The sequence below is a fragment of the Acartia tonsa genome, chromosome 4 (assembly GCF_053477335.1).
Source record: "Acartia tonsa isolate MP-2025a chromosome 4, ASM5347733v1, whole genome shotgun sequence".
Taxonomy (NCBI): Eukaryota; Metazoa; Arthropoda; class Copepoda; order Calanoida; family Acartiidae; genus Acartia; species Acartia tonsa.
The window spans coordinates 44,049,322-44,105,503 of record NC_137263.1 but is presented as its reverse complement, the minus strand read 5'-3'; the positions used below and the strand labels follow the sequence as shown (position 1 = coordinate 44,105,503).

Genomic DNA, 56,182 nt, shown 5'->3' with positions numbered 1-56,182 from the left:
TTTGGCGAGATCCATTGCCACATACAGGCACATACACCGATGGACCTTTTGGTACATTATATAAGGATGTGAAGAAATCATTAATGTCAAGTCTTTAAACTCATCCCCATATTCCTGAAAATCATGCCTTATAAGAATGCTAAACAGGCTTACTTCAAATGATACCACATGCTTTAAGTAATGTAGGTCTAGGTTTTGTATTTCATATAGCTCTTTAATAAATTGTTATTCTCTCTTGGCAATAATCTCAGCAAAGTTTGTACTTTGTACATATAAAATCATATTTGGTTTCAATCTGGACATTTATTAATCTAGGTGCTTTAATAAAATCCTATGGTTTGAAATGCAATCTTTTCTTTGATAGAAATGTCAAATATTTAAATACTAGATTGCAAATAACCAACATTTTATTGTAAAAGATGCTGAGTGTTTGCAAAAATATGGCTAATAATGTTTTTTTTAAACTTACACCCAAAAAAATAATTTGCATTGGTAACCTTTTGAGTACCTTGAAGAAAAATATAAATATAAGCCTGGCTAATAAAATTCTTTTGTACCTATTTGTTATTAGATTTGTTTACTGCTGAATTTTTGCAATTTTCCTTCTGCAATAAAAGTTATCCAATTGAAGGAATTATAAAAAGAAATTATGGCAAAATTTATCATTTTCCATGTGGAATGCTTTAAAACCCCTTTTTTTCAAACATATTTTTTAATTTAATCTTTTTGGTGCCTATTTTTAGTTAGGTTTGGTTGAAGAAGAGCCCCGGTGGGTTAGTTTATAGTTGCCTTAGTAATAGGATAGACAGAAATTTGGATTAGAAATTGGATAAGACAATGGCTGGTAAATTAATTTGTCCCTAATTCTTAACTTCGTTGTTGTTCTAAGAATTTTTTTTAGCTTTTTATACTTTTAAGCATATAAGAGATTAAAGAAAAAGGGCTATTCACATACAAATCCACTACTTAACTAATTCTTTATCTGTCCTGTTCAATTTCTTTTTTTTTAATTCTTTAGTGCAGCACCGTTGGCTGTCGTACTTTTGGATGTCAAAGTCTATAGGTATTAATATAACAGTCTTCCTTTTTCTATCAGTTAGTAACAAACCATAGTAGAAATTCGGGTAAGAAATTCAAAAAAACATACCATAGTAGTAAATTAGCCAAGAAATTAAAATTAAAAATTTTGCTTAACTTAATAAAACAAGGAGAAATATTTTTTTATATAAGTTCCGTACCACAATAAACAAGCATCAACATTTTCCATTATATTATAGTTATAGTTTAGTCAGTTAAATGCTTATGTGATATTTTTTTGCCAAACAGCTTTATTACAATGTTCAATGTCAAATATCAAAATGAAGTCACAGTTATTTTATCTGCGCTTCTTTGTTTGGACTGACAGGCAAACGTGAATTAACGAGGTAGCTTTTCTACTATAAAATTGTTGGAGTTATTTTTACTATAAGTTAACTTTATTTGTGGGCGAATTTTAAATACTTTTGTAAGTTTACTTGTTTTTTTTCTACTTAGTTTTTTTTTCGCGAAAAAAATAATCTCATTCTTCTGCAGTTTTATTATTAGTAGAGCAATTTTTTTTCTTTGATTGTTAAAAACCCGTTGCACGTTGAAAAGTGAAGGAGAAAATTCACGTGTTTGTGTCTAAAAAGTAAAAAGCCCTCTACTACCGCGGACACGTGTCTGTGTGTATGTACTTTCCTTCCGTCTAGACTTTTTATGGGGAGGGGGGGGAGTATGCTTGACTCTTGAGTCATTTCTTTGGTTCACTCTTATTTATCATACTTTACTATTAATTTTGAGTCCTAATTGCATGATTTTCTGACTGTCAATACAAACTGTATATATACTTCATTGATAATGTATATTGAAATGTACACTCCTCCCCCCCCCCTCTCCCATGGCAAAGGGTTAAATGCATCCAGGAAAAGTATGATCAAGAGTAGATGGTTGAAGTTAGTAACACTGAAATATCACGCAGGCATAACATGATAGTTTCATATACCCCCATATAAATATATATATTTTTTACCCCACCTTCCCCTTGTAGAATTAAATCTGCCTAACCCCCCCCCCCCCTCCCCTCTGTCAAACTTAAAGCGGAGGCTTCACTGTTCACTGTGTTTCTAAAAAGCAACTAATTTTCACATGAAAAAAAAACAACTAAATTTATTTCTTTGGTAAAATCTATGATTCCAAATATTTAATAGCCGGTGATTAATATTTTAAAAATAAGTAATAAACTAGCTAGATGCTAGTTTGCATCTAGGGAATTTGTATTTAAAGGGGGAAGAAAAATATCCCAAAACCATCCTGGGACCTATGTTAAGTTCTTTTCATTAACAGAGAAATCGATTGGTTCAGTGGTTGGCGAGATCTAATAGGACAGACATAAACCTTACTACTATATATAACAGGATTAATGTAAACATAATCATGTACATTACTTAATTTTGGTCAAATGGAAGGGGCTTGTTTCCTCCCCAAAATCGTTTATCAATCAATCTTTCAAAATTGGACTAAAACCTTTTATTTAGTGTAAAGTAAAATATTTTAACGTAAAAACTGAGTTTTGTTGCCAAGACTTGCTATTTCAAAGAGTTAACTGTTTTGTAGTCTATCCATATTCTAAACAAATCCCGTACCCCGTGTGTCTGTCTGACTGTTGTAAAGTGAATACATATATCGTTCGTCAGAAAGAAAGAAAGATAGGAGGAGAGGAGACTATTAGTCAAACTCTCAGCGCCGCATGCATGAAATGATATAACTTTTTAGCCTTACAGTGAGTAGTATCGGAGTGAAATAAAGAAGAAAAGTCAGCTTTAGTTCAGTTATGACTAGTTACCTATATTATTAACAAAGAATTCATTACATGGTTTAGTTATATTTAAGTTCTTGTGCTAAATACAACAAAATTAAACTTGAATACCGGCATTTGAAAATAAAATAAAGATTGATTAAAAATTAAAATAAAATTACAATTGAAGACCTAGGTATAGGACATAGGTACTCAAGAATGCAATTAAGTTTTTGTTTGCATTAATGAAACAGCTGTTTTAGAGTGAATTTGGTATAATCCCTCAAAACCGACGCGTCAGTCATCATATATAAACAACCCTTTCTATTATTTTCATCTTTTAAAAAATCCCTATTTTGGGCCCCTGTGGATAGTTCGAAGGGGTTCCCAAAAGTTTATCAACTTTACCCTAAGTACTTACTTTTCTACCATTTTTCTGAACAAAATCTTAGATTTGACAAAATATAATTTATCGAACTTTAGAGAAATTAGAATTTTCAAATATATTCATATTTTTCTTTTATTTCAGATAATAGAATATGGCACATAAAGAAAATATTTTTGAAACAAATTCAGATTTTATCTAAGCAGAGTGCCTTATTTTTATACAACGAAAAAATTATAAAATTCATTCAGAAGTAGAACTGTGATATTAAACAAGAAAAACATAAAATTGGTCTTATTTAATTTTCTTCCTGGTGATAGTTTTGAAATATCCAAAGATGCATCTGACAGCTGTAACTCGGAACTTGAACAAGCTGCTGGACATGAAGTCCATGAAGCTGCTGGACCATTATGCTCAGTTCAACCCCTCTCCTCTTTCACTCAAACAGGTTGGGTACTTTTTGTTTTTGTTGGTGGAAAACTAATTTTAAAACTCCGCAAATAATCAGGTATAAATCCGTCAAAAAAAATTTCTAACATTTGTGCCAGTATTATTTCCTTGCAAATTAAATTTATTTTTGTTGATAACAATTACAGCACCCAAATATTTTTAACAGAAGGAAAAGTTGGAGACTAAACATGTTTTCTTAAGATGAAATATTCTTTCAACTGTTGAGTAGATTGCCTAAGAAAACATTTTGTTTGAACTTTGTCATTAATTTGGTTTGCGTTCTTATATTAGTCATTTACTTTCCCTCGAGTCATTTAAAAATCATCCATAGAAAATGCAAGGAAAGGTCATTTGGAGATAAAAATAATCTTCATATTATTGCTTAACAAATGAAGACTTTTTGACTTTGTGAAAAGAAAAAGAAAATCTTATATATAAAGAAACCTAACAAAAGATGTAAATTATGAAATAGTTTTAATTGTAAAACATGTTTAAATCTTTATAATGGAGGATTTTATGCAAAAAGAAATATTATTGAAAGCTCTGCAGCCGCTAACAATCAGCATTAAAATGTATTTTTATATTTAAAAAATAAGCTGACTCATTGCCTGGCCCTAACTTTGAGTATGAATAAAAATAAACTACTTTGTCTTTGAGTTATTGCAAATGCCGATAAGTAACTTTTCTAATTTGCAGAACTATTTAGGTAGTTATAGAAGGTACTAATTTTTTTCATCATTTCAGTTTATTGAATTCGGCAAGACTGCAACCGAAGCCGAATCCTTCTCATTTTTATCAAAAGAAATTCCAGTCCGGTTGTCGAACATAATGAAAGAGATCAACCTGCTCCCAGGAAACCTCCTCCACATGCCATCTTTACTCATCCTCCAGGTATGCATGCAGAACATTTAGAGTAGCTCAGCTAGTCGAGCATAGAACCCCCCCCTTTATAATTCACACAAAGTACCTTATTAAGCACTACCTTATGTTTTAATTAAATTTGAAATAAGTGGGGATGGGGTAGTTTTTTCTTTGTTTATTCTACTTTAAGTTAGGTTATAGGCTACCTCGCAGGGTTAGGTCACCGCAAATATTGACAATAACTATTAGGTACCTAACAATACAGATAGAGTGCCATAACCACTACCACACGAGATTTTAAAGTTTATATTAAAATATGTTTTATACCAATATGATAGATTTCCTTTGGATTTAAACCGGTTCTCATTAGCGTTTAATGATTCTATGATTTTTCCTGTCTAAACCCTAGGCACTAGAAACATATTATCCTATTATATAAAGTAGTAATCGTTTTTTGTCTGTCCCGAATGATCTCTCTAACCGCTGAACCGATATTGTTCTTCTTTACAGTGAAGCTTCTTATAGGTCCTGGGAAGGTTTTAAACTTTTTTTGGGGAGGGTGTCTTTACCCCCCTCCCTCCCAAAACTATTTTTTTTACTCTTTTGAAACTCAAATTTGAATAGGGAGGAGGTCAATTTTCCCCATTCTACCTTAAGTGCCCCTAGAGGCTTCTAGGGGCGTAGCCGCTAGTATATTAAAATTTACTTAAACATCTAAGATATTTTAAATTTTAGGACTGGTACGCCAAAAGTTTCCGGGACCTGAGCATATTTGAATCCCAGAAGCCGACCCCCGACACCCTGGAGGAGTTCTGCAGCATCCTGAAGACCGTACAGACCAGACACACCAACGTGGTGCAGACCATGGCCCAGGGGGTTCTAGAGCTTAAAGAATCACACATTGTGGATAATCAAACAGATATGGCTATCCAGGTAAATATAGTAAATGTAGCGAGAGGGGGGAGTTATTGGACTGTAAATTACACTTGAACCCAAAGTTTTATAACCAAGTTATCTAATTCATTGGCCCCAAAACATTAGGTACCTTTAAAAAATTGGAATGGTCCTTATATTAATTCTGTTTCCCTTTAAAGTCCCTTTTCCCTTTTAAGTTATTTCGTTTTAAAGAACTTAATTTTAGAGGAGATGGAAATTTTTGTTTTAAAATACTTATTTTCTGAAACTTCTATTGCGTACCTTAAAACCCCCGACGTCTTAAAGTCTTGCATTTAAAGCATACATTTAGGATTTGTAATTGCACAGTTACATAATAAGTCTAAAATCTACGTATTTTAAAATACATACATAGGTATCATAAATAATGTTACATTTTTTAAGTAAACAAAAATATTTTGCTCAGTAAACAAATTTTAACTTAAAAACAGGAAAATCAAAATATATGTTGTTCAACAAGTTTTCATCTTGAAAACTAGAAGCTAGTAGTCCCAAGACTTTAATTTATAAACAATTTAGCCTAAAACCATCCTTGGAGTTTCGCTAAAATATGGAACTCTTTTGGTTGATTGGTTAGCAAGATCTTAAGAAACAAACAAATCGACACTTATTTATGTATTACTTAGGAATTAAATAATGGAAGTTTTTTATTAGGTAGGTATTTCTTTTTTGTTTGTTATATTCGTGATTATTGTGGCATTTCCAAATCATTGATTTAAAGTTTTCGTACTTTTAATTGTTGTTTGAAATATACCTTGGGAAAGTCCAACTTAGTTGTTATTTAACAGGGAAAGGATAAGACTCGACCTTTTCTTTACGTTTTCTCATATTGTTTTGTGAGGACACGGACAAACCTTTATCATAAAATAGCTGCGCTATTGGAAAGAGTTATTTTTTTTATCACCAATTTGTTTTTACTGCATTAAAAGTTTTATAATTTACTTACGTAAAAACTATGAATCATTATTGATATTAAAGGTATAATAATTACGTTATTAGCCTACCTAATCATTTATTCTTTGGTGTATTTAAGTAGTTTTAAATTATATTAATTTTAATTATATTAATTTTGTAATTTTCCTACTGACCAATAAACTGATAAAAATCTCCATTTTAGGGAAGCTTTACATATCTCTTGGGATGGTTTAGGCTTTTTTATCTCTTAATTTAAGACATTGACACTTCTATAATTAATTGTTCTTTTTTTAGTATTTCTTGGATCGCTTCTACATGTCCCGTATCTCCATCCGTATGTTGATGAACCAGCACGTCCTGTTGTTCGAGCAGGACGCGGACAAAACCTCCAGAAGGATCGGCATCATCGATCCAAATTGCAAGGTAATTACATAATCATGAGAAGGATATTGAGACATATTTTATCATGGCACTAATATCAACATGAATGCAAAGTCTCAATAAATCATTAACCTGCGCAGTTAGAACTTACAGACAATGGCAATTCATCAAACGGAATGTACATGTACCATAAAAAGTATTGTATCTTTTGTGCCAAAAGTTAATTTTCAAACATATATTCATTTACCTTTATGCATAAAGGATATCATAAATAGTAAAATAAAATCAAGTCTAGTCTCTCAAAAAAGCATACTCTTTATCAAGCCAACTTCGAGAAAATTTATATAAAAAAATTAAGTACCTACCTACCATTGTTTTAGTTTTTTAGTAATAACTATTACTTTCTGTTACAGGTCAGGTCGGTTATCGTGGAGGCCTTCACCAACGCAGCTTTTCTATGTGAAGAGTACTACAGCCGGGCACCTGATATTGAAATCAAAGGTAGGTACCTAGCAAAAGGTTATGCACCAAAATATGATAAGTTCACAGCCAAACAATACCTACCCAGTCTTTTCTTAATGAAATATTTAGAACTATATTTCGGTGAACATGGCACCCTCTTCAATCTAATGAAGTTAAGCTAGATGTTGACTGTAATATGATCCTAACATCTATATTATAAAGCACTTCAAAATTTTTGTTGTGCTAGCCCAATGGAAATTTTATTTAATCTAGCCGACAAATAAGGCGATAAAAAAGTATAAGACCGAAGAAGTTACCTACCATTAAGTTCTACTTATTTTTTTTTAAAACGTTTATTTTTAATTTAAGGAAATGATAAATATATGTAAATTTAACTAATTTTTTTCTAAAACCATTAAAATATGACATACCTAGAGGAAATACAATATTTTTAGGGTCTTAAAATGTTGAAACAGTTATTTTTTTTCTTGTGGGGCATTTTTCCCATGTGAAATATTGCATCATTTGAAAATCAGACATCATCCCATACTTGCTTAAAAGTGGCCTCAATTCTTTTTTAAAAATCAGGGACAAATATTTCAATAAGTTTTTGAAACGCCTAAAATAGATAAATAAATTTTTATTCTGTTATAGTAAAAAAGAATTTAAAAATTTATTATGGAGATAATTTGAATAACCTTAAAATATATAGACAGACAAATTATAGAGTAGTCGCGCTATTAAAAACGTGCAATAGCCTCTAGAAATATTTAAATCTGATGAAAAGTATTTTTTGTAAACGTCAGATGTGATTGCATCAATTGAATTCAGGAATGCTTTCTTACTTTGTCTTGCGTCCTAATCAATTGGAAAATTTTCTAGAGTCGTTTCTTTAGGTAACTCTTCAACTTTTTATAATAATGTTGTTACACAATATTATTAGTTAGCTACTGGAAAATAGCTTAAAACCTTCACAGGAAAACTATTTAAGTTTCCTTGAGAGCACATACACATATCCAAAATCTAGCTAGTTGAAAAGTGTTAAGTATCAGATTATAGATACAAACATCAATAGGTTAATACTTGGACTAAAGAACTTGATTGTTAACTAAAAGATGTAATTTATTGGGTTTTTTTTCAGGTCAACTAAAAGTAACAAACGACAAGGGTAAGAAGATTCCTCTGTCCCTAGTGTACCCTCCCCCCCACCTCTACCACATCATGTTCGAGTTGTTCAAGAACTCTATGCGCGCCACAGTGGAGAACCACGACATATCTGAGCTTCCTCCCATTGAGGTTCTGGTGGCCAAGGGTGAACATGATGTCAGCATTAGAATTAGTGATCAGGTTTGCTTATTCTTTCTTCTTAAAGTAGCAGTATGTCTGTCTGTCTGTCGCGGGTAAGGATATTATCGTGGAGGTAAAGTACATAGAACTGTAAATAATACCTAATTTTTATAAACGCGTTCTCATTTCGCCTGCTTTATACTTTGGGTGCTATTTATTAGATCTTGGTTGATTTATTCTAACTTTTACAGAAGGAGTAATATATTTTATCATCATTGAGGATGTAGATCAATTTGCCATATATTCTTATTCATTATACATTTAAAATTAATACATAAAAAAAAATATTGCAATGCTTGATTTTTAAAGATTTAAGATAAAAAATATTTGCTGAAAAAATGATTCTTTTCTTTTTGTTACAATTCTTGCTTTCTTCTACAATTTTCAGCGTAGCTTTTTTACAAAATATTTTGTTCATTTGATCTTCTATAAGAGATTGTTTAGGAGTCTTTTTAAGCCTGTGCAAGAGTGGATTGTAGTCCAATAGAGATATCTTTAGGGATAAGACAAGAAATTTATATTCATCCCCAATGATGATAACCAAAATTAAATACTACTTTTGTGGATTAAAATTATTGGTTGAAAAGTTTGTACACTGTGACTTCTGTTGGAACCAACCAAGGAAAATTCAACAAAAATACCCCAAAATTTTACAATGAATAAGTTAATGTGCCTATAAAACTTTGGGTACCAGTATAATTTACAGGCTGATGTCCCTTTTCCTTAGTTTATAAAGAAATGTAGCTGTAATGCACAAAAACTCTTGTCCTTGTTATTTTTTCTTTAGTATGGCACCATATTGAAGCACATGTTTATAACTGCTTTCTATCTGTTGCTATACAAAATCAAGTGCATCTTTTAATTCTTTTTAGTGGCTTCGCCCTTAGCTTTATGAGACTTTGCCACAGGAGGGGTATTTACCTACGTTTTTTTTTAATATTGGAATGGGCTTTTTTTGGGGGGCCAAGATATCACTTCCCGAAAAATAGCATAAAACCTGCCTTGAACCTTTACAACATTTCCTCGAAAATTGTGCAATGCAGTAATGTAAAGATAGGACAATGAAATATAAAAAAAATCCTATACCCAATTATTTTTTTATTACTGAATATTATTTTAGGGAGGTGGAATTCCCCGTCACATTACCGACCATTTGTTCCACTACCTGTTCTCCACGGCTCCCCGACCCAGCATGACCCCAAACAAAGCTCCGCTGGCCGGCTATGGTTATGGTCTTCCTCTTTCCAGGCTGTACGCAAGGTAGGTTTTTCTTGGTTAAATATTTTTTTATTAATAACAAAAGAGGACTTTTATTAAAGATGACTGAAACATTCTCAACAGTGATCTTTTTGACATCAATTAAAGTGTTTTTGGTATAAAAGTCATATATATACGATTCACAAGTGTTTGATAGTATTTTATTCAAGCTAAATCAATCTTTGATACTTCCTTCCTTACTCTATTAAAAGAATATCTACAGTATTTAAAGACATTTCCATTGAGAATCTGTCAAGGTAAATACCTACAGTAATCACCTTTTAAATAAATGTTTTTCTGTTAGTATGAAAAGCTATCGCTAATATATATAGATTATATGTATGATGAAATTATCCTATTTAATTCATTACAGATATTTCCACGGAGACCTGATCCTGAACTCTTACGACGGGTACGGAACAGACGCTGTTGTCTACCTGAAGACCCAGACACACGAGGCCAACGAGCTGCTGCCCATCTTCAACAAGACAAGCACTAGACAGTACAAGAGCGCGGTGCCGATCGCCGACTGGACCGACCCCTCATTCTGCGTTAACAGAGGTATTTATGGTCGCAGCACTGCCGGTGGCGGCGGCGGGAGTGGCTCTGGGGGGAGTAGTGGGGGCGCACAACCTGGAACTAACTCTGAAAATAATTCTAGTGCCAGCAAGGGTCCAAATAATGGAGGTTAAATTAATCCTACCACAAAAAAAAGTTGGCTTCATTTAGAATTAAATTTTGCTCAATTTTTCAATTAAAATCAAACTGCGATTGCTCACTATATTTTAAAAGAAGAAAGAATTAATAAAAAAGGCGGAGAAGATGGAAAGATTTGTTGAACTGACAACTTCTAATTGTAGGTCCCAACCCACGCGGCAACGGCAAGAACCGGAACAGTGTAAACACAACTGCGGAGGACCAACAAAACACAGCCGCAACCGCGTAAAACAAGCGGCTGAATATTCTACCTGCTCTAATTTAATGTTATCTGTCTAATGTTTAGACTAGAAGAAAAATTATTAAAGAGAAACCCTTAAAGCAGCTACATAGAGAAATAAACTAATAGTTGTCAGATTTCTTGGCAAGTGAAATTTAAAAAATCCGCCAGAATAAAAAAAAACCAAAGATGAAAAATAAAACAAAAGTGAGCCACGAGTGAATACATACAGAACATAATCATTTAAACATTTTTTTTGTAATAATTTATGATGTATTACAATAACATGTATTATATCTAACTTTGTTAAATTATTTAGAGGCAAGTATATTATAATACTTTATATTTAGTACCTAGTGCAAAATATTTTTTAAGCTAACATCAAAAATGATATTTATTTAATCTTAATAGATGAAAATTTAACGTATATTCCTAGTCTGTTCTTTTGCCATTGTTTTTAATTAGTTCTATAGTTAAGAGCTTGGTAAATATTTTTTTCATATATGGAATAACCTTTATCCTCCAGATTTTCAGTAGATCAAAATCAACAATTGAAATATCCTATTTCCTTGGTTGAAGACAATCAAAGCATGGTTTTAAATACTTGTTCATTAAACATGGATTAATTTAAATTGAAAATGGGTAAAACACTTTTATTCTTTAAATCTTGCAATGAAAACTTAAGGGGTAATTTATCCTGTACCATAGACAGTTATCCTCGGAAAAGTAAAAATTGTAGGATTATTTGTCTTTAATTCGATATGGTACATATATTTCTAGTGAGATTTGGAACCGATTTTGATCCAGGCGGAAATAAATCGGATTCGTTCTAGGGTAAAGTTAGGATTAATGCATTTTGAGATTTTAACGGTTAGATATATACTCAATTATTAAAAGATAGTGTAAATGAGCAACTACTATTTTTTTAGGAAGATATAAAACAAAGTGATTTGTAGTTAAAAAAAAATTTGCTAAAATATCATCATTACCATACCTACTATTTTTTGTTCATTTGATATATTAGTTATTTTTCAAAAATTTATTTTGTAATAAAATAATTTTGTAATATTATTGTTTGTTTATGTAACCATGCATACGATGTCATTCTCAATAAACGTTAAAATACCGTTAAAAAATTCCTTTTTGTTTTATAGAAGGGCTACTCTATAACTCTTTTGCGTTTGTGTGAGTCTGACGAAGAGACATTCATAGTATAACTAGATGGTCAAATTGGCTTTAAAATATGTCAAAACTAAAAAAATATATTCTAGCTAACAAATGCATTAGTTTTTATGGTTATACACTATCCATCAAGTAATACGAGCGACGAAATTTTTCGACTGGGTATATAATTTCTAGATCCTAGAAAATTAGACTTTTCATAGCTAACTTATATGATCAGTCATATTTTTCACATAAACGAGGGAAGACATTTTACACGATATGTTTCTCTCAATAATAGCTTAATGTTGGACTCATTATGCGAACGAAATGAAAAAATGTATATCCTTCCGTACCAAAATCTGTACATTTCAACCAATAACATGACCGAATTGTTCTTCCGATGTTATCCTATTGTCTGACGATAATATTCTCTTAAAAATGATTGCTTAATGTCAGCGGCCTTAAGGGAGGCTTTATATTTTACTTAAGGACTTCTATATGTTGTGTTAAGAAAGGTTTTATATTTGAGCACGATAACTACATAATACATATTGTTGAATATTAATTGTTAGGCTTAACTTTCTTTGTCTTTACAACCTATAATCTATCAAATGTACATACGGATTTTCTTACAATGATTAAAGAGTTGCTACTCTTTCTAAATTGTACCCGACTGTTGCAGGAATTATCCTGACAAGTTTAAAATCTATAGGACAATTCTAACATGCATATATTCACGATATGAGCTGCACGTTAAGGACGAACCAATCCTAGATGTAGAAAGACTTCGATTTTAAAAAAGAATAGCATGATTAAAACTGTGTCATGTATTTCAAATAACAAAACATACAAAAATGAATCATATAGAAACATTTTCTTTGGTGATATTACACTAAGTAAAAAGGTTTTTAAATAAAAAATATTATTACTGTAAAAACAAGTTAATAAATAAATACTGAAATTACAAAAATAAGAAAGATCACAGTAACGAGCGGATAATATGATCAATAAAAAAGATAACTGATTTTTAAATATTATTTTTTAGTATGATAAAGTTAAAGTAGGTGCTGCGAAATTAAATGAAAAAGGCCGTTAAGAAATGCTAAAACTCTTATCTATAACACACAAAAAAACATAGTTTTAAAAATTGAAATTGAAGGGAAAGGTTGCAGGGAGTAAGGGAGGGGACAATGGATCGAATATTCAATTTTTAAGGAGTCTCAGACTTTGGGGACTGGCTTAAAGGGAATGTGCACGAATACAGCAGATTCTTACTGATTTTGGGGTCTTGCGCATCAATGCCCGCTAACTAGCTGAGCTAGTTTTGAATATGCAGACAGAAAAGTTTGTTATTTATCGCTGGTTTTAACAAATATTTTTTCCCAAGAAAATGTCTTTTCATGTATAGAAACTCTACTGTGATATTTATGTATTAAATAATATAAGAACCGCTTGAATTTAGGGGTAAGTTATAAATATATCAGAAGGGTTAAGGTAGTTCTAAACAAGATTTCTCTAGTGATTAATTACAGAATGATTACTACATTGTGATGTGTTGATAATTTAATTTTCAAGTAAATGATTTTTTTCTTAGAACTAATTTTGTTCTAAATTAGGTTACCATGATCCCTTTACAATTTTGGTAAAATTTTCTTGATAAATCTGGTTTTCATTGCTTTTCACCGAACCCTCTTAAATTGAATTAATTGCCCATTGTCCCTTCTCTTACTCCCTGGAAAGGACTCTACAAAAATGATAAAAATTACATACAATTAGAAATATTTACATTTTTTGTAACAATCACAAAAATTATAAAATCAAAAAAATAAATATTAGTATCAAACAAAAATATATGTATACCTACAGGCATATCAACATACATTTTAATTCTATCATTTGTTTTCAATATGAAATACAAATAATTTATCATAGCTTGATATGTTTCTCATAAATAAATTAATGTAAAATGCATAATTTTTTGTTGCAAATTTTGGAAATGCTTCATTTTGTGTTTTATACAAAAAATTGAAAATTTGATTTTTCAAATGAGATACCTATTTACCTAGGTAGGCAATGTAATTTTATGCATATTTAATATTCTAAAAGTTGAGAAGCTCCTTAACTTGCTTTCTCGTATCCTCGGGACTTACAACCGTATGCCCAATTGTTCTTGAATCCAGAAATATTTCATAATCATTACCACCCTCGCTTGTCTTATCCCCAAAGAAGTGTATCTCGTCAAAGCCGGCGTTCTCGACAAACCGCAGGCAATACGTCTTGTCCCATCCTTCGGGGAAGGCGTCCAGGGAGATCTGGCCGCCGATGACAAACCTCAGACCCAGGTGGCCAAAGTTTTCTATCAAGGCGGCGCGGAATTTGGACCTTAATTGGTGCTCTTTGTCGTATTCGGCGAATTGGTCTCTCTCAGCCTGAATTAAAAATTTGTTTAATAAAGTTTCATGTGAAAACGTTGAATTAGACATCTACTCAATATGGAAATCTTGAGTTTTCTTAGTATTTATGACATAATATTATTACATTTTCGTTTACATTTTCATTTAGAATCAAACATTATCAACTAAACAATATGATCCTTCCCTAAAAAGGAATTTACCGGGTAGTATTGGTAAGAAGTGTTATCAATTTACTCCACTTAAATCGAATAAAATGTCAATTTTTCTACATCCAAATAATTGGAAACCAGTTGCAGGATACTACCTGGGAACAGCTACGCCCAACAGGACACAGGTTGATGAGTCCAGATCTAAATTCTACAAAGGTTCCTCGCTTTACTGGAAGCTCCAGCTCAGACATATACCTGAAAAAAGATACTTTCATGAATAAATGTTTTTAAAAAAAATCATGTGAATATGATTATCATTTACATTGTACATCCCCGATTATGATAAGTTTTCTTTGCCAACGCATAAGAAAACGTGTTTATAAAACTTTGGTAACAGTATGATTAACAGTCCAATTTCCTCTCCCTACTTAACTAGTTTGCCATTAGAAAGGGATTGATTAAAGATCAAATGTAGTAATGAAAATATTATTAGCGTTTCTTTCATGATTTTGGAAGAAAGTTTAACAAAGTCCAGTATATTGAATGGAATTTTTTAAATTTTTAATTTGTTAACATTATTATAAAACCTTTTAATATCTAATATTTGTTAGTTAAATACTTACCTAAGTGAAAAGTTGATAAGTTTCTGAAGATTAGCCTCGCCAATATGATTTGCTATACTCTGTCTAGATTTTTTCAAGATTTATTTAATACCTTCCTCAGCCACTGTGGATTTTCAGGGAAGGGAGTACATAAAATAATATTTAGGGCAAAAGGAGGAATACTTAGAATTAATATGATCTAAAATTTTAATTTTGATGGGAAAGTGGTCATACCTTGATTGATTTTATAACGTCAAATTATGTTATGAACTTTGTAATTAAAGTATCAATTACTATACCCCAATTGTGCTGCCTGTCCATATGGGCTTCCAAGAATCAGGTATTAGTACAACCAACTATAATACAGATCTTTTTCTCATTCTTGCTTAAGAAAATGTTAATTGCTATAAGTAGTTGATCCATTCATTACCATCTTTTTTTTTTATACCTTTTTGTGTGTTTCTTACTGTCTTCGATAAATACCTAGATACCAATTCAAACCTTTTTATTGTCGTGTGATATTTGCATCATAAATCTAGATGAAATGGGTACAGGTGAGTTAAACCACAAATACTATTTTCATAGGTAGGTATTAAATAAATTTTCCTGTGCACTTCTTCTCCATACTTGTGGGCTACCAGACCATTCTCAGAAAACACATTCTCATACTTGTCTAATACTGACATGCCTATGCAATAGTTTAGGAATAAGATTTGTATTTCAAATAATGGTGATTAAGCTTTTTATATGAAAGGGATTGTTCGATGAAGTGCATTAATCGAGGTAAGTTACTTATAGTAGAGACTACAACTCTTAACTTTTGTTAATTGGCGTCACGTGCCTGACTTAGCAGCAGTAGTTAACATAGTTAATGTTTGTACCATAGCACAGCGTCTGTTTGTTTGTTTGTGTGTACCGAAAGATCTCGCTCACCGCTTCTTATAGGTCCCGGGAAGGTTTATAACTATTTTGGGGGAGGGTACCACCACCCTCCCAAGAGAAATCGCCCCTAGAAAAAATTCCCCCCCCCCAAAAAATAAAAGAAATTGGGTTATTAAATTCGACTCTCCCCTCCTCAAGTGCCCCTAGAGGCCTCTAGGGGGCGTATCCGCTAGAAAAAGAATATTTTCTTAATAGTCATTACTTCCTAGGCACAAGAAATACCTAACTTACACATTTAACCTAAATAATCATAATTATTTAAACAGGAGTGTTTGGCAACTAAATTTTGCTTTTCATCATAAATATATATTAGTTTCGTGAAATAACCATCTTCAGTACCTATACTTTTGAAGAAGTAAATCAAACAATATCAGCTTGGTCGTTTCCCAAATACAATTCTTTTATATCAACATTTGTAGCACGTCACTTAAAATTAATAAAAATTCTTATTCTTTCCTTTCATTTGTTCAGCAATTTTGACAAGATCCGAGCCTCCAACTAATCCTACGCTGGCGTGGGTCTTCAATGTCTCCAGAAACTGTTCCATGTCTGCTTCTATCACTTGTCTGACATTTCAGCTTATTTGTTCTCTAATATTTATTGGTTTAATTTTTTATATTGTATTATCCAATAATGTTGACGATCCAGCAGTCAGCGAGACTTTTCGATACAGACAGATATCCTAAACAGACAGACAAAGGAAGTTAAAAAAGTAAATATCCATTGCTTAAGATGATTTACCAAATAAATTTCAGATCTCATACTCTTGCAGCACTCAAGAAATTCCATGTTTACCCTAGCATTACAGAAAACCCAACGAGATTACAAAGTAAGTTTTGTAGTAGATGCATATTTGTCTTTAGCTTATATGAACAGCAATGTGATTGTGAATCACATTTCCTCTGAACAGAATAAACTACGGACTGAAAGACCAAGTAAGATATACAGATAATTAATGCCATGGTAAAAAGAAAATTCATTTTTTTTTATTTTTCCCTTGAAGCTTAACATATTAAGAGGTCTGACGAACAATAACATAGTATCAAAGCATTTAATATTTAACTTATTTTAAAAAAATCCGTATTATTCTGATTATTTACAATACAGCATTCTTAATATGGACATACTTGCATTCTAAGACTCGACTATAGAGAGTCACCGCTTGTAACATTATGCCTAATAATCTTAGAAATCATGTTAATGCAAGGATTTTAAAATATTGCTTTCAAATGTTTAAATCGACATAAGAACTTTCTTAGAGTTGATTCTCTTTCTAAACCGTACCTGTCACAGGAATCATCATATAAAGTTTGGATTCGATAGGGAAATTTTAACATGACCAAAATAACGAGAGAAGCTAACGTTACGGACGGAGGAGCCGACCCTAATTATAGGAAAGCTTCGCTTGAACAAAAATGTAGCTAGGTATACACTACATAGCGACTTCAGAAAAACTGCTAGGCATCTTATAGATCCAGGGAAGGTTTATATCTATTTTGGGGGAAGTAAACCCACTCTACCTAGAGAAATCGCCCATAAGAAAAATTCCCTTTCACTCTCTTTCATCAAGTTTCCCTAGAGGCATGTCAATAAAAAAATCTTGCAAAATTCTTAAGAAACTATTTGAACCAGGGATATTACAACGGACGATAAATTGATAATACACTCACAATGATAATAACCAAAGTTACCCCTTTAAGATTTTGAATTCATTGGTTGAAAGTTTAAACAATACCGATCAAAATTATTACCCAAAGTTGTTAAGCTAATAAAGAAGCAGGGGTGTACTGTTATATTCTGCAAAATTGACCCTGCTAAAGGGGGGAAGGGGAGTTAAACAATAAGTGGTTGGGGGAAAAAAAATGTAAAAATTAAGAGAACTGAAAGGAATTTTTTATCCATTTTTTCCCCTCCTTGGTTTAAAGAACTAAAAGAATGTGCAAGCGATAATACGAACAAAATTAAGAGGTCTGTAAATATTTTTCAATTTTTTTCCTTCCTTGCTGGAAAAAAAACAGGAGGGAAAAACAATTTTAAAAATTTGCAGCAGAGGAAAAAAATGAATCTTGTGCAGACTATACACCCTGTGAAGATAAACGCGAGTTTTAAACTTTCAAGTAAAGGTTTATTTTACAGTTCATTGTTCTTCCCTTCCAGATTTAAACCTAGTAATTTATATTTTCAGGTGCTTGATCCCTGTTAAAACAGTTTTTATCACAATTTGATAATACTAAACAAATAATCCGCCTGCCTGGGTTTAGTCAATGTACCGTCCACATCAAACAAACACAAAATCTTCTTTGAGCTCATTTTTGATTTGATTAATCTGAAACTATTCATCTGAAATCAACTTAAAATATAACGCCAACGAGGTGAATTTCTTTTGCAACGTGTAACTAATAAAACACTACTGAAACATGTTAACATAAAAATTTCTCACACACAGGTGAATTTATTAATTAACAATATACATATATTTGTTTTTATTGGCTATGACTCAGCAATTTTAATTAATGAAAGTACAAATATTATGTAAAATATCGAAACTGACCTATCAAAGGAAAGGGTGGTTATTGTAGAGGTCCCGTAATCTTGATATAAAGGAGGCGTCCTAGCAAGCTCAAATAAATATAGTAACTTCCTGGATGTAGACATTAAAAAGTATTATTTGAAAATGAATATCTGTAGGTATTAATTTTTTGACCGTAAGGGTGTACATATTAGACAATATCCCCTTCTGGAGAAAGAGTCATGAAAAAAAATACAAAAAAATTACTATCGTACCTAAATTACGGGATTTCTACAATGATCGCCGCTCCCTTTGTTTTAACGTTTAAATGGATTAGGAACAAGGGTTGGTTGATTTAAAAAGGTTAAAAGTACGGAACAAAGTTCATGAAGCAATTTGACAAAGAACGTTCTAAAATTAATATATAAGTAATCTTATACTTTGTTATTGAAGCCTAAAAGTTTAAGAGACCTCTTTTCTCATTATTCTTAAATGCTGTATACTTTTTTATACACATTCCTAGCTTTTAAATTAATTTTTCCATCTTCTTAAACCTAATTTTAAATATAATAAATGAATTACTATTCTAACTAAAAATATCATTCAAGAAAGAAATATTTTAATTATTTATTTTATTAAAATGCTCTAAGAACAATTATGACAACAATCATTTTTAAACCGGAAGAACATAATAGTTTTTGGATTTTAAATACCTATGAATAAACTCAGAAAATACTATCACAGAAATCATAAAATAATGCGAGATCTTTAAAATCAATTTGCCAAGAAAAAGTATCTACAATCAAAGATAAAATTAAAATTTAATTGCTGCAATTAATAAATGATAATACATAGTAAAAATCAAATAAACATGCTTAAAAGTATTTTATCACGGAACACTGGGAGTAGAGATTACGCAAACATGACATTCTAAAATGCGGGTCTAAGATCTTAACAAGTATAAAATTGCTTTAAAATTTGAGTAGCAGCAAAAACAATCTTACCCCCAATTTAGAAAATAATTAAGTTTTTTATTCTAAAGAATTATACATAGTCAGCTGTTTTAAAACTTTGGTTTGGCTCGTCTCTCTGATCTCCCCGGCAAGAAACATCTCGTCCACAACAGTGTATACTTTATAGAAGTTGAACACAAGATCAAGCTCGCACACGTTGTGGAAGTACTCGTTCAGCACCTCGACAAAGTTGTGTATGGCCTCGAGGTAGTACAGGTTGTTGTCGCTCACGTCGACACAGATGCAGAAGTAGAGGCCGGCGTAGCGGCGGTAGATGATCTTGAAGTTGCGGAACTCGACAAAGTTGGTGTGCTTCTGGTCACGTACGGTCACAACTGAAAAGGGAAGAAAAGACTGAATTAAATTTTTTAATAAGATAAAAAATAAACTTGTTTGTCTGTCTAGTAACTAATATAGAAAAGCAACGAAATTGAAAGTTGATTTTCAATTGATTTTATCTCATTCCTTTACATCAAACAGCTACCTATAACAAGGATGACAACCTCCATAAAAGTGAAACTCTGTAACGGTAGGACATACGAACATTATCACTCGTAAAGTGTCAGAACTGAATAAGCAGAAAATAAATCAATGAATGAAAAATTTTAGGTAAATTTGTTACAAACTGCTTAAATACTGGATACTTTTAAAGGATATACTTACATTTTTAGGACTTGTTGGTGACAAAACTGTAAAAAATTAGCGTGCTATAAATTGACTGCGGACTTTCTGGTAACGATTATTGAGTTGCTACGCTTTCTAAATTGTACCTATTTGTTATAAGAATCAGCATGCAAAGTTTGAAATCGATAGGACAATTCTAACACTTCTAAATTAAAGAAATGATCTAACTATTACGGACAGACGGGTCGACCTTAATTATAGAAAATCTTTGCGGTTTAAAATGTTATAATTTCTATTTCACGAAGAAATCAAGCGTTCATATCTAAATTGCATGGGGAAAAAGTTCATTTTATAATACCATGAATTGTTTTTAACCTAATCCTTTTCAAATAGTATCTAGCCATCCTTAATTCTCAGTTGAGTACCCATAGTTTTCAATTTATTCAAACCCTTTTCCTTCTAATTTTATTATATTTCTTAAAGTTGCATTAAAGTTTTCTTTTGTAAGCAGAGTGTATTTTTAAACTATATTATCATCATTTTATATTTTAATTTAATTTTGTTATTTCCTTTGAATAAGAAAGTTCATGAATTGTGTTGTGATATGCTTGTCTGTGCTGCCCTTCAATGGATACTGTCATTTCTGCCCTGCCTATTATTTATGTATTTATTGTAAAAATAAAAAATCGGCCAAAAATTTATTTTACTGTCGTTAGAGTGAAAGGTGTTCTTAAAGATCTCTTGTAAGGTAAGTACATGTTAGAATTTTCTAGAAAACTAAACTTTAAAAGATTTTATTCATTTCATGCAGAAATTTAAGAGGTGTAAGCTTTAGATTATGTTAACCTTGATCTCGATTTATTTTTTATAGTCCTACTTTTGATGATCTACAACAAAAAAAAAGAAATGATCTTTGAGTAATATTTTAATTAAAAAGTTTTTTTTAATATTTGACTTAATCTAATATTAAACTTTATTAGGTAATTTCAAGAAAGGTGTTGCCATTATTTTCCTTATAGGTAAATCAGTCTAAGCTCTATGAAACAAAAAATACCTAATGAATTTACTTTGGCCTTTTTTTTTTATTGTGTGTGCTTATTAAACGACAAGTGAAATAAGAACTTATTTCTAAAAGTATTTAGTAAAGCATTGATATGTGTCAAACATTTTCATCCGATCAAAACATCGTTTTATAAATTTTTCTTTAAAAACTGCCCCATTCCATCACTGTCTTGCTTGACATCTATTTGACTGACCAACAAGTAGAAGGACCAGAACAATGTACCTGCATGAACCTCCTCGATAAGCTTCTGTTTCTCCTCGTCGTCAAAGTTCATGTACCACTTGGCCAGTCTGGTCTTCCCAGCACGGTTCTGAATCATCACAAACCGGATCATCTCGTCAACTATAAAAACAAACTCAAGTCAAATTTGGAAGGTTTTTATTTCAATAATTGCAGGGAAGGAAAAGTCAATGGAATAAAAATAATAGGTTAAAAGACATTTTGTTAAGGCAAATAATTACTATATTTTTTCTTTTCAGGAAAGTTTTCAATTCCTATCAGAGGAGAATTAAGGTAAATTTCTTTATCTCAAAAGGGCTGAACTATTCATTGTTATTATTAATAGACATATTGAACTTTAAAAAAGAAGTAATATACTTAATATAAATTTCTCGTCAACTTCTTAAACCGTTTTATATTTAAAAATAGGAAAACATTTTTTTATTACGCTACTTAAATATTATTTCTTTATGTACTGTAAGGATGAATTGAGCAAGGGGGTCTATTAAGCTTAATCGGTCAAACTGGAAAGCTATGCATAAAAGTCTATCAAATCTCATACAATAAGTAATGATTTCCTTCATAAGTACTAGCGAGGACAGAACCCCCTCCCCAATTTCATATTTTTAAATGATTTTAAAGTAAGTGTGAGGACTTGATTCCTAAAAATGCGGGGGCTAACCTGTACCCTATATAAACTAACCTGGCCTAAGGTAAAAATGAAAAAATATTTCCCGACGTGTGGTTAAAGGTTCTGTGCTCGTCTGGTTACTTTGAGGGAACCGGTAATAATCTAAATCTACACTTATATCTTTGTTTTTCCAGTTTTAACTATTATATTCCAAGTCTCAAAATATGAACGATATTTCTGTAAAATAATTCTAAATATAAAATTATGAGGTTTGTTAATCTATATTGCGTGATGTTCGTATAATATTGACTTTTTATATATACAAAAAACTAAACCTTTAAATTTTCCGTTTTATCCTGAATATATTAATTATGAATATTGACACACACACCACTGAGTAGATCAGATATTCTTATTTCTCTTTTTTCTTACTATCTCCTTTCAGGTTTTCCATGCTTAAAATTTTTACAACTTTTTAAATATTTTGCCAGTAACCCACGAGAAATATATGAAACAAATATAAAAATGTTTAAGCAATGGATACCCTGCCTCCAGGAGATCAATGTGTTTTTTCTCTTAAATCAATCGCGCCAGACAGATCATTATAAAAACATCTATGTATCTGCAGATAAATATCATTAGAAGAAAAAAGCGTATTTCTTCGGGGGTATTATGATTTCATTCAAAAGTTTTTTTTATATAAATGGGAACATCAAATTTTAATAAGAGGTAAATATTAAAACTAGGATAATACTATTACATTTGAGCAAAAATACAAAAAAATAAAATATAATATAAAATAATGCAATATTTTTTGTCGTACATTACAAAATGCGCTAGAACACGCAATAGTAATATAACATGCCTAAATTTTATTCATTTTTCAAGAAAGAGTTCATATCTTACAGATAAATCTTTTTTTAAAGAGAAACAAGAAGGAGAGAGGGGACGGTGGCAGAAAATTTATTTTATCGTCCACTATCCTATCCCTCAAATTAGAATAAAACTTTAACTTCGATGGAGATTTTTTTCTGGGAATAAAATCAAGACACCAATCCTATTGTGAGTAGAGTATTAAAAGTTCTAATACATTAACTGGAAAAAAGTTACATATCATTTTTTCAAGTGATAAAAAGAATAAGAGTTTTAGTTAAAAAAAATTCTTTGGCATATAATATTTTCGAAACCTAACAGTTTAATTATGATTTATATCTTAAAATGTCAATTGTGATACAAGAATTTTTGGGCAAGTTAAACACTTTACAATTAGAATTGAATTTAGATTCTTCATTATTTAATTATAGAAATAGGTAACTAATTTCTGAATGAATATTAATGTTATCACCTTTTTTATTCTAAAATCTAAAAATTTTTCACTGTGTTGAAAAATCTGTGTCTCAATGCTTCAGTCAAAGTCAATCGCTTATTGGGTTCGAATATCAGCATTTTTCTGATGAGATCAAAAAGATTTTCCCAATCCGGGTTACCCCTCTCCTCCCGTGGGATGTATTTGTACAGGGCTTTGCAATTTTTCCTAACATACCTCCCCTCACTGGTGTTGTCGTTCCACACCAGCCTGTCGCCAGTGTCAAAGAATTTAGTTCTGGACCTGGAAGTCATTCTAGATGGAAGTGGTCCCAGGACTCGCTCCATCATGGCAAGATGTTCGCGATCCTCGTGGGTTTGGAACAAGGTAACACCCATGATCAGCTCAAATAGGATGCATCCGACGGACCAGACATCGCAAGGTTGAGCCCAACCTAGCTCCATGATGACCTCGGGGGCACGGTAGTGCCTGGTAGACACTGTTGTAGAGTGATGCTCATGGTCCAATGTTGTGCTGCCAAAGTCAATCAGCCTGATCTCAGGGTTCCGTACATGCTTCAAGGCGATGCCTTTGGCAAAGTTGAATATCACATCGTTGGCAGAGTTGTAGAAGAGTATGTTTTCAGGCTTCAGGTCGGTGTGTGTCATCCGGTTGCGGTGCAGGAAGTTGACAGAGTAGCAAAGATCATAGGCCATGGCTTTGACCTGACTAATAGGGAAGGGGTGAAACTGATTGTCCTTCAAAAACTCGTAAACACTTTGGCCAAACATTTCAAATGAAATGCACATATGACCGTGATAATCGAACCAATCAAGCATTGAGACACAGAGATGTTTGCCCGAGGGATCGTATTTCTTAATCTTATTGAGAACATTAATTTCTAGCTTGGCTGCGTCTTTGTACTTGCGGACATTTTTGATCATTTTCAGGGCGACAACCTTTTTACGATAGGTGTCAAAGCATTTGACAACCTTACCAAATGTACCCTCGCCCAACACTTCAGTGAGGCGATATCTGTTTTGGATAAAATCTCCATATTGGAAAATCAAATGGTCATTTTCATCGTCCTCAAGGGGAGCCGGCCGATTGGGTAGATTAATTACATTATTATTTAGCAATCGGCTGTCATTAAGTGGTAAGTTAGCAAGTGGGTTGGGTGGAAGAAATGTATTTTGTATATTTACACAGTTATCGCCGCCAATGAATCCTGGGGCGGCGTCAACACGCCTTCGTTTTAAGAAATTTTGAGGGTTAAGAGGTGAGCGAGCACGTCTCTTGCGAGGCATCTACAATAGAACAAATATAAGAAAATGTTTACAGCAACCTCGTCTTACCTTGGCCGAGATTCTGTTTTTAAAGATTGATTCAAAAGTAGAAGAAAAGAGAAAAATAGCGGAATATTGTGGAAATTTGAATACTTTGAAGCATTAACAAAGGGAAGAATAGGTTGCGCTAAAAATACTATTTTAAGCCTTAAAACTCACAACTTTATGGATTTTTTAGCTCAACCTATTTCTCCCTTTGTTTAAACTACTGTATTGTATAGAAAATATTGAATAATGTGCATTTTAGAAAGATTCTAGCACACTTAAATGTATCCGTTTCCAGATATAATTTGAATCATAAAGTGCAAAAAAATATGCTAACATTGCCAACATCTACAAATCATAAATGCATAAAATTTCTTTCAGAATCGCCTTTGAATATGAATAATCCAATCTTAAATTTGAAACAAAAAATACCTTTAAAAGCAAAGTTTAATGGATAGACAAAAACGTTTTTTAAGACGCAATAGTAATAACATAACGATCAAAATGCTTGAGGGCAAACAAAATACTGCTTTTCAAGTAATTATAGAACTATAAAGGATATTAAGCTATTCTACTTAATTATTAATATCAATTTTCGGCTCCTATAAGTAATGATACCGTCAAAATCGCTATATTTTAAGAAAATGTAATTTTAACGGCTAAACTGAAGTCTTCTAAGAAATAGGGTTGAAAACATACCTTAAATTTCTTCTGTGATGACTAAAAAACTTGTAAAATTGTGTAGAATCTTCTTTAGAAATTTCTCATTGTATTTTTTCTCGGCTTGGAGTTGTAGATTATGCTGTAATTGTTGTAATATTATTTTGGTGTGGTGTTGTGTTCATATTAAACAACAAACATGGCGGCCTCTGGTCATCCCCCTTCATCTTGGGGTTGCCAAATTTAATCATTCCTTTAGAAATAAAAAACTTATTTATTTTTTTCTTGTTTTAACTTTACAAATTTGATCTAAAAAGGAATTTATGAAATTATTTTTGGGTTAATATAATCTTATTTTTAAATTTGGCAACTTTGTTTATCGAACTACCTTTCACTTTCCTTCAGCAAAGCCAGGTTCATTTTTTAAAAAGATACAAAATATTTTATATTTTCTATAAACATATTTTAAGCATATTTGGTTATTCTGAAATTTCAAAATAAAAATAATAGATTTTGGTATTCAGAATATTTTCGAATCATTATTATAATTTTCAAAACGAACTTGTCTCCTTATTGATGAAAAGAAGCTTGAAAAAAAAATTTAAAATAAAAATAGTAAATATGTACTAAAGCGCGCTATTCGTTATATAAAACTCGACATTATTCGCTTTTGCTTACGTATTTTGATTTTTTGTATTGCTAAAATATTTTTATTTTACGATTCAAGCAATAAATTATTTTTTCTTTAAAAACTGTTTTAAATCTTGTTTATTTCTATTCTTCTTTCGTACATTGGTTTCTAATATCAGTTTATGCTAGTACTTACAATGTACTTTTTCAACTACAATCTAAATTCATTGTACCCTTTACCCCAATTTATGTAAGAATGGGTTTATAACTAAAATTACGGCCATATACCTTTCCGAAATATATAAACCACTGTATAAAAACTGTATAATTTTTTGTTTTTTTATTATTATTCTACGTTGGTTTCCAATACTAGTTTGTAATAGTATGTACATAGACTGTACATTTTCAACAAAAGTTAGATAGAAATTTCATGTACCTTTAATTTTTTACCCCAATTTATGAAGAATGGGAATTTCAACTAGAATTAGCTGTTTTAGAATTTGCCATATACCTTTCTGATATATAAGTAGTAAGTATTTGTTTTAGGCTAAGTTCGCGCAAACCACTAAACCGATTAGTAGGTTTTCTATTTTAGGTAAGCTTTTTGAAAATTATTACATGCAGACCCTGCTATGGTTTTAGGCTATTTTTGTTTAAATTTAAGTCTTTGGATGTTGGTTTAATCTCACTCTTTCTTCTATTGAATATATAGCTTTTTTTATAAATGGGAAGCAGTAGTAAGTTTAAATAAAAATTAGTACTTTTTTACTTATCCCGCAAGTACTTGAAGCAAAGGTTAAAAAATGCGCATAATGCCGCGACAAAAGTTTCTACGTAAGTAAACTCAGTCAGTCTGTCTGTGGGAAGAGAGGTAAATGATTGGACCAAAACCTCGCTAGCGACACCATACACTTTTAAGTGTTTTAAACATGGAATTATGTAATATACACATACTTTTAACTTAAATTTTTAACAATCTATGAATAAATATCTGTTTTTGCTGTATTAATATTCGAAATAAGTGTTTATTTTCTATTCTGAATGTGAATTTTGTTGTATATGTACGTACTCTCTGTCTGTAAAGAATATTAGTTATAAGAATATATCTGTGTGTACTCTAGGCTATATTATATTGTTGAGTCACATGTTAAAAATTCATACTTATCTTATCTTTTTTTATATAGTTTTTATTAGCTTTGCTAAAGATAATATTTTTAGGAACTAAAGTGATAACTTTTTTCGTGATTTAAAATATTTTTTTTTACATTTTTCTTTTTAAGTTTGTTATTTTATTACATATGTCAGAAATTTTTATGTAAATATCCATTTATTTGTAAATATATATATATGTATAATCTATATTTTGAATTTATTTTTTTAATAATTTTTTCAATAATATTATTGAGGTTTTATATTTTCATACTTGAGCTCTTATATATTATTAATGTTATTGTCTTTGTTTTTTTTTTATGGAAAATTCCTATAAATACTTGTTTAAGTAATATCAAGGATATTTGTATCCCAATAAGGTTTGCCAAATAAAACAATTTATTCTGTAATATTAATAGAATAAAATAGGTAGGTACAAGTTGGGACTTCTAATATATAGAAAATTCATAGGATACCAAAATATTTGTAGACATGTGTGGTATAAACTTAGGGCTTCAAACGTGATTAATTAAATCTGTATGACTGATAGACGGACGTTCAGACCCTAATTATGATGAAGTTGTGGTACTGAAAAATCTTAGATTCATACTTACTCCTACGTTATAAGGAGATGTCTCATTTTCTTAGGGGCTTAATCAGACATATGTAAATGGTTGACTCATTTGCATGGGCTTCTCTGTTTTGAAGGGGTAACATTGTAAAGTTTGCGTCAGACGCGCTTTTAGCTTTGTCTCTTCTTTGGTTGGATGTTTGCTTTCTTTATTCAGCAGTTATCTAAAAAGTAGGTAATGTGTCTAAACTTTGTTCAATTTCCTTGCTTTCCCATAACGTCCCTGTCGAGCAGTGACCCCCCCCCCCCTTATTTTTAAAAATAAATTGAAATGATGGAGGGGGTTTCAATGCGGAGCTTATACCTGCGGGGCAACCCAGTACTCTATATATATTATATAACCCAACCTGACCAAAAAGAATAAATAAATAAATGAAAATCTCTTCCTATTTTCAATTGTGATTCTAAATAGGTCAGAGTCTGTCTCAACAAGACACTTTTGAGGGGAAGTGTCTTATTTTTTTATTTTAGTAGAATATCATTTCAAAAACTTCCTCTCTTTTACCCGCAAATATTCTTGTTTTCAGACAAAATGCTTATAAAAGAATATCGAGTGACTATGAACATGACGGTGGACGAGTACCAGGTGGCGCAGTTGTACTCCGTCGCGGAGGCCAGCAAAAACGAGACTGGTGGCGGTGAGGGTGTTGAGGTGAGCTTCATACCATATATTTCCTATTTTGCCGCCCAGCATAAGTTAGGGAGGGAGAGGACATTGGACTGTAAGTTTTACTATCCCTCTTTTTCTTTTAAAATTTGTTCTCCCATTGGCTTAAAACTTATGTTGTTTAGGTTGATTTATGATATGTCTATTAGTATTGCCTAATACCTAAAGAAAATAACAGTCCAAACTTTTTACCACTATTTTAGCGTAATTATATAGGAGATAATATAAGGGTTTACCTATACAAGAAGGATTTCGGGCCCATATTTGTCTAATCCAGTAGCCTGTTACATATGTTTTATCGGTTTCGAAGATTTTAATCCATTTTTATTTATAAAATAAGAATAAATTCTTTCATAAAGGAGTTTTAAATTATTTGTGATTATTCAGGTTTTGAAGAACGAGCCGTATGAGAATATACCTTTATTGAACGGGAAATTCACAAAGGGCCAATACACACACAAGATTTACCACTTAGCAAGCAAGGTATGATTAAATGATTTAAAATAAAAAAATTAAAAAAACAACTTCGGATTTAAAAAAATCATTTTTATCAATATTTCTATGAAGATAGCAAAGAAATAATAACAATGTTGTTAGGGAGTGGAAAATAAAGAATTTGGTTTCTATAACTGTGAATACTCATACAAACAATACAAGATGAAAATTATGCTGATTCTTTTTATTTTTTGTGTAGGTACCAGGTTGGATCAAAATGATTGCTCCCAAAGGTTCTTTAGAAGTCCACGAAGAAGCTTGGAATGCTTATCCTTATTGTAAAACCGTTCTTTCTAATCCGGGTTATATGAAGGTAAACATTTTTCTATGTAATAGGATATCTACTTGTTTTAATATATTTTGCTTAGAGTAAAATTGTTATATTTCCAATCCCTTATGTAAGAAATTTACTGGTTTAATGCCTGAAAACCTGGGGAGGGGGGGGGGGTGGGGTGTGAGAGGGCGTAATGATATAAACCGTAAACTATGAAAAATGGCTTAAATTTCATGTGTTGTCTTTTTGTTCACTGGTCATTCTTTATGGCCTTAAAATCCCATTTCCGCAGGGTTTTAGTTACCTAACCTTTGGTAAATTTATCTATATTTCATTTTATGTAGGTGTATTACCAATGGAAGGGGGAATGCAAATTAAAGTTGTATCTTATTGTCTATACTTATTGTCATGGTTTACGGATATATGTTATTACCTCCCCAGAACCCGACCCCCCCCCCCCACTCACCCCCGCATCTTATTTTTCATTGTATTTCTGATAGTGGAAGATGGCGATCATAACTATTCTCAGATATCTTCAAACTAGTTTACCCCCTCTCTTCCCCCTCTCTTTTTTTCCTTCCCCTTTCAAACCTATAATTCTGGTGTTCATACAAATGCGCCAATTTTTGTTTTATAAAATTTTTTTGAAAATAACATCTGTTTGGTTTTCCTTTGCAATTAAGCTTTTTTTTAGGTACAGGGAAGGTTTTTAACTATTTTGGGAGAGCGTATCTCCACCCTCCCAATTTAAAATCCCCCACAAAATTTTTTTTCTGAATATTTCTTATTAAAACTCAAATTAAAAAGTAGAAGGGCGGTTGACTTATCCCCCTCCCACCTTAAGAACACTTAGAGGCTTCTTGGGGGCGTTCGTTGCCCCTAGTCTTTCTTAAAATAAGAGCTATGTCTTGCATTTTTTTCAATTAGGTGTTTGATCACGAATTTCATATGGTAAAAATATTTTTCTTATTTAATTGTTATCCTAAAAAGATAAAAGTTATGCTTGAAAATTGTTTTAATAGCTATTATTATATGTTGCATTTTTATATAAACGTGAGAGTTGTGATCACAATTGGCGTAACATTTGTACTCTTTGGCGTCAATGCGTATTTTCAGATATCCATTACTCGCTATCGTATTTCTTGCGTAAATCCAAGGTAATTGAAGGTTATTCAGAAGTAAATACAGCTTTGAACTTTGTAATAAATAGGTTAAAAAATTATAAGAAAATGTATGTACTACTTATGTTCTGATTGTATTGAAAGGCTTTATTATTATGTTAATATTATTCAAACCCCCCCCCCCCCCCCCCCACACACACACACACAAGAGATAGAATTTAAGTGTGAAGGAAGTATAATTAATTCATTACGGGGGGTGCTAAGTAAATGTAAATAAAGGGGTTAGATATTTATAATTATCTTTTATAATATATATAATATTAAGATATTGTCCATAAATAATTTCTAATTAATGAACTAATAGATTTTTGGAAACAAACGATATTAATTTCTTTTAATTAATGTTCATTGATATCAGTATTTCTTATTTAACATCAATATTTATAATACAAAAGTAAAATAATATGTATAATAGGTACTAAAAATAATTCTGGAGATTCTTATAGTATATTATTTCTGGAGAAAATGGCAAAATCTAATATGATTTTTTTTTTATATATTTATCACTCATTTACCACCCCACCCCCTCCCCATTGAACTTTCTTGCTTCTTTTTCTTCACAAGCAATAGTTGTTTCTCATTCTTTTACATATTAATTTTATATTCAACCTATAAACAACTATGAAATAAGGACAATTTATCTTATAATTAATTTTTTTCAGGATAACTTTTATATTATCATTGAAACTTACCATCTTCCCGACAATGGTTCCCAACACAACGTTCATGAGCTCGATGATAAAAAATTAAAACAGAGACAGGTAACATCTCTAGATACATGGGACTACCAGGTCTAATTTGGTGTATCTCTTATTCAAATCATGTATAATCACGCGGCCAAACGTCATTCAGACAAAAAATCATTTAATTACACATCAAGCCCTAATTGTGCATGATAATGAGTTGCGCCTATGTTCGGCTAAGGCATTAACCCAGCTCCAACTACGCACATCTGACATAGTAGCAGTACGTCTTTAGCTATGCTTCTTTGTATTGGTATTACAAAAGCCAGAATTTTTATATTTTGGTGAATATTAATTTATTTAATTTTGACTCATGATATCTTTAAAAAGTATAATTTTTTATGCAATGTTTTATTAGTTACATAACTCTGTTATCAATGTTTTAGGATTATTGATAAAATTCATGTTTATTATGTTGTTATCCAACCCACCCAGTACCAAATACTAAGTTTTTTTTATAATTTTAAAGAATATTGGGTACTTGACAAACAAACAACCAGTTTCCAGTTTCTATCATTTGAAAATATAAACAGAGTATTAAATGTTAGATAGTCGTGCACATACATTTGCCAGGGGGTACAGCCTAAGCTAAGGGAAAGGCAGATTTCCTACCTCTCCCTTTTCTGGTAGTGTCACACACCAGTACATAATGCCCAATACCAAAATATTAAAATAAAATGTTAACTCAAATAAAGAAATAGAAAAACACATATGCCAAAATGTTGCATTATATTTAAATTAAATTTATTTGAACTTTTTTTTGTCTGACGTAACATTTTTTGAATTTTAACAGGTGTTGAAATAAATTTCATAAAATCATAATCAGTAAAACAAACATTTCCAGTTAAATCATTATGTGTTATTGTGGCAATATAGGCCAAATAATTGGTTCAAATTGTTAAAATTCTAAAGAATTTTTAATAAATTTTCAAAAAAGAGCCTCCATCTTATGTAACAGTTGGTGGATATTTTCCTGAAAAGGTTGTAAAATACTTTAAACAAGAAAGAAATGCAGTAATCTTAACTTAAAATTTTACTGAAACAAACTGGAGAAAAGGCAGGATTGATAAATTCTTTGAAAGGTCGTCTGTTTTTATTTACATGTTGTACTTAGTTAGGTTGTATTCTGATTTGTAAATTTTGTCTTCTAGTTTCAAAATGCGCTTTACGAAAGACACACTTGAACCCCAAAATCGTATAAATTCGTGGAAGCCTAAAATCATTAACAATTTTCCCAATTTAGGTTGTCCACATTGACATTGCCAATGATACTGTGTTGCCCGCCGACTACAAGGCTGACGAAGACCCGACCAAGTACACCTCGGAGAAGACTGGAAGAGGCCCCTTGTCCGGGGAGTGGAAGAACTCTGTGGAGCCCATCATGACTTGCTACAAACTAGTCACAGTCAATTTTAAATGGTAAGCATGACATTATTTTATTAGCGAATCTACTGTAAGAGGTCTCTTGTCTGTTTGTACTCCTGCCTGTACCTAAAGTATGATCTATCTTGCTATCTCATCATTTCATTATCCAGCTATAACAACTTAATTAATTTTCTCTCTTTTCTTATCATTTTTAAAAATTATAAGGAGTCGTCATTCATTGTTTTTTTAAACTTAAACAACCACATAAAAAGGGAAGATGCCAAGGGTTGTTTTTTATGTCCCATTTAACGGAACAGAAAATAGTCTCGCTCCTGTAGTTCTAGGCCTTTATGTACAACTAGTTGCTTCGCCCCTAGCCCTCAATGGAAGGCGGGGAAGGTCAAGAAAATAGCTTAAAGCACCCCAAAATATCTAAAGCTTTCATTAAAAGTTCAACCAATTCGGACCGGAAATTCAGAGATAAAAATACCGTAGGTATTATTTTTTATTATAGGATTACAGCTCAATTTTCTAATAATTTTGTAGTCTTAATTCATATTAATCTAGAACTATAACAGGTTTATGCCCTTACTAACATGACAAAAATTTTAGGTGGGGTTTACAAGATAGAGTGGAGAACTTTATCCAAACCACACAGAGAAGATTATTTACAAACTTTCACAGACAGGTCAGTAACTTCAAACTTTTAACTAGGTACCTAGTAAAAGTAAGTTTAAACTTTTATATAGTTACCTTGTAAAATGGAGCTAGTTAACAAAAAAATCTTTCAGTAATGTACTCTATACATACTAATTTTGTTTACAAATCTTCATATTTAATAAGATATTATATAATATTGTAAATAGAATAAACTGGATAGGTATTAAAATGTAGCCACCCAACAACATTTTGCCTATTGATGTTGAATCTTTATCTTTTACCGAGAATGAGTTGAATTTTTAAACCTCAAAGATGCCTCATATTTATTTTGTCTGGCACGGTGGCATTTCTTCAGTTGCAATATCTGTTTATAGGCCTAAATTAGGACCTATCTTTATATAAAAATAAACAGGATTAATATCTTGCTAACCGCTGGACTTATATTATTCAGATTCATCTTTTCCAGATAAGCTTCTCATTGGTCTATGAAAAGAAAAATCACCTCCTGAAAAAATTACACTCTAATTTTTCTACTTTAAACTAAAAATATAATTGGAGGATATATCCCCCCCCCCCCACCCTCCCGCCCTTTCACTCCAAATGACCCTAGAGGCCTCTTGAGGGCGTAGCCGCTTGTATCATAGTAGTTTGACTAACTAAAAAAACAAATATTAACATCTGAAAATGTTTTAGGTGTTTTGTTGGACTGACAAGTGGCACGGCATGACCATGGAGGACATCCGAGCCCTCGAGGAGAAGACCAAGGCCGAGCTGGACGAGGAGAGGGCCAAAGGCGAGATCCGCGGCACCAAGGGGGTAGAAAACTAGTTAAATCCCAAGGGGAAGATGAAACTAGCTAAAAACTTACCTACCATACCATACTACTACTATTACTTGGACGACGATTAATAACAAACTTTTAAGCATTAATTAATAATTATTGTACTGTTAAATTTTATCTTTAAATGAGGTGATTTTCTTGGTAAGGTAATGTTCAGTAAAGAATTAAAGTATTAAATCTTTGTTAGTGCATTATATATAGAAAAATCTATAAAAAGTTGTTTGCTGAAGTGTTAGGCAAATTTTACTATGTAAAACTTGAGAAGCCTTGGTAACTATTTTAATATCTTTAATAAGACCTACAAAATGTTGCCACGGGTATAATTTGTACTTCCTACAGTAAATTATTGCTAGCGTAATGGTTTAGTTACAATTTAAACTTCCTTTTAATTATGTATTATGGGGGTCTTTTGGTTAGCTTATTGTTTCAATTTTTGCAAAGTAAAGAAAATATTGTTTTTTAATTCCCGTAAAAAGAGTTATTTCATAAGGTTACTACTCCATATTTACGAGAGGTATTACATTTTTTAACCCTCCCTATAAAATAAAAAAAAGGTTTTACAAGTGAAGCTCTATGCATTTTATCATACAGTCTGTTGAAATTAGTTTTTGAAAACCAGTATTTTTGCTTAAGACAAAAACTGGATATTCACTCCTTTCGGACGCAAACAGACTTAAAATCTGCTGCTTTCGTTACAGATTTATATTTTTGGTGTCTGCGGCTTGACTACGAAACGAGTGAATAAAATAGTTGAAACTAATTTCGATGAATTGACAGTAAAAGTCCCCTTCCCTTAAATTTGTTAGTGTAATCTATTAAATAAATAAATAAATGTATACATTCCTAATTTAGAAAAATAACGGCAAGGAAATCATGAAAATTTATTCAATAATAATAAAAAATAGCTTAAATATCTTCATTAGGGACAAGCGAATGATAATAGTTGAGAATTAGAAGAGAAATATATATAAAAATAGCTTTCAAATGTATTAAAATTTTAGAACTTAAAAAAGCTTGTCTTTAGAAGCATTTAAAATGTAATTATAAGAATAATAGTTTAATGTCACAAGCACAGATTCTATTCATCATCAAAATATTAAGTTTTAACATGAAAATAATGGATTGGTAAATGTAAGATTTGTTAAGGACTACAGGGAGGGAGGGGACATTGGACTGTAAATTAAAGTGGTACCCAAAGTTTTATTCGTTGGGACAAAACCGTTGGTTTTTTTTTAAATGAACTGTGGTTGGTTAGTTGCAATGTGCAAACTTTTCAACAAATAATTTTTAAAAGTGGCAATTCTGTTTATCTACAATCTACATTGGGGACGTGCTTTAATTTATCGTCCATTGTCTTATCCCTAAATTCCCTGTAAGAAAATTTGTAATGTTGAAAATGAGAGAAAGATTATTTTATCTCCCATTTATCTATCCCTGCACGGAAGGTGAGGAAGTATGAATCATTCCAACAATTTAGAAATTCCATTTTGTGGTAAACTTTAACAAACTTATTTCATTGAATTTTCAAAATTTACATCTCTCATTTTCATCCATAGCTGTGCTAAAAATAACTGTTTAGAATTGGATAATATGTAAGATTTGACTAGGATACAAGTGTTAGGTAGATAGTTAACTATAAGACATACTATTCTTAACCAATAATGAAAATAGAAATAAGAAGTTTAATAACAATTTTGACCAGGGTCAAAAATACTGGACAATAACTATTTTTTTTATTCATCTTAATAGTAAAATATTTGTTGTTTAGCCCTCTGAACGACGGATGACAAATATTTTATTTGTGTAACTCATTATAGAGAAATTTAAATAGTTGTTCATCAATTTTCATATGAATGGGCATATTTTTATTTTTTTCTATTATTTCATTATTTTAGTTCTAAATGCTTAAAAAAAGATGCAATTATCAAGTTTCCTTGTTATAAAAACTTATGCTTAAAGCATAAATAAAAAGTATAATTTTGTAAAAAATATTAATGTTTTATCCCTAAAAGAATTAATGTTTATTCTCGGCGTGTTTCTAACATGTCAAGTTTTTATATTATTTTTGTTTTAGCAATTCGATGAGTTAGGAGTATTAAAGAGTTATTGGTATTTGTCTTATAAATCCTAACTAAGGGATATTGTTAGTTATGGCTGAGATCTAAAATTTATTTTAATTTTTAAATTACTTTAATCTACCCCTCCTCCTTACCCGTTCATGGGACGAGGGTGAAAGGGGGTAGGTTATGTATATTTAAATGAATAAAGGAATTTTTACATCATCAAGTCGTTGAATAAAAAGTTGTTTTTAAAAGTGAATGTATTTTTTATGTTTGTTTTATCGAGATTTACTTTTGTGATTTGATGTGATTTTTGTTTTTACTTTTGTTGAGGTAATTAGTTGCAGTGTATTCTTATGTCCTAAATATAAATATTTATTCCTATTTTATTGTTTTAAGTAGCGTAGCTGCTCTACAATTAGCTTTGTCCTTATTTCCTTGTTCTAGTAGTTTCTTTCAGGAATAAGGGATAGGTAACAAGCGAAATTAATCTAAAATAGTATTTGGGGAGCAGAGTTTAAGGGTGTCAATTTTAATAAGTGTTGTCCCCAGCGACAGCTGAAAATCACGTATAAGTTTCATTTTTTTCCGAATCAATTTCGTTGTTGGTATAAGATGAGTTTCTCTTATGAATATTATGAGTTACGCCTGTCGTGGGTAAAGGCATTCTCTATTTCTGCTGTTGATTTTGTGGACTTGGATATTTTTAACATTTCTAGCATGACACGGACCAAATCAAACAACATCTGGCTTAGTTAATATTGACACTAATGCTAAAAATTTTATATTCCTAATCGTAGATTTAAATTAAATCACATTATAACGGGTAAATACAAAGTAGCTTCGTAAAGAAAATAGGATTTAGTTTTAGCAGGGATTTTAAGGGATAAGACAAGGTTTGATAGCTGGATGTACATTGTACATCCTCCTCATTGACTAAAAGCATGATTACAGTCCCTTAATTTAAATGTTTATACATATTATATGAGGCTCTGAATAGCTTTGTATGTTTGGCACATGTCATAAAAATGAATACAACTCGTTAAATAATCATAACTTCAGTAGGTTCTTTATAAAAGATATGATTATTGAAATGCTGCGCTATTTTAAAGCCTTGCTATTATTTGTTGTTTTGTCGGAAGTTAAAAGAATGAATGCACTCCTCTCAAGATCATGAATAAAGATGCATGGTGTTCACACAGTATGTTAGTTTTTTTCCTTATTTTTACTAGGAAAATCAGTGATCTATATGGATAAGACCGACAAATTGATGTATATCTTTAATGATGATACACATAATTACCCCTTCTTTAGATTACAATTAGTGGTTGAATTTTTGTACACTCACCTTAGTGAACCAGATCAATTTCAATTAAAGTCCCCAAAGTTGTTATGCCAACGAATAAGAAAACCCCATATTGTACCCTTCCTTCATAAGGAAAATGGAGATGCCATACCTATTTGATTTAATTAAATAAGATTGACAATATTATTTTACAAGTAGAAAAAAGTACTAGTAAGTCCGTTCCTTAATAACTCGCTAAATGCTGAACCTATTAGATTTTGCATTTCAATTTTAACTGATTTTTCTGTGATGTTGGGGTACTACGCTTCGTAGGAAAAACAACCTTTTTATCTACCACCCAAATATTATGTTAGATTTATTTCGCTTGCTGGCTATGACTTATTCCCGACTGCATTGGCACAAGCTACTTTGCTTTCGGTAGTATCCAAATATTTTTTTATCATGTATTTATTATCCTTATACTAAAGTAACAGGATGTCTGTTTGTGTGTCTTTGTGTTTGTTTGTACCGAAAGATATCGCTAACCGCTTAACCGATCGGGTTCTCTTTAACAGGGTAGATTCTTATAGGTCCCGGGAAGGTTTATAACTATTTTGGGGGAGGGTACCACCACCCTCCTAAGAGAAATCACAAAAAATCAAAAAAAAAATAATTTATCGATTTAACAAAGAGAGTTCAACGAAACATAAACGTCAAACGCAACATATACATATTTAAATATAAAAAAAAACATTTAAAGTGCCACTAGAGGCCGCTAGTACATTTATTATTTTATCACAGGACATTTTTCCTTTGTCTGTAAGATGATCATTGGTCAGGATAATCTTTACAAAATATCAATAAAGCACATTTTAAATAAATTTTAGAGATATTTTGCAAGAAAGTATAAACATTTTGAATATCATGAATACTGAACTAAGAATAAAGGCTGGTTCTAAAAAAAATATGGTACATCAGAATATCAAATTAAAAGATGCTTAAATTTGATGTTACTCATAGCTATAAGAAAATCCTAAAAACCCATTTTAAACTAAGAATGAATATTGATTTCAAAGTCCTTCTTACAAAAGTGTTACACATAAATATTCGTAAACCATAAATCAAAACTTTACTGTACAACTACCATGATATATAACTACAGGAATCACCATGAGATAGTTAGGGGAATGGGTGAGCTTATGCATTTTGTTAGGCCTATATCTTAGATAGTTATGGTGTTTATATTTTGTAACAAAAAATACTGAAAATAGAATAAAAATGAAATATATATACATCTATAATACAAAGTAGAATGATGTCTGTCCGTCCGTGTGAAGCTTAAGATCTCGGTAACCACTGAACCGATTGGATTCTACTCTTCAGGGTATATACCTACTGGTCCTGTGGTGGTTTTAGTCAATTTTCTTAGGGGGTTGGACACCCCCAACCCCCTCCCCCTTTTTTTGTAGAAGATTTCCTTAGTCCTTTTTTTTTGCAAAGATTTCCTTGGTCCTTTTTTTTTTGCTGAAGATTTCCCTGGTCCTTTTACGAATTTCACCTTATTTTTTTTTGATCACCTCTTGGGGCAAAGTACCTAGAGACCAGGGGCAAAACCGCTAGTAGGTTATAAAAGGTTTAAACATAATCAATATGAACAAACTTTGACGAGCACAGTAAAGTAAACATTATTACGCATTGTTAATAAATCATGAAATATGATAATTTTTTAAAATACTTTTTTCTCGTGTGGTCATATAGGTGGATAGACTTGTAGACAAGCCCTAATATTAGAATATCTACACTAATAAGTTATTTATAAGCCCATTTTTCTTTCAATTAAGGTTGATATACATGATCTATTTTTCACTTAAAAAAAATAAGTAAGTAGTGAAAAAACACCTAGGTATAAAATTAGATGCTTAAAGCCAAAGAAGAAACAAATTGAAAAAAGCGGACTTAAGCCATTAGTTATACAGTTGTGCACACAAATTAGCCAAAAAAAAAAATAATAGAAATCTTTTGATTTAAGTTTTAACTTTGTTAGGCTGAAAATATAGGGAGAAGAACTGGTCGAAGATTAATTTAATTGTCGTTGCATTCAAGTAAAAGAATAGAGGGGGAAGGTGTTAAATAACTTTAAAGGGGTTAGAACCCTGTGCCGACTTTCAATTAGGTTTTTGAATATCAGCCAATAGCGTCTAAAAAAATATCACAGCCAAGTCGCTACAAAAGAGCAGAAAGCAACTTGCTAGCAGACGAAAAGTTCCCCACCACTTGAACCAGGTAGTTCTCTGGGTTATGCATCTATACTTGTACATTTATTGTTATTGCCCTTTAGCCATTTGAGATATTTTAATGGACAACATATACACATACACATACAACTTGTTATTTTAGAATACATGTAGGATACAAGAACTTCCAAGGTAGGGCTAAAGTGTTGACACTCCCCTTACAAAGCTGGGTGTGCATTTTTTGGAAAAATATTAGATTTTACCCCCTACCCACCCATAAAGAATTACATCAATTTTTAGGGTGTGTTCTATCCCACACCTCAAAATAAACCTAACTTACCCCCCAAAATTGAGATTCGTGCCCTGTACCCCCAAAAAAGCTTGGACATCCTTGTAGGATACGATAGAACCCATGAAATAAGTCTCTTTTTTATAATAGTTAGCTTTATTGGCTGTTAAATTAAATGTTTAAGTAGCATATATGTGAAAACACTTTTCTTTGTATAAGGAGCTAGGGGAAATCTGAATTTGGACGAAGAAAGAAAAAGCTCTGATGAATAAGTTTTAAAATGTTATTTTTATGTATCATATAACTACTCTGAATCTTTTTTCCTATTTTTCCTGTTTAAGGATGCAATTCTACTCGACAAACCCCTTACGTCTGTATGTTATATTCCTATTTCTAATTAACTAGCGGCTAAGGCCCCTAGAAGCCAATTTTTTTTTTTTTGGGGGGGGGAGGGGTTAAAGACACACTCCCCAAAAATAGTTTAAAATCTTTCCAGGACCTATAAGAAGCTTTACTGTAAAGGAGAACAATATCAGTTCTGCGGTTAGCTAGATCCTTCGGGACAGACATAAAAATAGGAAGATTACCCTAATTGTTACTTCTTCTCTCTCAAATCTTATTTATAATTTTACTTTTAATTTGATAAAGCTCCGCTATATTAGATACCAAGGATGATTAAGTTCATAAGTAACGCAGCACTGCAAGTTGAAAATAGCTCGTATGAAAAAAAGAATAGTATAGAAATGTTATTTTAGAAAATAGGAATTATAAAAGGCGAACAAAAAAAATTGACACCCCCTTGAACCAAAAACGGAAGGGGTGTGTATTATAGACAACAATGTTGGAGAAATGTTATATTAGAGTCAGGGGGAGGATACACCCCCCTGGGTGTCTACCCTATATATATAATTAAATTACTCAAAAGTTAAAAAAGCGTCTTTTTGCTCCTAAAGTGATGCGTGAAGTGAGGTTAAAACTTTTTTACCTTGACACCCCTCTCGTCTGTTATGGATGTGTGTATCAGGGGAGCATAGACCCTTTTCAAGGGGGGTGCATCCACCATCCTTAATTTTGCCAGGGGGGTGGATACACCACCCTTCTGTACACCTCTGCTGTTCCAATTGCTTAGTGAATTGAATGTTTTAAATTTTTGAATAGAAAACAGATTGGTATGTAGAGAGAGCTGAATATTGTGAACTTGAGAGTTATTCATGAATTCTCATTTCAGCAAAACTACTTTAAATATACTTTATACGTTCCTATTTTGAATGAAGTTATGTTTTACAGGGAGAAAAGGGGACAATGGCAGTAAATATAAGTTAATACCGCTACTTCGACCCCTAGTAAGTTATTAAAGGCATAATTTATCACATACGCCAAATTTTCTCTGAAATCAATTTATTTTGCCTCAATAAATAATGTGTTAAATAATTTTCTTTAAATGCACTATCCCTTCTTCCTGCAAATACCAATTTAAATTTAAACATAAATAATCACTTAATGTTGAATAGAATATTACATTCATTTACATGAATTATGTTGTCAGCATAGAAACTCTTCAATTTAGTTTGTGCGTTCATCCTTTATTTTAGAACCTAGTAATAGTGTCTAACTTTTTATCTTTGTGACGTAACAAAAATCGAAGGATGAGAGGGGAGGTGGGAAAGCAAACCCCTAAAAAAAGATGGATTTTTGTTACGTCACAAATATAAAAAGTTAGACACTATTACTAGGTTCCAACCCAATAATTAGAGTATAAGCATGAATCGTAAGGGATATAAGACAGTAAACGATAAATGGATGTACAATAACGATAATTACAATTACTCCTAATGCTCATAAAAATTGTTGGTGACAAAGTTTGGACACTGATAGTTTGAACATACATCAAAGATTTGATGAAAGTTCCCAAAGTTGATTGCCATCGAATAATAGAACGTTTTTGATAAACTTTAATGGCCAGTATAATTTACATATTTCCAATAATGTTGAAATGATTATTTCAAGTATTAGCATGTTGCTGTAAGCGCAGGAACTCTTCAATTTAGTTTGTGCGTTCATCCTTTATTTTAACTGTGTTGAAATTTGACCAAACTATGTAAAATAGAAACAGACAGTGAATGATAAATTGATGTACAATAAGGATAATAACAATTACTCCTAATGCTCATAAAAATTGTTGGTGGCAAAGTTTGGACACTGATAGTTTAAACACACATTAAAGATTTGATTAAAGTTCCCAAAGTTAATTACCATCGAATAATAGAACGTTTTTGATAAACTGGCCAGTATAATTTACAGTCCTATATTTCCAATAATGTTGAAATGATTATTATGATTAGCATGTTGCTGTAAGAGTTGCAATTCTACAATTTAGTTTGCGCATACATCCTATATTTTAGCTCTGTTTCCAGATATTAAATTTTATGTTAAAGGTGCTGCACTGTAAAAATACTTAAATTTTATATAAATTGAGCAGAGCTGGATCTTTAAATGTGTAGCCGTTGCCGTTGCCGTTGCCGTTGCCGTAGCCGTAGCCGTAGCCGTAGCCGTAGCCGTAGCCGTAGCCGTAGCCGTGGCCGTAGTCGTAGCCGTAGCCGTCGCCACTGCCAGTGCTGCCAATAAAACATGGATTTTTAAATGTTTGAAGTATTATTATTATTATTTCATATTTTTACTGAAAATTCAAAAAGTGGTTGTGATTAAAAGATTTAAAGATCGCTATTAGGTTTGTGGCTGTACCTCTGGCAGCGGCAACGGCAACGGCTACACAGTTAAAGATCCAGCTCTGGGGATATTAGACTTCAAATTACACTGGTACCCAAAGTTTTGTGAACAAGTTCTCTCATTTGTTAGCTAAAAACTTGCATGACTTTTATTAAATCTTGATTGGGTTGTACAAACTTGTCTCCACCAATAATTTTAACCTACAAAATTGAGTGATTTACATATAAATTTATCGTACATTGTCTTATCCCATAAGATCCCTGAATTTGAGGTACATATATGTGCAATTGTACATCCATCGGCTTTGAGTAGATATTTTAGGTAAAACCGTTCTACCAAGTACAAACTTTAATAGCTCAAAATTTTGAAAGTATTTATCTGAAGTTTAAGAATGGTATCTTTAAACTGAAATGAATATTTACTTACTTTCATGAAAAGTATATTGACTTGAATAATTTAGTAAATAAATACATAACTACTTAAATTTATAATTGAAAATCTACATATTTGGACTATACACAATTTACTTAAAATCATCAATAACCAAATGTAATTTAGTATAGATCATAAACACAAGATTGGGCGGTGACCGGCAACTCTGAGTCTGATTTTGTACTGTGTATTTTTCTAGAATTTTACAAACATTTTAAAACAATTTTATTCACTAAATTGTACTAAATAAAGAGATTTTAAAAACAAAATATCAATTAAACTTGTAGAAACAGTAATTTGATAGTTAATTTCCCTTGTACTTTTAAATAAAAGTACTTTCTCGGAATGCTAAGTATTCGCCACCTATTTGATGACAGGCATATTTAGATTCAGATTTTGTATGGTAAACATTTTGTACATATGGATTAATGAGTTATGTACTGAGCTTCCAAATTTTAATTTTGAAAACTTCTTGTGTTTGTAGGTAAAAATACAGGACGTCCAATTAATTTGGGGGGTAATCTTTATACCATCTTTATATCTTTATGGGCAAGGACGTCCAAGCTTTTTTTTTTTTGGGGGGGGGGGATATATAAAATACAGGATGATTTTGGGTTTTGGGTTACAAACAAGGTTAGTGGGAATTTAAGGGAAATGTTTATTTACTATTTCAAGATAAATTTATCTTGTATTGGCCTATATCTTTATCCTTATACAGATAATTTAACCCCTTTTGACCCTCTGTTGTTTTTCTATGGAATACATTCTATTATAAGATCAATAGAGGCGCCTCAAAGTTAATTTTAGGAATTTTAGATGGAAAAAAGGTTATTTTGAGTGACGTCAAATTTGACAAGAAATCACGCATAAGGAAAGGAATAAGGATTCTTTAAAATAAGAATTTTCAAACATAATGAGATAAGACGATGATAGTTTAATTCAGGGTCCGGTATTGTAAAGCACATATTTTTTACATATGGGTTTTTGATTGCACAATCTTTTTATGAAATCTCAAATTCACAGTAAACTCTAATTCGGAGGGATTTGTTTAGGAGTGATTCTCTAGGAATGGTGTTTGTACCCATCGAAAAAAATAACCTTCCCAATATGAGAAGCTAAACTTAGGATAAGGATAACTTTATCGGTGGTTACCGAGATTCTTTGGTACAGACAGATGCAGATCCTGTAACTTTTACATAAATGATAGTGAGACATTCAAAGCATTATAGGATTAAGATCCAGTTTTAAAGTCTTAAGTTATGACGTGCTAAGTTTAGATTATTGCAAATATTTTTGCTAAACGAGTTTGTTGATTTAAATCCCTGATTCTATATGCTTAGGGCAAACAATAAAACTTTCTTTCAAAGTACAACAGTTCAAGAGATCTTACGAAACACTCAATCATAATATCTGTTGATTATAATGATGCTTTAATCAGGTATAAGGTATAATTAACAAGTGAAATAAATCTTAAATAATATTTTGGGGGCAAATGGAGAGTTCGTTAATTTTACTATTTGTTGCCCCACAACGACAGCTTAAAACCACGTATAGGTTTCGTGATTTTTTTCGTAATAATTTCATTATTGGTATTAGCTGGGCTTTAATTCTACTAGTTGTGTTTATTTGATTTTCACTAAAATAAGCCTTATAAAGATATTTTGTAAAGATCAAATTGATGATGTTTATTTTCGTAAAAACTTGGCAGTTATAAATAGTTTTTTTTCTATAATTACCGATTTTTCATGGTGTTAAGTAAATCATTGGGAAAAAAACTGATAACCACACTTTTATGATTGAGAGGCGTGCAGTGTTAGTTGGGGGGGGGGGGGGTTGAGGTAGATAGAAAAGAAGCTTCATATCATTTAAAAGCAAACATTTTTAATTAATTCAAAAGTAGACCACTTAAACTTTTTTAAAAGAAAAAAATGCAATTTTTATGCTTATTTTAAGTCACGTAGTTAGTTTAGGGTTTAAGAAAGCCCAAAAGGTTTGGAGCACCTCTAAGGGTCTAGAAACTCATTTTTAACAATTCAAAATATAGAAGGAAAGGCATACTCGTCTGAATACTGGAGGCATACTGAATGGCTCAAATCCCACTTTAGAATATCTGTGCACACATCTCACTCCATCCTCTATTTAACCTTGGAATAACCGAGAAAAAATCTAATAAACCGATTTAAAAAATTAAAAGAAAAGTTCAATATTATGAAATTGATGACATTCTAGTAAAGAAAAAATATCTTCCATTGACATATCTCTTTAGCCTTGTTTTGAATGAATCATGGTTTATTCAAAGAATCCTTGAAGGTAATGACGTCACTAACTAGATATACCGTATGTATGTTCTAAAGTTTAATCAATACAAGGAATAACATTACAATTAAAGCTTGAACTTTATACTGTATACTGTGATTAATTGAAATTAAACAGTTCTTGACATGGCTGCTTAATCAGTAAATAAGTCAATTTTTACTCTATTTGTTTGGACTGAAAAAAGCCACTTTACCAGCGACTGTGGCATAACACGCATTTTTCGGGAAGGTAATTGGTTCGACCCAACACCGTTTTATAATGAAACACATTTGTTAAGGAGAATGCCTTGATCCGAAAATGACACAGCTCATTACCATGCATAGTTAAGACTTCCAGAAAAAGGTCATTTCATCAAAATGTTGGTTGCCTTCAAGAATTGTTAGGGGAGGGGGAGGGCAGATTTTTCACTCTTTATCTTTATAGATAGTATGTAACACGGACCTATATAATGACATTTGACGATTATCAGATTGGCCTGGATTTGATTATGAATATGATGGAGGTTAATTCAGGCTCCGATTTTGTACAGTGTATGTTTTGTGTATATCTGCGTTTTTTTCTAGGTTTATGAATTACTTTCATATTCATTTACTAAAATGTACAAATTAGATTAAACTTTTAGTTGTACTATTTTTACAAAGAAGTGTGTTCTTATTGTGTAGTACAGCTCTAGCCGCGCGTTTTTTGAGACTATTTTTGCATACGTTCTAGATCTATTTGATGATCGTCATAAAAATAAATAGATGTTAGAGTAGCTACCCACCAAGGAACCACTTTTTTTGTACATTTTTATGCTGATATTATCCGAATAGCGTTAAATGGTATCCACATCGTTTAGCCCAAATAATAACAAGTTTATATTACGACAGTCATAACCTCTTTGGACAGAATGAATGAACGAACTTAATTTCTACTCGAAATTTCTAGATTTGTTAATGCCAGGGATGAAGAGGACATTAGTCTTAAAATTATACTTGTACCCAAATTTTAAAAATATGCGCACTTATTCGTTTGCCTAAAAAGTTTGGGTACTTTTATCAAATCTAGATAAGTGTTTAAACTTTTCAACCATGATTTTGATTTACAAAAGGGGTAAATTTGTTAATCATCATCCGGGATGTACATCAATTTACTTATCATTATCTTATCCCCTAAGATCCCTGACATTACAGAATAATGTAAATATTTCTTACTTAAGACATTAAATTCTAGAACAAATGAAACAAGTTTTTATCAAGATTCATATCAAATTAGGTAAAGCCACTCAATAATTGTCCTTCTGTCTGTCTTTCCATCTTACCAGGCAAACAGGGAGAGGACAATGGATGATAAACTAAATCCCATCATGATTGATAGGTATTATTTTGGTGGAAAAGTTTGAGAATATAAAATTACCATAGGTAAAAACTGTTTTATAAAGTTAAGGGAAAAATAATCTATAGAGTATCTTGGCTCTAGAGTAGAGATTTGTAATTAAATTTGTATGCTAGAATGAACCTTTCAATCTATTATTTCTTTTTATATCTAATTATAGTCTTTTAGTCAGCTTGAGTAAAGGGATGATTTAATATTATTCATTTACTTTTTCTTAATTAATCAGTTGTAACAGGGATCTAAAGGGATAAGACAATGGCCAATAAATTGTTGTATATCCCCATTGATGATACACAAAATTTCCCCTTATGTAGATTACAATTAGTGGTTGAAACGTTTGGACGCCCAACTTACTAAACCAACCAATCAAATTTCGATAAAGGTCCACAAAGTTATTTAGCAAATAAATTTAAGTATAAAACTTTGGGGACTATTGTTATGACACAACCCAATCTGTCCCGATTTTGTATCACTTTTGAAAAGTGCGATTCCTGTGACGTCATATAAAAAGGGAAGGGGGGAAGAAAATATCTTCCCTTTTCTCCCATCTCTTTTGAAGAGATTTTCTTTCCCCCTTCCCTTTTTCTTTCCCAAAACGTATATGACGTAACTGGAATCGCACTTTTCAAAGTGATACAAAATCGGGACAGATTGGGTTGTGTCATTGTTATACATAGCTAAATGATATAGGTAACAATAATGACAACTTTTATGAAAGCGATGCTCAAGAAATCAGACAGTCATATAAACGAACATTTACTTACAAATAAATTGTGACAACGCTTGAGAAGTTTGAAAAAAAAATTCTACGGCTAAAAAGTTGATCAAATATTTTATGGTTCATATACATTCACTTGTCATGATTATACTGTTGCCTATCTTATGACTTTCGGCCAAATTATCTTAGGAATCATTATTCCAAAAAGTTTTTGTAAAAAGATATTTTTCTAAAAGCTAAAAAAAGACGCCTGGAATTCTATTCTTGAGAAAAAGTTGCTATGGTTTGAAAATTGTGCCTAATGATACAGTAACTACCATGCAAATTTTAAAATCGACAAGACGATTTTTACTTAACTAAATTAACTATCAGAGTAGATATTTCTATTACAACAAATATAAGTATCCTATATACTAATTACGAACCAAAAACCCCCTTTTGGGATAAGTCTTTAGTTACAAAAAGTTTTTTTTGTGATAAAATTCTGATCTTATTTGAATGAATAATTGAGATAAATGAAAAGTATTTTTTCAAATGCCAGCTTTCTGTTTAATTAGATGGTTAGGTTCAGGGATAGAGGGAAAGGTATTTAGAAGATAAATTTTATTTATTTCAAAATAATAGATTTATTAACCTAGATGGCCAGTTAGATACTTAATTCATTCAACTTAAAAAGGAATTTAAAGCAGAGGAGGATTTTTTTATATTTAGTCATATATGATTAAATTTCTTAATATTAAATCATTTTTTCAAATAATATTCACTAGCAAAGCTTCTTACAAAGTAAAGTTTAAAACTGACTTATTGTATGGATGATAAAAAAAGGCCCTTGAGTACCAAAATGAACACTTTCTAACTAATAAAGTCGGATTGTTCCTACAGTGTGTTACTACATTACTACATATAAAAAGACAATTGTTATAAATCCCCAATGATGATGAACAAAATTGCGCAATCTGTAGATTAAAATCATTGATTGAAAAGTTAGAAAAATGCTTGTTTGAAACCAAACATTCAAAATTCAAAATTGAGCTAGCGAAGAAGATAAAAAAGTTATAAAACTTTGGGTACCGGTGTAAATTAGAGTTTACTCTCTCCCTGATTATCTGCCAAGCAATTTATTTCGCCGTAGAGTCGCCTTCGAGTTCGTGCAGTATATGAACCGATTCCTATGCTACCTCGAATCCCATTCGCCATGAATTAACACCTATTTTTTTGGCGATAAACATTGGAAAATCGGCCTTTCAAGCAAAAGGTAGCATGCGAGTTCGCCATCGATATCGTAGTAAGTAGCACAATAGTAGCCTAAATTAAAAGAGCGAGAAAGAAAGAGAGAGAGAGAGAAAGAGATAGAGAGATCATACCATTCCCGGCTTAATTTAATAAGGAGTAAGATAAGTTTCTCTCTTTCTCTCGCTCTTTTAATTTATTCTACTATTGTGCTAGTTACTACGATATAGATGGCGAACTCGCATGCTACCTTTTGCTTGAAAGGTCGATTTTCCAATGTTTATCGCCAAAAAATAGGTGGTAATTCTTAAGCTACCATTTGAGATATCGAACAACGTAGCTACCTTTTTTTAAAAAGTTTTGCTGGGTGGGTGACTTATTTATATCCTATTATCCTATCCTCTGTCTCTGAATAATCTTGATCTCATTTAAATGAAATAATAAGAAAATTCCTGCTGACAACTTAATTATTTTATAATTTTGTCATTTTTATTCAATAGCAAAGATCTTCTTTAATTTGAGAATAATATGAAATGTATTATTTTTCGTACTGAACCAATTCAATGAAATCAGGGAGGGAGAGAACATTCGACTGTAAATTTCTTTTCTATGCCTTCTCATTCATTGACTTAAAAACTTTAGGTGCTTGTATAAAATCTTTATGTGTTGGTTCAAACTAACCCAAGCCTTTAAATCAATATTTCAAATATACAAAGCGCAATTTTATTTATTGGGTTGTACTTACATCAATATATTGTCCCTTAAGATCCCTAAATACAGCCCAAAAGGCAGTGTGTCAGCTAATCGTCAGAATAAAAAATATTTTCCTGTTTTCGGCGATTCAAAATATTTGATCTGTTTTGTATAAACTCACATACTTGATTTAATATATTCTTGTTTCTTGTCCACTTTCAAAACTAAGCGGGGTTTATTGGAGCCTTTTAGAATTCAGGAATACGTTTTGTAATCTCCGCTCATTCCCAATTAATATAGACAAAAATAATTCTTCTCCAGATTAAAATTATTAGTTTCAAAGTTTAGTAAATTTACCCAAAGTTTTGATCCAACGAATGAGGCAGTGTAATTATGAAATTTAGGGGTTAAGAATAATTCTACCTCCCTGGAAAAAGTACAGTAAATCGAAATACAGTGGCTTTAAAAGTTCAATATATTTAGTATATAGAGCTATGGAGGGAGGGGACATTGGGCTGTTTAATGCACAAGTCCCCAATAAGTCGTTGGCTTAAAAAACTCTGGGGACTTATATAATGTATTTTGATTGGTTTGTTCCTTTAGTTCATTGTCCAAACGTTTCAACCACTAATTGAAATCTAAAGAAAGGTTAATTTTGTTTGTCAATATTGGGTATGTACAATACATTGTACATAAATTTATCGGCCAGCGTCATATCCCTTTAGATCCCTAATATAGAGTAGATAAGTAAAAAGACCCAAAGACACCAGCTTTCCCCCTTGCTCTGGAGAACAAACGAAAAGACAAAAAGTTGCGAACGAGATTGGAATTTGAATTTTGATTTGAGATATTATTGACATCTACAATTGGACAATAAGGAGAGTCACTCATTCATAAACAATCATCACAACATACAGAAGTAGCGAAGCACAAAGTGATCTAAATTGTAGATGGTCAGTGGTCATAAATAAAAAATAAAATTATTGGAAAAATCACTAAATATTTGACATACGGTTTTATATGTTTAATATTTTCATTTTTGTAGCATAAATAAAAGACCGACGGACCAAGTAATTTATAAAATGGATTCTCATTGGTTTAGGGAATCTTCACAAAAAAATCAGCAGTCTATCTTATATGGCAGACGAGAAAATCACATTTTCCTTTAGTGTTACGGACTGACGGGCGGACAGACAGACATACGTACAGGTGAATTGTAGAGTAGCTTCGCTATCAATAAATATATATATCTAGTTGAACAATGGACCAATATTTTTACATCAAAAATGAAATGTAGCTTTTTATTGCCGCGCGTTTCATAAACAATTATCCTTGTTTGAAAAAGCTAAAAATTAAATCTTTATCACATTTTCACTTTTACTGTTTTGGTAAAATTTGAATAAATTAACTTATCACAAAGTTTTAATTTATAAGGAGTGCCACTTTTTTTTTAAAGCGAAGCTTTTCAATAATTAGGTTATTTCTGTTGTTTGCTCTTTCTTCCCTAACGTAAAGCCATGAACGCAATTTTACCATAGTCAAATCGTTAAAGAAAACTATAATAGTTATTTCTCGTATCGTATTATAAACGGCTTTCCGCGGATATAGAATCTCGGCATCTCGGGGCTAAAAAAATAGTTTTAATCTTATGATTGTACATTTCTATATTCGTAGAAAACTGGATATAATACGATGCTAGACATAGTTTTTTTCGTATTCATGAGAACCGGTTCCTATCCACCGGATTCAAATGAATACGAGAATAGTTATTTCTCGTATCGTATTATAAACGGCTTTCCGCGGATATAGAATGTACAATTATAAGATTAAACTAGTTTTTTTAGCCCCGAGGTGCCGGAGGCACCGGCTAAAAAAACTGGTTTTAATCTTATGATTGTACATTTCTATATTCGTAGAAAACTGGATATAATACGATGCTAGACATAGTTTTTTCGTATGGATGAGAACCGGTTCCTATCCACCGGATTCGAATGAATACGAGAATAGTTATTTCTCGCATCGTATTATAAACGGCTTTCCGCGGATATAGAATGTACAATTATAAGATTAAAACTATTTTTTTAGCCCCGAGATGCCGAAGGCACGGGCTAAAAAAACTGGTTTTAATCTTATAATTGTACATTTCTATATTCGTAGAAAACTGGATATAATACTATGCTAGACATAGTTTTTTCGTATTTATGAGAACCGGTTCCTATCCACCGGATTCAAATGAATACGAGAAAGATAATTATAACTATTATGCGTGACTTTAAATTACTAAGATTTTCCGTACATCCATTGCATTGTAAAAGAGTTTTTTCTTTGTAACATCCATTGCATTGTAAAAGAGTTTTTTCTTTGTAATATTCTTTCTCGTATTCATTCGAATCCGGTGGATAGTTACCGGTTCTCATCCATACGAAAAAACTATGTGGATATTAATCAATACTGGAATAGTTATTTCTTTCATCGTATTATAAACCGCTTTCTACGAATATAGAAATGTACAATTATTAGATTAAAACCAGTTTTTTAGCCCCGAGGTGCCGAATTGTACATTCTATATCCGCGGAAAGCCGTTTATAATACGATGCGAGAAATAACTAATCCAGTATTGATTAATATCCACTAGGTATTAGAACCAGTCCTCAGAAGCAAACAAAAGTAGTTTTCATCTTTTTCTTCATTTTTTTTATCTATAATACGATGCGATAAATAACTATCCTTCAATGCAATAATCATTCCAGAAGACTTGTGCTGTAAGAATGATCAAATTTTCGGTGCTTTAAAGTCTCGTCTAAACATTAGTTTCTGTTTACCTATTAAAATACCAACTATTTTATTTCACTATGAAATACAATTGCTCGATAATTTAATACCCTGGAATTTAAATATTCATTTATGCGGAATTTTGTTTTATAAAACATCTCATTGTCACTCGATATAGTTGTAAAATCAGAACAGATATATCACAATATTATACATTAATTTAATTTTTTTGATTTATTGTCATCCATGTATAACGTAATAAAAAACTAAATTTTTATTTCTTAATTGATCTGTCATTAACGTTCACTTAATTTAAGTACTTTTTAAAATTTATCTGATTTGAATTAAAACTTTATTAATTATATGGCTTTTATAAGATTTTTTTTTTGTAGCGAAACTACTATATCTTTCAGTGTTTGTGTCTATCCTTCCGCATGCATGTCTTTCTGTCTGTAACGCTCGGGATCCCTTTCTTTTTCATTCATTTTTCTTTTTCTTTATTCTTTTCCTTTTTTTGTTTATTTTCATTTATGCTTGTTACTCGTTTTTTTCACTGACGAACGGACGGACATACATAGAAAAATCGTTACAAAAAATGCGCAATTTTCATTTTCATGAGTTATTCATGCTTGACAGATATGCCCTAATTGGTGAAATATCCGCTTTGCAAATGATAATTAGTCAGAGAATTAGGAAACGTCAGACTGTAAGTTATACAGTATTTATAAATATCAATTGCTTAGCTCACATTTAGCAACCAATAATTCGAATCTACGGATGGGTAGTTTTGTATATCATCATTTGGGATATACAACAAATCATCACCAATTGTCTTATCCCCTATAGTCACTGGAAACAGTGGTATTATGTATATTTCCATGACTTTGTCCGGTTACACTTTAATTAATCAAAACTTTTAATAAACAGAGACAAGCTTGTACAAAAGTAGTATAGCAATGACAAGCTTACAGAAACGTCAAAGCTTTTATTAATTGGACAAAAAGTCATAAAAAGGCAAAATTGATTGACTATGTTACAAATTCAGGTATCTAAAAGGATAAGTCAATGGTCGATGTTTTGATGTACATTCCCAATGATGACAAACAAAATCACCCTTTCTGTAGATTAGAATTAGTGGATTGGACATTTGAACACTCTAGTTAATAAACAATACAATCAAAATTCAGTAAAAGTCCTCCAAAGTTGTTAAGCCAACAAATAAGAAAAAGTTATTATAAACCTTTGGGGACTAGTGTAATAAACAGCCCATTATCCCCCACCCTCTGTTAAAAATTGCATGATTTATTTTAATGATTAGAATCTGTTATTAATTATTTCATCAATATTTCTTTACTTCAAAATTAAAATCTTAGTTTCCGCATAATTAATATTTTAGAATAAATATCCATGTTGAATAAAACAAGTAGCTTTCATTTGGAATTTCCACACTTGTAAAACACAAGTAAAAAGATCCTTTACAAATAAGGGTGTATAAATGGTTGATTCCCTTGAATCCAAAAGTGAACCATTCAAACCCCTCCGAAAATTCTTGTCCTATTTAATATAAAAGTAGTATACAATTCTTTTTCAAAAAAAAATAGTTTTAATAGCTGATATTGACTCTACATAATTTTTTTAAAAGGTAGTAAAGACTCTATAATACAAAGCAGCTTGATGTCTATCTGTCCGTCCGTCCGTCCGTCCGTCTGAAGCTTAAGATCTCGGTAACCACTGAACCGATCGGATTCTACTCTTTAGGGAATATACCTATATACCTACTGGTCCTGTGGTGGTTTTTTGGCTATTTTCTTGGAGGATGGGACACCCCCAACCCCCCCCCCCTCAAAAAAAAAATATTCCCCCCCCCCATTTTTTTTAGGAGATATCCTTGGTCCTTTTTTTGTAGGAGATTTCCTTGGTCCTTATTTTTTTATCATCTCTTGGGGCAAAGCTAGTTTAATATAAAAGTAGTATACAACTCTTTTTCCAAAAAAATTTGTTTTAATAGCTCATATTGACTCTACATTATTCTTTAAAAAGGTAGTAATGACTGACATATTATCGACATTACATTATTGAAAGAACAAAATTATTCATATCGACTATATGACATTAAATAAAAATGGTCATGGCTGACAAATTATCGACATGATAATGATGAAATGATTTTGTTGAACATTTTCAGGGGTGGGGGTTCTTATGTTCTCCACTGTTCATTATAGGGATATCTTAGAGTTTATTTAAATTACCAAAATTAGTCATGATTATACAAAAATTGTTGTAAAATTACGTCATCATGTGCAGATAAAAATAAATGATTTAAATTGAATAAATAACCATGATGACAACATCCATAAGTTGCGAAGCTTATAAAGTAGAAAACAAGAACAATTAAATACATCGACAGAAAAGGTAATTCAGCAGTTAGATTCGCCCCTTACGAAATTATTTTGGGGGTTAAAGTTTGAATGCCTGGGGGGGGGGGAGGGGGTAGATTTAAATAGATATTAAAAAATTTTATGCAAAATCTTGCGGTAAAATTTTCTCACACTTTAGCCAGGTCCCTTGTTCGTCATTGCGCCCCCTCCCCCTGGCGAATATTTTTGCACAACACTGTTTTTTACCTTGTTAAAGTACTAATTTTATATAAATACTCCCTTAAAATATGATTAAAGATTTATTTAATTCAATATACGAAGTATGTATATCAAATTACCATGTAATCAAAACAATGATAAAATACAATTGTTAAATATATAGAAAGATCGTTATAGAGGAAATCAAAATAAAAAGTTTTAAAAATAAAACTTTTAATATATTTTTAACGAGTCAATTGCAAATTTAAGATATATTCCCATCCAGAAGCATACAGAAGGGGGGTTGAAACACTCCATTGGTGTCCATCCCCCCCCCCCCCCCACACACACACTGGAAAATCCTGTGCACGCCAATGTAATAAAAGATTTCATGTTAGTGCATTTGTAACGATATGGCATAATATTTAAAGCTTAAAAGTTGTACTTATTTTTTTGTATCTAATGTAGCATTAATACAAGTTATAGATTTATGCCAGAGAGAAACAGGGGACACTGGACTGTTTATTACACTAGTCCCCAAAGATTTATAATAATGTTTTCTTATTTGTTGGTTTACCAACTTTGGGAACTTGATTTATTAGGTTGAGTGTTCTTCTAGTCTAAAAAGGGGTAAGTTTGTGAATCATCATTGGGAATGTACATCAATTTATCGGCCATTGTCTTATCCCTTCCGGATCCTGGATTTATCTAGCTTAATTTGCGGTTGAAGGACAAAAAATGCGGCTGCCTAACCCTGTTAAAAATAATGATATTCTCGATATCAATATAAAAGGTATCATATTTCAAACTATCAATATTTTCTTTTCATATCTGTATATTTAATAACAGGGACGATGATATCCAACTTAGTAGCGTTGTAATGTAAATATTTAAAAAGAATATTTTTGGGCAGCGGAAAGTTTCATGTGTAACCATCTTCTTTTGAGGAGTTTCCTTTCCCACTTCTCCTCTTTTCCTTCCATTTTAGACGTCACACATTTTAAATGTATTAAATTTTGATTGGTAGGTTTATTAAGTTGAACGTTCAAACGTTTCAACCACTAATTTTAATCTACAGAAGGAGTTGTTTTGTGTGACATCATTTGGGATGTATAGCACATCAATTTATCGGTCATTGTCTTATCCCTGCTTTATTCTAGGAATAATTTACGGTAAATTAAGATGCATATTATGCATAATGTATAATATCTTGAACATAAATTGTTGACATGAGAATTCAGGATCCGAATTTGTACATTAAAAAAAATATCCGGTTTATTGATTTTTTTTAAATGTACGAAATAAAGATAGTCTTTAAAAAAACAATCAAAATTTCAGAAATAGTATTTAAGTGGCATTTTTAACCCTCGTACTTTCAAAGCTGGATTTTAATCACGAATTAAACACTGAAAAACGAGAATAATCTAATACAGACAAACACGAAAGTTC

The 56,182-nt window shown here is 31.5% G+C and overlaps 4 protein-coding genes across 20 annotated transcripts; 2 read left to right on the top strand and 2 right to left on the bottom strand.

Moving 5' to 3' along the window:
* The first annotated feature begins 3,267 nt into the window (after positions 1–3,267).
* Pdk (pyruvate dehydrogenase kinase) lies at positions 3,268–11,900 on the top strand. 2 transcript variants are annotated; one of them, XR_013878976.1, is made up of 10 exons: positions 3,328–3,648; positions 4,395–4,541; positions 5,247–5,444; positions 6,675–6,803; positions 7,175–7,262; positions 8,365–8,570; positions 9,691–9,830; positions 10,201–10,388; positions 10,688–11,085; positions 11,694–11,900. XR_013878976.1 is itself a non-coding variant. In XM_080158407.1 (9 exons), the coding sequence occupies exons 1-9, from the start codon at positions 3,538–3,540 to the stop codon at positions 10,771–10,773; spliced, it is 1,293 nt and encodes a 430-aa protein (XP_080014533.1). In that variant the 5' UTR covers positions 3,268–3,537; the 3' UTR covers positions 10,774–11,900. The 2 variants fall into 2 exon arrangements, 1 of the variants encoding a protein (XP_080014533.1); XM_080158407.1 differs by having other exon boundaries at positions 3,268–3,648; positions 10,688–11,900.
* An 840-nt stretch (positions 11,901–12,740) lies between these two features.
* Pmm2 (phosphomannomutase) lies at positions 12,741–19,019 on the bottom strand. Of its 3 annotated transcripts, none has more exons than XM_080158404.1 (7): positions 18,287–18,418; positions 16,494–16,601; positions 15,702–15,783; positions 15,115–15,179; positions 14,647–14,746; positions 13,991–14,357; positions 12,741–13,817 (listed from the first exon to the last, which is right to left on the bottom strand). In XM_080158404.1, the coding sequence occupies exons 1-6, from the start codon at positions 18,373–18,375 to the stop codon at positions 14,028–14,030; spliced, it is 774 nt and encodes a 257-aa protein (XP_080014530.1). In that variant the 5' UTR covers positions 18,376–18,418; the 3' UTR covers positions 12,741–13,817; positions 13,991–14,027. The 3 variants fall into 3 exon arrangements, with proteins under 3 accessions (XP_080014530.1, XP_080014529.1, XP_080014531.1); XM_080158403.1 differs by having other exon boundaries at positions 12,741–13,788; XM_080158405.1 differs by lacking the exon at positions 12,741–13,817 and adding an exon at positions 18,820–19,019 and having other exon boundaries at positions 13,854–14,357; positions 18,287–18,586.
* Positions 19,020–19,157: 138 nt separating this feature from the next.
* Positions 19,158–25,625, bottom strand: AP-2sigma (adaptor protein complex 2, sigma subunit). Of its 8 annotated transcripts, none has more exons than XM_080158399.1 (4): positions 22,644–23,405; positions 21,842–22,532; positions 21,467–21,586; positions 19,158–19,892 (listed from the first exon to the last, which is right to left on the bottom strand). In XM_080158399.1, exons 3-4 carry the CDS (start codon positions 21,576–21,578, stop codon positions 19,576–19,578), a joined length of 429 nt encoding a protein of 142 aa, XP_080014525.1. In that variant the 5' UTR covers positions 21,579–21,586; positions 21,842–22,532; positions 22,644–23,405; the 3' UTR covers positions 19,158–19,575. The 8 variants fall into 8 exon arrangements, 7 of the variants coding, with proteins under 7 accessions (XP_080014525.1, XP_080014523.1, XP_080014524.1 ...); XM_080158397.1 differs by having other exon boundaries at positions 22,430–22,532; XM_080158398.1 differs by having other exon boundaries at positions 22,430–22,532; positions 22,639–22,713.
* Positions 25,626–26,866: 1,241 nt separating this feature from the next.
* Positions 26,867–36,471, top strand: vib (phosphatidylinositol transfer protein vib). Of its 7 annotated transcripts, none has more exons than XM_080158351.1 (8): positions 26,867–28,453; positions 28,856–28,951; positions 29,163–29,276; positions 31,081–31,179; positions 32,405–32,580; positions 33,139–33,214; positions 33,880–34,156; positions 36,315–36,471. In XM_080158351.1, exons 1-7 carry the CDS (start codon positions 28,334–28,336, stop codon positions 34,012–34,014), a joined length of 816 nt encoding a protein of 271 aa, XP_080014477.1. In that variant the 5' UTR covers positions 26,867–28,333; the 3' UTR covers positions 34,015–34,156; positions 36,315–36,471. The 7 variants fall into 7 exon arrangements, with proteins under 7 accessions (XP_080014477.1, XP_080014476.1, XP_080014479.1 ...); XM_080158350.1 differs by having other exon boundaries at positions 36,296–36,471; XM_080158353.1 differs by having other exon boundaries at positions 35,845–36,471.
* Positions 36,472–56,182: the final 19,711 nt, after the last annotated feature.

Coding starts and splice junctions, on each gene's coding strand:
- Pdk (XM_080158407.1), top strand. CDS start 3,538: ATGCATCTGACAGCTGTAACTCGGAACTTGAACAAGCTGCTGGACATG. Junction 4,542..5,246: donor CATCTTTACTCATCCTCCAG/GTATGCATGCAG, acceptor TTTAAATTTTAG/GACTGGTACGCCAAAAGTTT. Junction 10,389..10,687: donor CTCATTCTGCGTTAACAGAG/GTATTTATGGTC, acceptor TTCTAATTGTAG/GTCCCAACCCACGCGGCAAC.
- Pmm2 (XM_080158405.1), bottom strand. CDS start 18,375: ATGAATAGTTTCAGATTAATCAAATCAAAAATGAGCTCAAAGAAGATT. Junction 15,784..16,493: donor AAAATTGCTGAACAAATGAA/AGGAAAGAATAA, acceptor AAACTATTGCAT/AGGCATGTCAGTATTAGACA. Junction 14,747..15,114: donor CTTATCAACTTTTCACTTAG/GTAAGTATTTAA, acceptor ATCTTTTTTCAG/GTATATGTCTGAGCTGGAGC.
- AP-2sigma (XM_080158395.1), bottom strand. CDS start 24,707: ATGCCTCGCAAGAGACGTGCTCGCTCACCTCTTAACCCTCAAAATTTC.
- vib (XM_080158351.1), top strand. CDS start 28,334: ATGCTTATAAAAGAATATCGAGTGACTATGAACATGACGGTGGACGAG. Junction 29,277..31,080: donor CTAATCCGGGTTATATGAAG/GTAAACATTTTT, acceptor AATTTTTTTCAG/GATAACTTTTATATTATCAT. Junction 32,581..33,138: donor GTCACAGTCAATTTTAAATG/GTAAGCATGACA, acceptor CAAAAATTTTAG/GTGGGGTTTACAAGATAGAG.